This window comes from Pezoporus occidentalis, unplaced genomic scaffold (assembly GCF_034315485.1).
Source record: "Pezoporus occidentalis ecotype Australia unplaced genomic scaffold, CSIRO_AGI_Poc_V1 ctg3, whole genome shotgun sequence".
NCBI classification, from domain to species: domain Eukaryota; kingdom Metazoa; phylum Chordata; class Aves; order Psittaciformes; family Psittacidae; genus Pezoporus; species Pezoporus occidentalis.
Genome location: NW_026914940.1, coordinates 20,323,272 through 20,394,989, shown reverse-complemented (window position 1 = coordinate 20,394,989; position 71,718 = coordinate 20,323,272). Strand labels below are relative to the sequence as shown.

General features: G+C 44.4%; 1 protein-coding gene and 1 long non-coding RNA gene across 6 annotated transcripts; one reads left to right on the top strand and one right to left on the bottom strand.

Moving 5' to 3' along the window:
• Positions 1 to 24,871: 24,871 nt before the first annotated feature.
• Positions 24,872 to 51,769, bottom strand: YWHAZ (tyrosine 3-monooxygenase/tryptophan 5-monooxygenase activation protein zeta). 2 transcript variants are annotated; one of them, XM_062627284.1, is made up of 6 exons: positions 51,603 to 51,769; positions 48,900 to 49,203; positions 33,395 to 33,518; positions 30,000 to 30,163; positions 29,812 to 29,907; positions 24,872 to 25,938 (listed from the first exon to the last, which is right to left on the bottom strand). In XM_062627284.1, exons 2-6 carry the CDS (start codon positions 49,191 to 49,193, stop codon positions 25,879 to 25,881), a joined length of 738 nt encoding a protein of 245 aa, XP_062483268.1. In that variant the 5' UTR covers positions 49,194 to 49,203; positions 51,603 to 51,769; the 3' UTR covers positions 24,872 to 25,878. The 2 variants fall into 2 exon arrangements, with proteins under 2 accessions (XP_062483268.1, XP_062483269.1); XM_062627285.1 differs by lacking the exon at positions 51,603 to 51,769 and adding an exon at positions 50,878 to 51,005.
• Positions 51,770 to 53,396: 1,627 nt separating this feature from the next.
• LOC134167991 (uncharacterized) lies at positions 53,397 to 62,256 on the top strand. Of its 4 annotated transcripts, none has more exons than XR_009966356.1 (5): positions 53,397 to 53,642; positions 53,870 to 54,023; positions 57,643 to 57,738; positions 60,312 to 60,840; positions 61,175 to 62,256. It is a non-coding gene; the product is annotated as an uncharacterized LOC134167991 (long non-coding RNA). The 4 variants fall into 4 exon arrangements; XR_009966354.1 differs by having other exon boundaries at positions 53,415 to 53,642; positions 57,643 to 57,755; XR_009966355.1 differs by having other exon boundaries at positions 53,427 to 53,642; positions 57,643 to 57,755; positions 60,312 to 60,636.
• The last annotated feature ends 9,462 nt before the right edge of the window (positions 62,257 to 71,718 follow it).

Here is a 71,718-nt window from a genome sequence, read left to right as displayed (position 1 = left end):
AGTGGAGCAAAAGCACTAGCTGCTGGAGCCTGTGGCAGATGCAGCTTGTGGGTGGCTTAGAGGAATCTGAATGTTTCAGTGCTTTTCTGCTTTCTAGAAATGTTCACCCTGCTCTGAACATCCCTACCTCAGTGTCTGTCTATACCTTCCATGTGCCTGCCCAGCTTACGGTCATTCTAGTGAGGCAGTGCCAAACCTGAGTTGTGATGATGTTTTGTTCCCACTCAAGCTCACTGGAGAGGCCCTAGGTGAGTGCTTGGTGAAGGCTTCCTCCCCCGGGCTTAGGTGTGTGGTGAATGCAGCGGGAGAGCCAGACAGAGGTGACTTGGCACAGAGAGCGAATTACCAGCAGTTTATTGTGGCATCAGCCGCTCTTTGCTGTGGCCAGGACTGGGTGGTGTGGGTGTGATGTGGTGCAGCAGGAGCTCTGCTCCACCAAAGGCTTGGAGGAGAAGGGGAGGGCAATGCATGACCTCAGGGATCTGAAAGGGGACTGGAAGAAAGGGGGTGTGGAAGGAATTGCATCTGGCCCGGCACTGCAGGCCTAGCTTGGAGTAAAGACTAAAAACAGCTATGGTACTCTGCTTGGCCACCATAGTCTGATCTTAGGCAAATTCTTCCGTTGTGGTTCCTGCTGCACTCACATGCAGACTTCCCCCAGATCTGTACTTGCTCTATCTGTACGAGTGACAGAGCCCCCTAGACAAGAACAGGATGTTAGCTGCCAGCCATCGAGGATGTGGCAAAGTCCTATGGACAAGCAATATGGTATATGTAACTGATTAAATGAAAGGTGAACCATTAAATGGCCAGTGATTCTGAACTGCAGTAGCATGAGTGCAATTAAACCCAAAGGGATAAGAAAATGAAATGGAAACATCTATTAAAAATGTCATTGCAAAGACAATCCAAAGAAATACATGAACATAAGAACAGGAACTGTCTTTTCATGCACTTGAAGCTGATACTTTTTGAAAGCTGTTGAGTGGTGGAACAAAACCAGGCTCCCAGCCTCCCCTGAGCTGCTGGCCACTAAACCTTGCTGCTAGCCCTGCTGCTGCTGGACCAGAGGCAGGCAATGGCATGGGCACCCCAGCTGTGCCCATGTGCCCAGTGGCATGTCATCTGCAATCAAACCAAGCTCCTACCAGCTTTCCATGGACATGGTCACTGATACGGGTCTCTCTCTTCTCTGCCCAGCCACCGATTGTCACTAAAATTTATAGGAACTCCAGCATATCTGAGGTATGTCAGCTAAATTGAATTGAGGTTATCTGGGGGTACTGAGAATCATAGAATCAGCTAGGCTGGAAAAGACCTTTAAGATCAAGTCCAACCATTACCCGAGGAGTGCGAGTGCCAAGACCACCACTAAAGCATGGCACTGAGAGCCTCATCTACATGGTTTCTGAACACTTCCAGGGATGGTGACTGCACCACTGCCCTGGGCAGCCTGTTCCAGTGCCTGAGCACCCCCTCGGTGAAGAAATTTTTCCTCATATCCAATCTAAACCTCCCCTGGTGCAGCTTGAGGCCGTTACCTCTTGTCCTATCACTGGTTACTTGGAGAAGAGACTGACCCCCACCTCACTGCCACCTCCTGTCAGGCAGTTGTAGAAAGTGATAAGGTCCCTCCTGAGCCTTCTCCAGACTAAACAGGCCCAGGTCCCTCAGCCATTCCCCATCATACTTGTGCTCCATACCCTTCACCAGCTTCACTGCCCTTTTCTGGACACGCTCCAGCGCTTTAATGTCTTTCTTGTAGTGAGGAACCCAGAACTGAACACAAGATTCGAGGTGCAGCCTCACCAGTGCCAAGTACAGGAGGATGATCACTGTCCTGACCCTGCTGGCCACACTATTGTTGGTACATGCCAGGATGCTGTTGGCCTTCTTGGCTGCCTGGACACAAACTCATGTTCAGCTTCGTCAATCAGCACCCCCAGGTCCTTTTCTGCCAAGCAGCTTTTCAGCCACTTCCCCCAAACCTGTAGTGTTGCATGGGGTTGTTGTGACCCAGGTGCAGGACCTGGCACTGAGCTGTGTTGAACCTCATACCATTGGCCACAGCCCATCCATCCAGCCTGTCCAGATCCCTCTGCAGAGCTTCCCTATCCTCCAGCAGATCAACATTCCTGCCGAACTTGGTGTCATCCAGATTTACTGAGGGTGCACTCTATCCCCTTATCCAGATCACCAGCGAAGACATTAAACAACATCGGCTCTGACAATGAGCCCTCAGGGACACCACTAGTGACCAGTTGCCAACAAGATGTGATACCATCTACTAACACTCCTTGGGCTCTGCCATTCAGCCGGTTTCCAACCCAGTGGTGAATCCACCTATCCAGCTCCACGAGCAGCCAATTTCTCCAGGAGAATGCTGTGGGAGGCAGTGTCAAATGAATTACTAAAATCCAAATATACAATGTCCACAGCCTTTCTTTCCCTCATCAACCAGGTGGGTCACCTTATTGTAGAAGGAGATAAGTTGGTCAAGGATGACCTGCCCTTCATGAACCCGTGCTGACTGGTTAAAAACAGGCAGACAGGCCTTGGGCTTATACAAGTATCTTGCCTTAATGAACTGCAGGCTGAAAACAAATCCAGAGCTCAGAAAAGTGGTGGGTGGCTCTGGCTGTTACAGGGTGGCCACTCTGGCACAGGGGCACTCAGCACTTTTGCAGGATGTGACACAGAGCTGGGCATGCAGCACCAGAGGGGGTGTCCAGATAGTGCAGGTGGAATCTTTTGCTGTCTTCCCCTGTTCCCTGTCTGGGCTGTGCCTCTTGCAAGGTGTGAAGGCCTACCACAGGGTGCAGATGCCCCAGTGCTGAGAGCGGGGATGCTCAGGTACTTCACAGGATTTGAGTGTTGAAGTCTTTGGGAACATGCATTTTGATCTGGATAGGCAGAAATGCAAAGACAAAAAACAAGGGCTTTGATGGTCACAAGGATCTGGGTTGGAAGGGACCTCTGGAGATCATCTAGTCCAGCCCCCTGCCAAGGCAGGGTCACCCAGAGAAGGGCACACAGAAACCTGTCCAAGCAGGTTTTGAATGTCTCCAGAGAAGGAGACTCCACAATCCCCCTGGGCAGCCTGTTCTAGTGCTCTGCCACCCTCAACATAAAGCAGTTCTTCCTTATGTTGAGGTGAAACTTCTCGTGTTTTAATTTATGGCCATTGCTCCTCATCTTGTCACTGGGTACCACTGGAAAGAGTCTGGCACCATCCTCCTGGCACTCACCTTTGAGGTATTTGTATGTATTAATGAGATCCCCTCTCAGTCTTCTCTTCTCTAGACTAAACAGCCACAGCTCCTGCAATCTCTCCTCATAAGAGAGAAGCTCCAGATCCATGATCACCCTTATGGCCCTCCAATGGACCCTCTCCAGTAGCTCCTTGCCTTTCTTGTACCGGGGAGCCCAGAACTGGACACAGTCCTCCAGATGTGCCCTCACTAGGGGGTCTTTGTGCCCGGGATTTCTGTCCATAAGAACATGCCTGTTTCACCCAGGTGCACCTCCAGCTCTGCTGCTTATGTTTTCATGCTCTTTGCCTACGGTGCACACTGCATAGGCAAGAACAAGCAGGTATCAGTGTGGTGTGCTGGCAGACTCCCAAGGGATCTGCAGTAAACAGTGAGAACAGCGATCCAAAATCACGTTCCATATCATGGTAGCAAAGTACAAAGCCCGAGGGTGCTGATGCTACCGCAGCCGAGCAGGGAGGGCTGGGCAAGCTCTAACTCCTCCGTGTCTTCTGACAGCACTGCCCTATGGGACTCACACCGGGTCTTGTTCTGCAGTCTCTGTGCTCCCTAGGGCTGCAGCAGGCTTTGCATGGCAGAAACACACCTCCCTGGGGTGAGGAAGGGTAACAGCAACCTCTGCCTCCTGCAGCAGCACCCCTGCAGCCAGGTTACTGATCAACACAAGTGATCGCTGGCTTAGCTGCTTTTCGTAAAAGCAGTCCCCCTCCCCATCTTCATAAGGCCCGGCTGGGCAGCTCAGACTCAACAGCTCTGTTCCTCCACAGGGGCACAGCCAGATGAGCAGGTTTTAATGTTACCAGATTATAACCCAAAATCTACTCAAACGCAGGTGGAAGCCACTGCAAAAATCGCCACAGACATGAAGGAGAATGGCTCCTTAGACGTATTTGCAGCTACCTTTGGGCTACGGGAATGTGGAGCTAAAACTCAGGGCTGTCTTCCCAGGGCTCTTCAGTCTCGATTTCTGAGAGATTCTATCAATTTTGACAGTGAAAACAAGCCTGTATTCTGCTCCAGAAAGACAGCTCCAGTAAGGCACAAGTGTCCCAACCCCAGTAAGGGACGAGTGTCCCAGCACGGACTGCTCCATAGAAAGCTCTGCTGCTAGTTAGCTTTGGCTTTCTTGATTTTCTGTGTAACTCTATGTGTTTGCCCTCCCTTCAGTTCTTTGTGATAGATGAAGCCTTCTGCCACTGTAGCCAAGCGGTGGCTGTTCGGGGCTGAAGCACCCTGATGAAAGGCTTTCTCTGCTGCATTTTGCTATCTTGGTAAGGGATTGACACCCAATCGTCAGTTACCCACACTTGTCACCCATCTCAGTACTTCAGCTTTCCTGCCTATCCCCTTTCCACCTTTGCTCTTATTGCAAGCTCCCCACGAAAGCCAGCTCTTTTATAGCCAAGATTTACCCACAGATTCCTGCTGCTGGGAGCAAACAGGGGCCCTGACATGTACCACTTGGTTTATCAGAAAGCAGGGCTGTATGGCGAGAAACCGCAGAAGGCAGGAATACACAACCGGTTGTGCAGCACCCTTCCCTGCAGGGAAGAGTTTGATGTTACCCTCAACAGCGCAAGCCAGAGCAGCCAAGTACCGTGCGCTTCTTCCACACTGCTTTCCCCATGTGTGCCATGGGGAAGAAAACCTGGTAGGGAGGAGGCTTCCCGGTGACACTGAGTCCTGGCTAAAGGCAGCAGCCTAAGGCCATCCCTGAGCACCTCCGAGCAACCTGCAGAGAGTACTTGGTGCCTGCCAAAAGGCCATGGGGAGAGCTGGGCCCAGCTGCCCTGGTGGGTGAACCCCCTTGCTTGGCTCACTGCCAGCACTGCTTCTGATGGGGGGTGTCTCTGCAGGCTCCCTGTCCTTCCCTTGCACTGCCCGCACCACAGGCACCTGCAGATCGCTTCTCTTCATCCTCCTTCTCCCCTCTGCAAGGCGGTCAGAATAAAAGCTCCATCCGAGAGTTTCCTCTTCTCTGAGTTACCCTTTATATTTGTTTGTTTTTCCATTTAATTATTGGTTTGTCTCTCAGCCTCCTACCCGACCCCTAGCTGTTCTCTTGCGCTGTTTGGAGCCCCTTGGCCACTGCTCCACTCTCTGCTAGCACAGAGGTTTGTGGCCAGGACATGGTTGCAGAACGTGAACCACCAGCTCTCAGAGCCTGGCATGGCTTCCTGTGCCCCAGCCATCCACCTGCAAACAGCTGTGAGGCCAGTGGTTTTGAGCCACAGCCTCACAGTTTGTTGTTTCTTATTGTCATTGTGGAGATTCTGCTTGATTTCTTGCTCAGTCACTAAGGAAATCGGCTCTGAAGACAAGATGGGAGGTGCAGAACATCCCATGTCCCATCAAAGGGCTACACATACACTGACTCCTTGTGCTAGTCATGAACTGAAGCATGGCATGCGTCTGCACCCAAGGATGATTTCCACAGTGAACACCAGTAGGTATCACAACCAACATGTCACCATGAGCATCTGCTGGAAATAAGCTGTTTGCTGTATTTTTGGCCCAGTTACCTTTTGTTTTCTGGAGCAGCAGGTGACCAGCCAGTGCTGTGATGGCCAGATCTCTGCAAGTGGGGTTACACTGCTGGAGTCCTGCCTGGGATGTGCAACTGCTCCATGTGCCCGTGGCTGCAGTGGGCTGGAGGAGATGTGCTCAGCAATCAACAAGATGAGGTCCTTATGCCCTGTGCAGGTGACCTTCACACAGGTGGTCGGAGGAAGTTTTGCTTGGTTGTGGAGCCAGGAGTGAGTGTCTTGACTAAATACTGATCTGGGGGATGCAAGGTATGAAGCAGTCAAGTTAAGTCAGCAAATTAGAATCGAAAAAGACTTTAGGTTGGAAGGGACCTTCAAAGGTTGTCTAGCCCAACCCCCTGCAATAAGCAGGGACCTCTTCAACTACATCAGGTTGCCAGAGCCCTGTCCAGCTTGACCTTGAATATTTCCAGGGATGGGGCATCCACCACCTCTCTGGGCAGCCTGTGCCAGTGTTTCATCACTCTCATTGTGAAAAAAATTCTTCTTTACATCTAAGTTCCACCCTATTTGCTGAGATTGGCCTGAGCCTGAACAAGGTAACACGTTTCAGATTACCAAAGTTCCCAAGTAACTGTGCATCAGCTGAACCACAGGTTTGGTCTTTGCTGCTGATGCTGCCAGTGATGTGTGCTACTCTGAAACCCAAAAGAATGTGGGAGCCCGTTGCAACCACCTTGGAATAGCAGCTGGGTTTGTGGGTCTGTGTCTGGCCTGTATCACAGGGGCTGTGCAATGAAGTGTTTGTATACATCCATTCTCCAACATCTTTGGAAAAATATGGAAGCAACAGGATGGTGCACAGGCTGTTTCCTTTACTACCCTCCATAATGAAGGCTTTTAATGAAGCCCTCCCAGTAGAATTTAATAGATGATACTCTCTGTTCCAAGCTTCGGTAAGAGCCAGTCACACATGCTCTCCTGGCTCTCCTTCTGCCTTTCTTTAGTCCAATGTCACAGTAATGGCACAAAGCCTTTCTCCCTGCTGTGAACAGGGATTATTGTAGCCAAGGCTACATCATACACCATCACTGCAAGGATCAGGGACAACCAGTTAAGAACAGTTATCTTCTCCATCTCTGGGCTCTTCCCCTTGTGCATTTTGGCAAGTTGCACCAACGAAATCTGTGTTTCCTAAGAAAAAAGCCTTGCTCTGTGCTGCTGGTTCAGCTGGGGCTGTGTCAGTGGTACCTTTGCCTGCCTGCCCGGCCCGGGGCCTGCCCTGCGGGAGCAGGAAGTCAGAGAGCTGGCAGGATTTTCCACCTAGCTCCTGCCCCTGCCCGCGTACTTCAGCGGAAGCGGGAGCCAGAAGGAGGTGGCCAGAGGCAGCGGCGCCAAGATGCAACTCCCAGGCATTACCAGTGCTGCTATTTATACTTTCCCCTCTCCGTGCCATTGATGAGGTAATAGGATAGCTGTTTTGCTAGGCAAGCTGTATTTCTTTTCACCACCTCTTGCTTTGTCATCGTTTCCTTGCTTTACTAGGATGCCCTTTTTGGTTTTTTTTTCCCCACAGAATGCCTCAGTAATTGCTGTAAATACGAAGGGTGAGGCACATACTGGAGCAACTGAAAATGTTGGCAGTGAAAACCACTGTTACTGACCAGAGTACTGGGAACTGACCGGGACTGACCATCGCTCTGAAGAACCACATCCAGTGATGGCAGTACTTGATGGCTCCTCCTTCATGGGCTGCTGGTGCCCTGATCCCAAGGGTGCTGCCCCTTATGCTGACTTCTGTGGGAATCTCCATGTGCTTTATACAGGACACATCACCACTTTGCTGGACCGAGGCTGGACCACTGGGCGCACCATAGGACACAGCCTGCAAGGAAACCAGTCTAACCATTAGTTTCTCTGACAGCAACAAGGATTGAAACATCCAATAACAGTCCAGAAGGGAATGAGATCCTACCTGCAGGAGCTTGCCTGGAGAGCTGAATGGAGAATTACAGCCCTATGACACCATTTACAGAAGGCTGCTGCAAGAGCTGTACAGCTCATTAACACCCCCTGCAGTTTCATGGGCTTTGCCGCAGCAGTATGCAGGGGGTGTGTGTCCTGACCAGCGCTTTGGGTTAACAAACCTAAGGACGAGAGCTGCAGACAGGGAGCCCCTGGCTGTTCACAAGACGACACGGAGAGGGGCAGCACTTCCGAAGAATGAGGTCACTGGAAACGTGCCTGTGCGCAGTTCATGCATGTTGCTGTCCTGAAGCTGTGCCCATCTGGCACTGTGCCCCAAAATACTGCCTTCTCTTTCGGAAAGCAGAACTATAAATTACAGGAGGGCTTGGACCAGAAGATGGGATGTCAGAAATCACAGATGTTTCTGGAAACATCTGATTCACATCCAAGATTTGCTGCTGTTCTCTACTTCGCTGTATCTCAGGACTGAACATGTGAGGATGAGCTCAGCTTCCCCAGCGTTCAAGCTGTGTGGATCTGGAGACCTCTCTCGTTTCACCTGAACAACTGCTACTTTAACTTGAATCTAATCCACGTTCATTTGACAGGCGGAATTCAAGGTGCCGGTTACAAGCCTTCATCCCAAGAGATCGTTTCTCCTGGAAGCTGCAGAATCCTCCCTGCAGACCTGGGCAGCTCTTCCCTCCAAAACAGCATGGGTGGAAAGTCACATTTGGGATACACAGCTTAAAAGGGAGCTTCAGAAAATTGTCTCTCCCAAATTCCTGTCCCATGCTGTCTCACCATGTAGCAACCCAGAACAGTTTATTCGATGTGAAAAAGCTGATTGCACCTCCCTTGAGCTCTCTCTCATACTCCCTTTTTTTAGCCAGTTGATTGCCATCCTTGTTCTGTCAGCAGCGACTCGGTGGCACACATCTCAGGTACAGCCTTCACTGCTTTCCTGGCTTCCTCCACGCTGCTTCACACCCCTCAGAGGGTTTAAGAAGAAGGTGATAGCAGGACAAGGCTCCGTCCAGAGCTGCTGATCTTTTGCTGGCCGCCAATGGCCGTGTCCCGCACCCTGATGGAGCGAGGAAGGGTGCCCCTTTTTAACTCACTTCATTTTCCAGGGCAGGCTGAGGTCTCCAGGGATCCCCCATCTCCGTTCTGGTGGTACTGGGAGGAGCAAAGGCAGCACGGCGCCCGGGGCTGCCCTGCTCACGCCCATAATCCCACTGCAGCTCGTGGCCGAGGGACTGCATAACCCCGAGTCGGTTTCTAACTTTCCCAGCACATGAGCTCCTTTGCAGCAGGACGAGTGGCCCCGGGAGGCGCAGGCACTGACGAAGCAGCCTCCTGCCGGAATTCCCCTCCTGCTGCTGCTGGAAACCACCGCTTCCTTCCACCTCCCCTCTGCCTGCTCCTGCCCCATTCCCTGGGGAACCAGCAGTCCTCCCAACGGCCCCTCCAGCCCTGGTAGAAGCACCACATCCCCACACAGCTCCTGTGCTCCTGATCCTCACACAGCCAGGGCAAGGACAGTGGATAAGGCTGCCCTGGGTGGTACATGCTAAACACAACAAGAGACTTCAGGGAGGTACAAGGTCCAAGAAGAGGGTTTCAAGGCTCTTGGCAGCCCGTGGCCATCACTCCTGAGTGGCACTTGGGCATTGTCACTGCTAGTCCCACTCCAGGCAGGTTCCAAGGAGAGTTTCTGGTTTACCCCTCTGGACAGAGCCAGGCCAACTGTTTTGGTATATGAGAGATGGTCTGCAATGGCCAGTGACTGCAAAAGGGTTAAGCAAAGCTGGCTTGTGTAAGAGATGAGGGGGAGAAAGGCTGGAAAAGAATAACCTGGCATCTCTTCTACAGTGCTTGACAAACAGTGCCGCTGTGCTTAGTTCTTGTTCTTCCAGTGCTGGCATTTCCAACACGGTATTTTGTGACTTCATTAATAGTGGGAGCAAGACTTACTCTTGGGCTCAGAGAGACTTCTAAGCCCTCCTGCCTCCAGCAGAAGCTGCCTCAGCAAAGGCAGCCTCAGCGCACAGCTCTTCCTTCCCCACGTGCTGGGGTATGGCTGCTCAGGGATGCTGGGAATAACAACGCAATGTATTTACCACAGTATTTTCGGTGTGAAGATACCAGGCTATGATTATCTCCCATGTGGATGTGAAGAACAGTGTTATTTATGATTATGTTAAAATTGCAGTGCATGAGCTGCTAAGGTGGCTGAGGATTGAGCACCAGCAGCAGCCTGCAGGTTGGGCTGCAGCAGGCACTGAAGTTCAAGGGGTGCTCAAGGGCAGGCTCCTCTTGTTCCTCAGCTCCGCATGGCATTTGGTGAGGTTTACGTGGTGATGACAGTCTGCCCCTGTTGTCAGTGGGAGGTTTTGCCCTGGGCTTCCCTGGGAGCATCACGGGGAGGTGTGCATAGGGACCTAGAACAGTCCTTGCAGTGCCACGTGTGCCTCAGTCAGCCTAATGAAAGCCTAATAATTAGGATTGCAATTCTCTTTATTTTTAATTATGAGGTAGCACTTTATTTTAGAGGGCAAAAGTAACACAGTAATTACACTGTATGATTAGTCAGTTATTAGTCAGTCTGATGCTGCAGACAACCAGGAGAATCCTTGGCAGCCTGTCACAGGGCTACGTGGGCTGGATGGGACCCCTGGCAAAACCATCCCATCCTCTTACCCCGACCACACACAGACCCTGCAGGGATGAGGACAGCACGAGGCTCCAAGCATGAGCAGATGACCTCTGGCAGTGAGGCACAGCCATCCAGAACCCTCTGGCTCAGTTTCTGTGGGCTGTTGAGGTCTTGTCTTCCCACGTCCCGGGGCACCCACCCAGTCCTGCTGCTTCCACAGGCTGAGCACTGACCACACTCACCAGGAGCAACCTCATGCCTTAAGACTGAGCATCAGCCAATGTGTTTTAAAGCCAAATTCAGTAAGAAAGAACGAGTGGAAGAGTGCAGAATGCTGCTGTGAGAGCCCTGTGCTTCTCTGGCTGTTCCTCCCCAGGGAAGGGCTGGGCTGACACTGCTCCTGCCCAGGCAGGTTGCAGCCCTGTCTGCCTCGCTCAGGTCTGAAGGACTGAGGACTTCATGTGCTCACTGCAGCAGGAGCCGAAGGGGGTTCACTGAGCAGGAAGAAGGAGAGCAGAGCATTGATGCAGGGACCCATCTGACCAACAGCTGTGCTTACAACATACTGGATGGGTTGATTTCTCCTGCTGACAGGCCCTGGATAGGTGTAAACCCTCTTCTCACTTGGTCTCCATCACTACCTGTACCTCATGCCCTGCTCATGGAGAGGTTCCTCCTCCTCCCTCTCACCCCAACCAGATTTAGTTCTTTACTGAGCCATTCTGTAGGCTGGCTGGTATTTCAGACACTGCAGAAGTTACTAACTGATGTATGCAGCATCCTGTGCGACTGCAGGGTCTTCACTGAGATACAGCTGTGAACAAGCACACTACCGACAGGGTAAGCAAAAGCTGCCAAAAAACTTCTTCATAGATAATTGGGAATCACATTGCCAGGCCAGATGCCACTCCGCTCTCCCACAGCAGCATCCATACCTGTGTGCCATGGCTGTGTCCTGTTTTGCTGCAGCTCTGCAGGCGAAGCCCCAGCTGCTGTGTTAGCTCATTCTTGCTACGCCTGGAGCAAGCTCGCTCCTTGAAAAGGAGCTTCTGGTGTCCCCTATTTCTGCAGGCTTCAGCCTGCGCCCTGTCCCAGCAGCACAGCACTCAGCACCAAGGTGTTTTCTTCCCCAGTGCTCATTGGTAAACTTAGGCAGAGCAGTGCTGGGACACCAGATCCTGCAGCACCCCCCGACTCTGCTGGTGCTGCAGCTCTGAGCTTGGATAGTCGAGGTGTTATTAATTGTGTCCATGGGTTACTGGTGACCTGATGTCCCCGTGCAGGAATGGAAACCCAAACCCCACCGGTTCAGCAGTGGGAGGTGGGAAGGCTGTCAGTGGTGCCAGTGTCCCTCTCAGCAGCTTACTAGCAAAGTCTAAGTAAGAAGTAACAAAGAAATGATTGCAAAATAAAATGCTTTTCATGTGAAAAATTTATAATAATCTGGATTTTTTTCATGTAGATAAGGCTCAGAAAATGGGTTTTGTCAAAGTGACACACAGAGAGCTCCAGTAGGTGTACCCATTTCGGGATAAAAGGAACAGAAGCTGCTCACTTGACGAACCTGAAAGCTTTCTTAGAATTACAGAAAGGATGAATAATCTTAATCATACAAACTCCTGTGTGGTCACTTGAATGTCTGTGAGCAGCATCCATCACATCCCAAACGGTGTAGCTTTAAACTCTCTCAACAAGCAGCTTCAAATGATCTCATGATCTCTTTTCAGCCATGTAAGTTACTGCAAACACCCAAAAGGCACTTTGGATTTAATTCCAGTATGAACACGTCCGGTTCAGCACACCTTGGTGCAGGAACACAATTCTGCTGCCTGCCCTGTGGCAGCCTCCCTGGGCCCTCACTACAGCCTCAGCACATGGAGCATCCTCCCCACCCATGTCTTGCACAGGGTCTGGTGCCTGACAGCTCCCGAGAGAAGGGGCTGCGGGAGCCAGGCCACCCGCCTCTGCCATGCGAACGGCTGGAGAGGAGGTAGGGGCCCTCCTCATGCCACGCGTGGTCACTGGGTGTGACAGTGCTACTTAGAGCAGCTCCTGCCCAAAGCCACAGCAGCTCAGCATGGCGCCTCCCAGACAGCTGTGACATGGAGAGGGTCCAGAGGCAGCCACAAAAGTGATCAGGGGGATGGAGCTCCTCTGCTATGAGGAAAGGCTGAGAAAGTTGTGCTTGTTCAGCCTGGAGAAGACTCTGGGGAGACCTTATTGTGGCCTTTCAGTACTTAAAAGGGGCCTATAAGAAAGATAGATGAAAGCCATTTTAGCAGGGCCTGTTGTGATAGGATGAGTGGTGATGGGTTTAAACTGAAAGAGGGGAGATTCAGGCTGGACATGAGGAAGAAACTCTTTACAAAGAAGGTGGTAAGACACTGGCACAGGTTACCCAGAGAGGTGGTGGATGCATCATCCCTAGAGACATTCAAGGCCAGGCTGGATGTGGTTCTGGGCAACCTGATCTAGTTGGAGATGTCCCTGCTCATTGCAGAGGGGTTGGACCGGATGACCGTTGATTCTATGAACTGTTGAAACTGCTATATGATCATGTTTATAAGGAATGAAAAAGATGTCTCAGTTGTACCTTTCCCTCCAGCATCATGTCTTCAAAGGCAATTTCTCAGACTGTCTTTTTATCTCTGCTGAGTAGGGCCACTAAATGTTGCTGTACTTACACTGGTTCAGCACTTGTTGCCAGTCTTCTTGATTTAGGAGATCAAAGTTCTTTGCTAAAGGATTTATTCAAATGCAAAATGAATTAGACCTTTTTTATCTTACTGCACATGTACTTCAGGAATTTTGGAATCCCCCGAGACTACTTTCTTTCCAGTTACCATGGTTCATCTTGACAAGCAGCAATACCCCCACTTGCAGGCAGCCACTGGCAGTGCCACGAGCTTTGGGAGCGATCAGGGCAAGTGGGAACAGTCCTGCTGGAGTCTGAGCACTGCAGTGAGCTTGTGGTGGGTGAAGTGTTGTACGAAAAAGCATCATGGGGCAGTGGAAACCAAATTAAGGCCCTGCTCTCCATTTCCCGTCCTTTCTCCTCCAGCTGAGCAGGTAGGAGACAGCAAATGCTAGAAACTGTAAAACTTGGGTTTACTGGCCATGTGCAAGATTCTCAAGTGAAAATGTACTGGGAAAGGCCATGCCCAGCATTTATCATCTAAACTTGGTCTGATAAAAGGTATTGGTATCTCCCTACAATCCTCACGGCTTCTATCTCCAGCTCACTGTGGTTACAGCAGCATGCTAAAACCATAATCTTGTGGCAAATGTGAAGAGATCTCATCCACACATTGTTTACCCCCAAGTAACAACACAACGCGAGGATGAGGTAAACTCACTGATGAAAACCTTTACGTGTATTGTCCATAAATAGAAAGTTCACCTTCATCTCCCCTTAGGAGAAAAAAAAGCTGAAGCAACGTGCCCTTCTACTGCCTAACCTAGGTTCTTTTCAGGTACAGAAAAACCTGTAAACAGTTTTAGGCTCCGTAACTATTTCTATCTTACACAGGAGTAGGAAGCGTGCAGGATTTGGCACTGCATGACTTCTGCCTCATACAGGAAGGGCTCGTGCATGAATCAGCCCGGTTCAGGTCATAGAGATGCTCACAAAACCCATGCCTGGAAAAGCTGAGTAGTGCATGTGGCTCCTCCAAGCCTGCAGGATTAAGCTCTGTGTGCCGGCTGCAGCTTCCGAATGGGCTGTGATCAGAAATGGTGACCCAGCTCCTCCTCTCCTCTCCTCTCCTCTCCTCTCCTCTCCTCTCCTCTCCTCTCCTCTCCTCTCCTCTCCTCTCCTCTCCTCTCCTCTCCTCTCCTCTCCTCTCCTCTCCTCTCCTCTCCTCTCCTCTCCTCTCCTCTCCTCTCCTCTCCTCTCCTCTCCTCTCCTCTCCTCTCCTCTCCTCTCCTCTCCTCTCCTCTCCTCTCCTCTCCTCTCCTCTCCTCTCCTCTCCTCTCCTCTCAGCAGCCACCAGACCCTCTCCAAGACTTCCAGAGGGAGGGCTGTGTGCCGAGGCTGTAGTGAAAGCCCAGGGAGGCTGCTGGGCTGTCTCCATGCTCCCCCAGTGTTGACACTGGAGTCCTTGTGCCCTTGTGATCGGGAAGCCCATCCAGAAGAAAATAAAGATTAGCTTTTATCTGCATCAGTTTTCCGATTGTGAAACCACAAAGAGAGGCACAGGATAGCCCAGTCTTCCTGGGAAAGAAACAGAACTGCACATCTTTCCTGACTGTAAACCACAACTTCTGCCACAGTGTTCTGGTTTTTTAATTGCAACACATGCTTTCTGTCTTGCTGAGCCTCTAAGCCAGTTTCTCTGAAAGACAAAAGCAAGAGCCCTGCTAATATCAGGAACAGCCAGCTCTCCATCAGGTATGGGGTGCAGCACAGCAGCAAGGACCTGACACCACAGAGACCCACCCTGATGTGTGGCTGCATGTGACAGCTCCTTTCCTTCACTTTGCAGAGGAAGTCAGTGTCCTGGTGTGCACCACTGTGCAGATAGCATCAACATGCTGCAGGCAGCTTTGAATTAATGATATGAAAAACATGTCCAGATCCCATCTGCAGGTTTCCTGAACACTTTCTCTTCTTGAACACTCTCAAGCAGCTTCGTGTGTCATTTTGCTTTAGTGTTGTGCTTTGTGTGTATGCCGGGTTGAAATATGAAGGGTTTATTATCTGTACAGCTCCTCTCTTTATTTGGGGGATCATGATTTTGGCAAGAAATAGCTTCCTAAGGTCCTGGGGTGCCTGCAGGTACAGGCAGGGCCCATGGAGAAGCACCAGCCCTGCAGAGGGGTGGCTGCCTTGCTCCACTGACTTCCTGCCCCAGCCACATGAGCACAGAAGTGCCAGAAACCTGGAGTGTTTTGCAGGAGCTGCCTGCTGCTTGGCAGTGAAGGAGCCAGCAGGGTTTGGAATCTCCCTGCTCCTCACACCATCATCAGCAGCCAGGCAGATGGTGCCCCTTCTGGAAGCTGCTCATGCATGGCAGCTCAGGAGTCCTGCTCCTCGGGACAGACTTCTAAACACATGCAGCCAGGCACTGATGTGGGGAAAAGGGCAGTGGACAAGGCTGCATGCACAACACAGAGCAGACACGAGTCAGGACATGGAGGGGCAGCTTCTCTGACTTCAGCCATCAAAACTGGGGGCTTACTTGCCCATCAAAGGAGACAGAGGCATCTCCAGAAGATCCACTTTACCCTGTGTCTGTTACAGAGGGGGTTATTCACCTGCGTGAAGGGTCCCTTTCTTTTCTGTTGGCTTTAGAGGGGACACAGGGATTGCTGCACCCTGCACAGTGAAGCCTGTTCCTGGAGGCAGGTGGAGGGGGCACTCTCAGTCTGCCACCTCCAGCTACACTACCAAGTCCAAGGATCTGAAGCTTCACAGTTCGGCACCTTGGCTTTTTTTGTGACTTGATGCTGAGGAATATTATCCTGTGGTCTTTGTCCTGAAAAATGCTTCATTAGGCTGGATGCAGTGTTGAATTCGGGGAGCCTGAGATCTTTCTCCTACTACATGACTCAGCAGATACTTGCTGCAAGATGGATAATGATGCTGTCCTACAAGCTAAGCAAAAAAGAAAGATTACTGGCACTTCTGGACAGGAAACACACACGTGCTGCGGCTCTACTAAACAAGCTCAAGTTCCTTATTTACTACAGAAAATGGAGTTTCAGTGTGGACTGCCAACAGCACTTACATGCAAGCTCCAAGGCTTTAGTATTTAGGTCTCTGGACAATTCTCCACTGAGGTGACACAGCAGATGGAGCTGCCAGGCAGTCATGGACAGAGATGTGAACCTCAGCACCACATCCAGCCTCTGGAGTTGTTCTGCAGATGTACTGAGCAACAGTGAAGACCATAAACCCCATTAAGGGCAAGTGTTTTGTATGCTTCTGTAGAGCCCAGCTCAGGACTTGCTGCCATTATCAACAGCACAAACATCTCCTTAGAGGTTTCCCTCTTCTCTCAGCTAATTCTGCATCTTCTGGCAATTCTGAGAAGCACAAAACCCTTCTCTTGGTGCTCCTTCCTCAGCTACAGAATAGCCAGACTTCTACAGAGTATCATCAGGCTCTCCATCAGAGATGCAGCTAAAGGTGACGTGTTCAGCAGCGGTTCTTAAGTAACTACAAAAATACTTTTTTTTTTTTTCCATCAACAGCATAAGCAACATTTTCATTTTTTGAAAAGTAGATTTTCCTGTGAAATTGCATCACAGAATCTGATGATGGCTTGTTGATCTCTGTTTTTTTGTGTGTTCTTTCTGCAGCTGCACATGGTCTCAGCACAAGGAGTTTTAAGTCTATGACACAACTGGAAACCTTAGCACATGTCACAGGAAAGAAGAAACATAAGAGGATTTTCTACCACAGAAAATAAGAGTCCATTCTGTAGAGCTAACAACTAGAAGAAAAATGTATCATCAGAGTGTAACAGACATTTCTTGAGTCAAGAAAAGGTCACCTGGCTCATCCCTCTTGGACACTGTATTTCCTCATGAAAGATACTTCACCAACTCTTTAATTTGTCCCAGGAACCTTGTGAGGGAGATTGCGATGTAGCTTTTGCTCAATATGTGGCACAAAGTCTGCTCCAAATTCAGCTTACATTTCCTCAAAAATATCTGTGATTTTTGTAAGGTTTAAATTACGTCTTGAAGTTTCTTGTTTGAATAATACATGTTTTAGTCAAGCATTTCAATTAAAAGATCTCTTACATGAACTTAAGCCAAACCTGGCAGCCCTGTAGGCTGAAGTCAGAAGTCCATTCCTTAGCCAGGGAATTGGAGCAGAAGGCAGGTAGGTACCTGTTTCTCTGCCGATTATCTCAGCTCTGACCCTTAGGGACAGCTCTTAGAGAAGTTTGGGTTTCCTCATTATCCTTCCAAGAAGATGTGATTTCCTACTGTACCACCAAATCAATGGGCATCAATGACAGATGCTGCGACTGCACCAAATAAAGAGCTGGTCTGTCTGGTTGGCCTCTGATGGATGAACTTTGCCTTCTGGGAATCCATCCTGCACACTGGAGGTTCATCACTTGCAGAGCTTACTCAAGGAGGAGGTGGCAGGGAGGTGAAGGAGGTTGGTCACATCATCTTCCCAGGTTCAAACAAACTGCTTTTCCTGGGAACCATTTTGGAATATTGCATCAGTGATGATGGCCATAAACATATGCTCAGAGCTGGCTCTGCATTTCACTGGTTGCCTTGTCATTCACACCTTCAGCCTCGGATGGGATATCCATGTTCCAAAGCTTTAATGACCATAATACGTTAACTGGCTAATCTGCAAAGATGACTTGGGCATCCACTGCATGAGCCAGCAGGGAGGAGATCTCCATGGCTTTGTCTCTGAAATGAGTTTGTTCAGTGTTTCAGAGCAGCAAGTCACCGGTGGGAATGCAGCCCTTGGAGTGCTCCTGTGTTGAGCAACTGTTGCTAAACACATGTATTGCCCAGTCAAGATGCTCACAGAGACAGGAAAGCAGCATAGCTCAAAGTCAGGGGCAGCACAAGATAGAGACACCAGACTTCCGAACCTTGAAGAAGGTGCCTTTTCGTTTTGCAATGTAATACCATATATAGTGTTACCAGAAGAAAGTGGACAGTAATTGGCTACCTTGTTGCATCCATTTGATAGGGAAAAGGAAAGAGAGAAACATCTTGAGATTCAGAGATACAAAATACAGACTGTTTTAGTCAAAGTTTTTTTCTAAAGAAAACTTCTTGGCTGAAACCAGCACAGGAACTTGTTTTTCACTTCCCTTTGTTACCAATCCCACGGTTATTAGTAGGACAGATAAAGGAGAAGGTGACTCACTGTGGCTCTTCAGAGGTATGAGGCACAATCTGGTGGGGCTGCAAACTCTTCACAAACTGCATTACTGTGATCACTGAAAGCCACCTCCCACACACACACCTTCTGCAGTGCCAATGTTCATCTAGACGCCCATTCCAGCCTTGCTCTTGTCTTTCCTGTGGTATCCCTAATTAAGCCCATTTTGACTGGAAGGCATCTTGGGTCCACCCTTTACATTTTCACGGGTTTGGAGCAGGAGGTAAAAACCAACATATTTAACAAGAGACTTCTTTGGAGATTACCCCCCCCCCATCATTCCTATGTTTACCCCACCACAGAAACTCTCCACTGCATCCCAACCATCAGAGCTATCTCCTTTCTCTCCTTGAAAAACCCATCAGACCTTTCACTTCCTGCTGCCTAATTCCACACCTCTCTTCCAATCTGCTTAACCCCCCGGGAAGCTGTAGGTCCTCCTTAGGCAGTCTGTCTATCCTGGCAGTTGCTCCTGACAACAGGAGCTGTGGAAGGCAGCGAATTGCCTCTGCTCTGCAGAGGGATGGAGTTGGGCACGTGGCTCCAGCATGATGTCTGGAGATGATTGTCCTTGGTTTGTTCCATGCAGTCACTGGGAATGTCACATCTGATTCTGATTTTACTTTTCTAAAAGTAAAACCTTTGGCTTTGTGTATACAGCAGATTCAAGAGCAGGGAAGAATTATTTCTGGTTCCTGCCATATCACTGTAACAGCCACTGAGGCAAAGACTCCCTTTGGTGACCAGCCCCTCTGGATGATCACTCTGAGCTGCTGCAGTAATGGAAAAGGAGAGACTGTTGAGTCTGTGGTGACACATCCCAGTGTGCATCAGGCATTGGCAGGTTTTTTAGTTAAGAAAAATCAAAATCAACTAGGCAGCTCCTTTAAAACCCGTATCTGTCGGGTACTTGGTGTCTTCACTTTGATGATGATGTCATGTCACAGGTTCCCCTACAACCACAAACTGACCTTTGAATTTCTCCTGGGGATAGCAGTACAACCAACCCCAAATTTAAATCAAAATCCCATCACAGTTTTGTAAGTAACACAGGCCTGAGCACACACACAAAAAGGCAGGGAAAAAAGAAAAATAGAAACAAGTCCAGCTCCACTTCTGTCTGAACGTCACACTCAAATGTACCTGACCCTGCTCTGGAAAAGTCCAGACCACTTTCTAGGTCGTGTTCTGTCTAAAAATCCTAATTTATCAAGGGCACATGTGAATGGTTTGTGGAACACCTCTCAGCCCTACAAAATGGCAGGGTCCCACCGAAACACCAATAGTCCTACTGAAATGCTCAGAGGGCTGGCTAGGAAGTTGGGTCATGTAATCTCCTGTGTGCTTTGAGGTTAGATTCTCTCAGCATGTCATCTTATTTCCTTTTGTTGTAGTCTTAGTATTAACATTTTCTTTGCTCACCTCAAAGTATCTGTTTGCATTCTTGGTAAAAATTATTTATCTTCCAGAATACATAACACTACAGAGCTATCTTCCCTCATACTTAAAAGTAAGCTACTTCTAAGTCCCAGCTGTGCAACCTTCTGTTTTGTTGAATGAATTTCAAACCTGACAAAATAGACTGGGAAAAGATGGACAGTACACAAAATTTGCTGTACGAAAGTTAGACTTCTCTAATAGTACTGACAGGGAGCAGGATGGAAACCCCATCCTTATGCCTTGGCAGGTCAGGACTAAAGTTCAAGCTATGCTAGAGTTGCTGACTGACCATCAAACTGGAGGTGATGGTCCTTTGTCTTGGAGGGAATCACTCACTGCTGATGTTCACTGCTTTAGGTAATACATTTCTGTTTTCCTGCTATTAAAAGGTAAGCACTTTGCTTCAGAAACCGAGTAATTCTTTGCTCTAGTGTAAGAGCCTGTTACCCCTTCATGCCTGTTGCTCATGGACACATGGCAGGATGAGAATGTAGGAGGTGAATGGTCTGGATTCACACTGAAATGCCTTACATCATCTAGTTTAGATGAGATCTTAGCTGTAACTATTAAGTCAACCTTTCTGTACTTCGAACAGAATTGTGAAACTGAGTACAGAAACACTGTCATGTCTCGAAACACATACAGATGTGCTGCTGAAGTTTAGTGTTTTCTCCACAAAGCCCACAGCCTGTCACCTCTGGTCCTCCCAGAACACATTAAGCAACCAGCTGGGGCAATGGTACATCCTTATGTTTGGTCAGAAAAATTCTCATCCATGACATGCCGCTTGCTGGCAATCCAAACCTCACTGACCTAGAAGGGTTCTCCAGTTCCTTTTGGCAGTAGGACTTGGAATTAGATATGCTGATGCTAAATGGCTTAGTAGTAACAGCAAAACAGCTTAACTATCCTGTCCCAGAGGGTTAAACTATGAGCCTCTTAAAAAACTTCGTGCAATGGACAAAGACTAGGCTCTGTGGCACAAGTCTGGGGACCAGTCTTCCTTTCTGCTTGGTGTATGGCTATACAGCAGCAGAAAGCATCAATCCAGACGAGAATAATTCTAAGTATTACTTGCGAAATGTGAAGAAATAAAATGAACAGATTAAGATGTACAGAAATAACCCAATGGAATTAAATCAGACATACATCTGTGAATAAGGGTATTTTACCATGATAAAAATTTATACCTAAACGATCCCTTCCTCTTTAAGGAATTTAAACTCAGCAGCTTTGGACTTGGCTTTGCAAATTCACACGCTGACAAGCTGTTATGTTTGCCCTACACTTCACCTGGGTCCATGTGTCCTTGGGGACAGTCTGCTGTGATGGCAGCTCAGGGGTGCGATATTTAGATTCTGCATAGCTGGCACTCTGATCTATGGCAATAATGGCATAGTTAAGTGCCAATAATCACCAACAGCAATGGAATTGTAAACAAACACTTCCAATATACAGATGCCACTTTGCTCACCACAATTTCCTGTGAAATGCTCCAAGCTTTAAAGCAATCCAGCACAGCTTATACAATGGTCAGGGATTAAAGGCAAGGAGAAGCCTTGCCTTTAAGGAGCAAACAGAAACGCTAAGAAAGTAATTCCTCACACTAAAAACAATATTTCTTGCCAGGCAAGAAATGGCTGGTCAACAGAAATCATTTGCTAAGTTGCTTCAGGGAAGCACATCTCTAGTAAGAAAATAACCCAAACCAAACCTAAAACACTCACCCTAAAAAAACCACCAAAGCAAACCCCAAAAACACATACCCCCAAACAAAAAACCCCAAAAGAACGGTAACTTACGGTTAAAAATACTTATTTTCTCCGACTATTTTCCAAGCCCTTTTGAAGATAAGCCCCATATGTGTAATCCAGGGGATGACATTTGAAGTTTTGTCCTTGAAACCTTTTGTCTTTCCCTCTTCCTCCCAGTCAGAAGTCATAACAAATAATGGATCTGCAATCACAGTGCTCTAGAGCTGCATCTAGCAGTTGAGTTTGGGGGCCTGTATGTTCCAGCTTCCTTCAAGGCTACTTTCAGCCACAATCTGGTAATACCTTGAGGCTTTGCCAGCAGGGCTGAGCATCCATCTCAGCAGCTGCATTACAAAATGTTTCCTTAAAAAAATAGTTTTCTGCAGAACAGCTTTACCAGAAAGTTCTCCAAAGGGGTCTAAATCTGCTCTGCTCACTGCAGGAACCTTGGAGGTTCCAAACATGGATTCCTGAGAGGCCAAGTAAAACTGCATGCCTCCCAAAGGGAACCTCCAAAGCCCTTCTAAGCTCCTACTTCCAAGCCATAATTGTTGCTGTATTTTGCCTAGGAACAGAATCTGAAACTGCCATTTTCCTTCTAGTTCTAAAAAAAGCAATTTGGTATGTAGCATGACTGACTTGTCTCTACCCTGTACGTGTTTCACTGCGAGTAACTGTTAGCCCACTGAAAACCAGCAGATGTATTCCTTGTCTAAGTGGTGGAGATAAGGACTGCATAGCTACAGCCTCACCCATGATCCAAGAGTCCCTCCTGCACAAGCCAGTGCTAATACCCCTTAATGTCCCTGGTCATCTGTAAAGCAAACCTCTGAAATAGCTGACTCTGCTTCAAACACCTACTTAAAGGCTGCTCTCCTTTCTTCTACTATATCTCCATATCAGCCTTGTTGAGGAGAGGGAAGAAGATATACTGACCCACAACTCAATGTGATGCATTTGACAATGGCAATGCAAAGTGCTGACTCCAGGAAAACCACACTGACCTGAGCTGGATCTCTTGCCCTGAGACCAAAGCAGGAGAGCAGCCTCAGCTTTTCTGCTTTCAGCTGGAAACCGATTGACACAGGGTAGAAAGTCTTTGCCGCACTTTCCTGTCACTCATCTGTCAAAAGCAGAGCTTGGGGACAGTGGGACACAATGTAAGGAACATCGAATTGAGCTTCATTTTCTGGGTTCATACTGAAGTTGTCTCTTGTCATGCATGTTTCTGAGTTTTTTCAAGAGCAGGTAGTTGTTACGGCAATTAGCACTTGGCAGGTTTAAAATGAGGGTTTTTTTCTGTTATTTCAGACTAGGCTACAAGAGGATAGGAAAAAGAAGAATCTTTAAGGCAAATGATTTTCTTACATTAGAATACAAGAATAAACAAATCAAGCAACCTTTACTGTGTAATTTGTGAACCAGAATGGAAAAGCATGCTTGACTCTTACTCATCACAACTAGCAGCAACTATACTACAGCTAACAGGTAATACTAATTTTTCTGAGGGTGAAATAGGCAAAAAAATTATTCACCAGATTCATGCAATGCCTTTGAATACAGCTCAAAGGCTACAGCAATTGTTTAGAATAGTTCTCACTTTCCACAGGTTTCTCACATGAGTTTTGAAGCACCTTAATAGCACATCAGTAGCAAGTGATTTCCCCTCTTTGAAAGGTACTTTAAGTGACTATTTTCAGAATGGCTGGGATTTAGTACCATCCAGCAACTTTTAACTGCACCTTGGAAGAAAATAAAGATACTTACCACAGAAAAATCCCAGGAGAGAGTTGGGAATAGAGGCTGAATCTTTACTTCCATTTCCTTATCCATAGGGCTGTCCTTTCTTCCCACTTCTGTTCAGAATCTGGAAGTGTCAGCCTACCAGGATCTTACTGAGATGTACATAACTGGAATAAGGAAGCACAGCCAGTCACACAATGCATGTATAGCTTACCAACACAAGGTGTAGCTAACCTACCTACCTGCCTTCCAAAGGGACCTCAGGCAAAAAGCAAGATGAGTAAGGGGCAGGTGCTTACTGGGCTGTCAGACTGCTGCTGGCATTCTGTAAGCCTCCCCTCCAGGAGCACAAAGGCTGTGGGGGGTTGCTAGGTGCCCTCAGCACACAGGCTGCTCAAACACCCCCAGCCTCTATCACTGTTTGGGCTGTTCAGCCTGTGCTGCCTCATCCTGTCTGTGAGCAAAATGTAACTCTGCTCAGAAGCAGCATTCTGTATCACAAATGGGTGCAGTGCTAACGCTGCACTAAAAGCTGCAAGAATTCAAGGCCCCTGAAAGCCTTTTCTGCTTGACAAAGCAGGAGGATGCCCTGCAGAATGGGACATGCTGTGTTCAAAGCAACACTACCATGTTTTAGCAGTCTTCAATGTCAGAACAAAAACTACAAGCATGTTCTCATGTCTTCTTAACAAGAGGAGGCTGATCATTCAATACAGGAAGGTTCTGTCATGATCCAACACTGTACATCACTCTAGTGGAGGAACAGGGGAATGAAGACTTGGGGGTGAACCTGATGTAGTATTTAAAAGGTCATCTTAGGTGCTGAAGAAAGAGGCAGCTTTCTTAAACAAAAAACACAGCAAAAAAAATCCTATGTAAAGATACCTTCATATTTTGCCTTTAAAGGCATAAAATACCTCTTCTACCGTATTCCACTGCTCATTTGATTATGTGCTTTTAAATTTTCAGTCATACCTTGATTTCACCAGGCACATAGAGAAACTTTTCAGAACCCTGTTACCTCACAACTTTCTTAAAAAGTTAAAGGTTAAAAAAACAGAGGTCATTTTCAGGTCATATTATTTCATATAGCTTAAAATGAAATGTTTAAAGCAGTTTATCATGCATGTTGAAAGTCAAATCTTTGCAGTAAGGGAAGCAGGGAACATCTTCATTAAAGTCTAAGAGAGAACTCACATTTGCTATAGAGCGAGTGATGGTCTTTCCCTTCTAAAAGTAGATCCAATATCCCCCAAAAGAATTTTTTAGTCATGGTCTGCCAAGTTGCATCACCTCCAGACTGGAATTCAGCCCTTTGTTTTGTAAATGTATTTGATGACTGTTTTTCCCTTTTGACAAGTGCTTTTATGTATTAAAGAAGTCATTGTTGCTTTTTTTTTCCCCAGTGGTAATTGAGGGATATAGAAGTTCTCCCCTAGAAAGTCTCATTAACCTTTGCCCTCCATATTCTTCCCTGCTTCCTGTTCTTAATCAGATCCTAATTTTTACTGCCTAATACATGAAGTATTCAATCTTGGCTTTCCTGAAATTAACTAAATGCCTAGAAGTGTATTAAGCTTTTCCATAACAAAAATAACTTCCATACTAGATTTGTGTATACTGCTGCCATGACTCCAAAAGTTGTGGGAAGAGAGATGACATGAAATCTACACCAAAGGTAGTTGAAAAGTCCATTCATAAAACTTTTATTCCACTTACATCAACTTAATACACATGTTCTGAACAGTTATGTTTGAATTGTTCATGAAAATTTCATAAGACATTAAACAAAGCTAGCCATCATCTCAAGTTATTTCCCTGTTAACTATTTTTACAGCACATGCATGTTAGGCAAGTATCAAAAAGAAAAAAAAAAAAAAATCACAAAAGCAAAAAACCTAAAAAAGTTAAATACATGGTTTTTTGTTGTACTGCTGTGCTCGATATACAGTGTCATTATGGATATCAAGCAATTCATTTTTTACTGCATCTTTACTTGTACATTTGTTCTTAGGTTGCTTAAACCATTTAAATACAAATAAAATGTGTAGCAAAAATAATGAAAGCAACAGCAGGTAACTTTACAAATAATGGAATGTGAACCGTTTCTCTTTCCTTCTCTAGAGAAAGTTGACTGGGTTAGCAAACTGTCTTAAGGAACACTTCAGCTGCAATCAGAGATGTACACTTGATTGGCATATTCCACAGATTTCACATGTTGACTTGACATGCAATATCTATGGGACATCAGTAGATTCACAGCCATGTGTGCTCCAGCTTGAATATTCATACTAACTACACCTGTGGCTGCAACTGATTATCCCTTTTTTCCATCATGACAGACCAATATGCAAGCACTCGTTTTTGCTTGACATAGAAAGCTGTTTTAACACTGGCCTTGTGGGAAGCCACAATGTACCAAAAGTACTATGCCAAACATGTAAAACTTGTATAAAAATGTCACAACCCTATATTGGCCACCTCAGATGAAAACATAAATTCCCCAAATGTTAACTGGCTCTATTCCCCTAATATTAAACAAAACCACATGGGAAATATAGAAATCCAAATAGAAGTAACATAAACCTGTCAAATCGTAAACAAAAACTATTTGTGGGACAGCATGGATGACAAATGGTCTACTGTGTAAATTTCAGAATGAGGCAGACGGAAGTTGGAAGGCTGGTTAATTCTCCCCTCCTTCTCCTGCTTCGGCTTCATCTCCTTGGGTATCCGATGTCCACAACTGTTTGAGAAAGAAAACAGAGTAAAATATGTAAGATACTAACATCAGTGACTAACATTTAATAAGCAGTTATTAGAAAGAAAGCCTAGTTCTTAAACAGTAATTTTGTAAGAGGTCCTACTAAGCACCCTTAACATGAATATAATTGCTGGCTATTACAAAACGGAAATCTAGCCCTAGATGACCCAACCCCTTCGCTGCATTTAAGGAGGAAGTTCATAAACAGTCAAAACCAAATTTTCATATCCACAAAGCTCACTAAAACACAATATAAACAGGCAAGAATCAGACCTACAGAACAGATACATGAGAATCAGGAACAAACAATTCTTTGTTTCCTGTGGATTTGTACCTTCTCCTCAAGCCAGCTTTGTACATCCTTCTGAGGGAAAAGCTTCAGTAAAGCTCTTCCTTCACATTCAACATTATCCTTTTCTTCAGAACAGGCATCTCAAGTGTTTTGTTTTGCTTTTATAACCAAAAGCATTTCACCTAAATCTCTATCCCTTGGCTCTATTCGGTCAGTCACGTTCCTCTAGCAACTTCTGGAATACAGAGCTTCCAAACTTAAAGAGCAGGGCAGGGGAGGAAGAAAACCAGGATAAACATGCAGTATGCACAAAAAAAATCTCATTTTCAGCTCCATAAAATCATACTAAGGAGCCATATATCAAGATTAAGTACCAACTAAGGAAACTGAGCATCAGTTCCAGACCAACACCCAGGGCAAAGAAATTTTTTTGTGAACCAAGTATTTTGCCACAGTGGATGCTTCCAAACTATTACCAGCCTAGTATGATTTGCAATCTTTATGGAGTTCCAGCAGCATTAACCGAATCCTTCATGCTCTATAGCATAAGGTGGTAAAACCTAAGAATAATTCTCTACCTACAGCTTAGTATCACTATGGTCTTACAAGACACTTTAAAAAAACAACAAAAAAAAAACAAACACCAAAAACCCCCCATCATCAGAAACATTTTACCCTTTCCAGGAGTACAAGACAATAGAAAAAGCTGCATTCAGCTCTGGGGCTTCCTACAAAAGAAGGATGTGGACCCGTTGGATCTCAACCTGAGGAGGCCATGACGATGACCAGAGGGCTGGAGCTGCTCTGCTGTAGAGACAGGCTGAGGGAGCCAAGCTTGTTCAGCCTGGAGAAGGCTTTGGGGGGAACCTTAGAGCAGCTTCCAGTGCCTAAAGAGTGCCACAAGAAATCTGGAGAGGGACTTTTTACAAGGGCATTTAATGACAGGACAAAGGGGAATGGCTTTTAAAGTGAAAGCTAGCAGATTTAGATTATACTACAGAAAAGTTCTTTCCTGTGAGGGTGGTGAGACACAGGAACAGGTTGCCCAGAGAAGCTGTGGCTGCCTGATCCCTGGCAGTTCAAGGCCAGGTTGGATGGGTCTTTGAGCAACCTGGTCTAGTGGAAGGTGTCCCTGCCCAGGGCAGGCAGTTAGTTGGAACTAGGTTATCTTTAAGGTCCCTTCCAACCCAAACCATTCTATGATTCTACAAAGACCAGTAACCTTGCTCTTGCTCTGAACATCACACATAATATCTGTGCTCAATATTCCTTACTGAAGGCATTAAGCACAGTTATTTTACTGGAGACAATAGCATACTGGAGACAACAGTCTGTTTTTACCTCCTGCACTATATTCTATACTACATTATTATAATACTGCATTAGTCTCAATTTCAGTGCTACTTTTATAAGGAACCATCAGTAAGAACAGCTTTATCAGAGGCTTCTACCCTAAATCCTAACCTCTAGAATAAAGACTCACAGAATCACTTAGGTTAGAAAGGCCTTTAAGATCACCAAGTCCAACCATTACCCCAGCACTGCCAAGTCCACCACTAAACCATGTTCCTAAGCACACATCATTTAAATACCTCCAGAGAGGGTGACTCCATCGCTTCCCTGGACAGCCTGTGCCAATGCTTGACAACCCTTTTAGTGTGGAAATTTTTCCCAGTACTCAATCTAAACATATACCTCTGTTCATTAAATAAAAAGAGCTTGACTGCTATGGGGAGGATTACCAATTGAGAGCACAATTTAACAAATCTGCTGGGGAAAACAAGGCCCTCAGGGGCAAGGGATGTGTTGTTTTCTGTTTTTTTTTTTAATTAAAGAAAACAAAAGAATTTCGTAACAAGAGCAAAAAAGGAATTATCCAGCATTCTCAGTTAAACAGATTTAGACTTGGCATGTTAAACAACCCTCTGAACACTTCCCTGCCTCCAGTCCTTGCCAAGCACACACACACTCAGCTTCTTCAGCCATTCAAAGACAACATAAAAGGACTGACAACTGAGGAAACCTGCACCTTGCACATACTGATCAACATGCTAAATCACTGTCAAAAGCTTCCTAACAGATTGTAACAGATTTGCATAACTAGCAAAACAGACCCTTTCTTACGTTTATGGAATTCACTGCAGTCTTTGTCAGCCACACACACATCAAAAATTGTTTGCTACCTCAAGTGGAGGCCCTACAGCAGCTTCCAGTACCTAAAAGGGGCCAACAAGAAATCTGGAGAGGGAGTTTTTACAAGGGCATTTAGGGACAAGACAAGGGAGAATGCCTTTAAGCTGAAAGATGGCAGATTTAGATTAGATACTAGGAAAAAAAAATTCTACACTATTGAAGGTGGTGAGGCACTGGCACAGGTTGCCCAGAGAAGCTGCAGCTGCCCCATCCAGGCCAGGCTGGATGGGGGTTTGAGCAACCTGGTCTAATGGCAGGTGTTCCTGCCCATGGCAGGGGTTTGGAACTTGATGACCTTTAAGGCCCCTTCCAACCCAAAGCATTCTATGACTATTCTAAATAGTTGTGGAAAACATGGAATCAACATACTCATACAAGTCATGCTAGGCATTTAAGGAAAGACATCATTCATTCAATATGGACTCCTACAGCTGTCTACAGCTTTCTCCCTTATAGTAGAAAGCTCCCATCAATTATCAGGGCTACTACTGTAATTCAGACACTATGGTAGCTCAGTCCAACTTCTCTTGTATGAAGCAATTTGCTTTCCAGCTCATATGACAAGCTTTACATTATTTTTACTGGGAAACTAGCAATTAATGTCAGCTTCTATTCTCTGTTTCAATACCATTTATTCAGGACAGCTCTTGAGCAATCTCACTCAAGGGGACAGTACACACAGACACTGAGAGCAATGCCAGCCCTGTATCTGTCTCCAGTAAAGAGCCTAAGAAATCTCTTACATTTGTTTTGTGATTGTTCCAGCTGTTGCTTACAAATAGTGTTTTCAGTAGTGTTAAGTTGCTATTACAGTGGAAAAGGTTGCAAGGAATAGGGAAATTAAGTGCTAGAAACAAAATCAGAAAATACGGCAACCCCGGTGTTATGCAGCTGTACAGCTTTACTTCTGGTTCTGTCAAAAAAAGTCCAGCTATTTTGTAAAGGTCACTGATATCAGACTACAGGGGCTACAACTGGTGACAAGAGATGCTTCTTACGGTTGCATTCTTGCTTGCAGTGATTCCCATCATGAAGACCAGGGTGTGAACTATGCCATTAATTTCACTACTGCATGGTTGCTTTTACTGTTCCATTTGCTTTAGATTTGCGGGGGGGGGGGGGGGGGGGGGGGGGGAAAAACAAAAGAAAACCTGAAAAAAAATTGGTCAATTTGTCATCTGTCAGAAACTGAATTAGTGCGTGGAGTAAAAAAGACTAGGCAGAAGAAAAAGATGTAGCTCAGAAACATGAGGTACCATCAACTCATTTGTAAGTAAATGACAGACACATCTCCACAGCCAAGAATGAACTCTGAGTGCCCCAAAGACCAATCCTCTTACCAACAACGTGTAAACTTTAATAATACTCACTGTCAAGTTGTCTCTCAGTAACTGCATTATTAGCGTGCTGTCTTTGTATGACTCTTCACTTAATGTATCAAGTTCAGCAATTGCTTCATCAAAAGCCTAGTGTTATAAAAACAAAAAACTCAATTGGCCATATGACAAAGGGTTATAACCAATAACTGAAATGGAATTTTTGCCTACCTTAGACTTACCGTTTTTGCAAGGGAACAGGCTTTCTCCGGGGAATTGAGAATCTCATAATAAAACACGGAGAAGTTCAGAGCCAGACCTAATCTGATAGGATGTGTTGGCTGCATCTCCTTTTTACTGATTTCAAAAGCTTCTTGATACGCTTGTTGCGATTGCTCCACTATCCCTTTGGGGGGAAAACACACACAAAAACCACGAGTAAGTAATTCACATACTGTATTCAGACATACAATCAGGACTTGTGCTTGTGCTTGCATGAACAAAATATGTTAAGAGTCAATGTCTGTGAATGAGCATTTCACCAAAGAAGTCGCTATTTTATGAATATTTTACTTAATCTATTTTTAAATTATATATATAAAGAAAAGGAAGTTGTCATTGACCAAATCACAGGTTTGAGTCTCTCCCTGCCACCCTGTAAGTACTTGTATTTACAAATGCTTGCAGCAGTTCTGTAGCATTTGAGGAATACAAAATCCATCACCTACATAAAAGGTATAAAATCAGTTTTTACTACACACTAGCTTGATATAGTACCAAATATTCAATGTCTTTATACACTGCAAAGCATTACAAATCCACATTTTAGTCACACTGATGACCTTTGCTTATCACTGCCTTTCAGTAACAATCATCTATGAATTTCCATTCAAATTGCTTGGCAAAGACAGTGTGGCATACCCCAACCCAAACTAGATATATATTTTTTAAAGTTTACAACATAGTTCCATTTCCAATGTAGATACTTAAAGTACCTATAAACTCTGAAGTAAGGCAGAAAAAATAACAACTGGGCTCTTTTTAGAGACTAATCTTTTGCCACTCTTAATTGGTTCTTCTGTACAAGTTCTAAACTCCTGGTGGAAAAATACCCAACTATAATGCGTATACTAAGATTAAGGAGCTCAACAGTTTCTTTTCTCACTGAATGCACTTGAACTTCGGAGCACACTATGCCTGCACAAGTCAGAGATCATGGCCCAGCACAGCCCACAAGCTGGGCTATGTCCTTGATGACTGCAGGAGGCAAGAGAGGCGCTAGACACCCAGTACAAAGGGACCATTGTTCCTGCACCCTCCACGATCGTTAACAGCATCTGAGAAGAAGGTGGGCAGGAAGTCATTCAATTCAGATGCAAAAGGACTACAATCCTGACATTTCTGGATCAAACTAGAAATGCATCCAGCATGATCTCTGCAAAAGAAACAGTCACATGTATTCAAAAATAAAGAATTTTAGGTGCCAAGGACTCAAAAATACATCAGTATTTAACTCACAAGTACTCCAAGTCTGAAAATAACTAACACCAATATTCAGGATGTCTATGCAATCTATTTACCTGTATGTGGCATAAAAATCAAGTTAACTTCAAGGAATGAAGCTGACATTTTTTAAAAAATTTTCCTTAACATAAATAAGTTTAAAAAAGATGCAAAATTGATGTATTCTGTTAGTTTTAAATCAGTCACCCAGCATATAAAAGTAGCGAGATTTTAACCTTGAATTCTTCAGAAAGTGTTCTACAGTTCCAAGGCAGCAACAGCTAGCTGAGGTACCTGTTTGACATTCCTGCCCACCACACTCCTCTTTGATAACATAAACAAGCTGTTTATGAAGATAAAAATCCAGTTCCTACAGTTGGGAGCTTTATATTGTTGCTGTATTTACTGTAAAAGGCTGAGAGAATACTGTCCACCAAAACAGCCATTATTTCCTAAACAATAATTATCAACTGCTCTTCAAGGTCACAGACAGCATACAAGAAAAAGCCTGTGACATGAAACACTTGGATGGAGAAAGAGAATAATTTTAGGAGGCACAGTAACTATGAGCTAGATGGGCTTTCAAAAGTATTTTCTTCACCTGGAAACCCACTAAAAGCTGCTCAGCCAAGAGCCTGGCTTAAATAAAAATTAACTTCAAAACCACTTTAAATGAAGGTTTTCACAGTCTAATTTTAGAGCCTACAACTTAATCCTCAACAGAAAAAAAACCTTCAGGACTCAAAATATTTTACCTTCTATGAATGTGAATACAGATTACCAAAGGGAAAATACAATTACACTCTGTACAGTAACAGACACAGAGAACTGGTTATACCTGCAATTCTGCAGTCACCAAGACTGAGTCAGTTTGCATGCAGTAAGCACTAGAAGTCAAATCAAGCTCCGCTATGCCAAGTCTTAACATCTTTATGCAACTCCCTATTATCCAGTGTATCAGGGAAACGGGGCTACTTTCTGTAAGGTGGAAATAATATATATACCACAAAGCTAGAGCAGACACGTTTCAAGCCTGTTTCACCTCTGTTTCTGTCAAGTCATGCAGATGTCTTTCTATATCATACTGGGAGAGCTTATTAGCTTGAGCTACACAAGTTCATAGGAGCACCACATGTTCAACAGCACCACAAAGAACACACCAAGTCTTACAGGAGGACAGAGTGCCACACAGCATCAGCAACACAGCTGAGCACACCAGTAATCCCCAAGGCTTCCAAGTCCATGCACTCAGATTGTGCATCCCCTGTGTCTGCAGGCTGAGTGCAGACTAATCTGAGTCTTCATGAAAACAGTCAGAGCATGTTACCAGATGGGGATCTGTGCTGAAGTGTGCTGATCTTAAGGACATGCTGCACCAGTCTTAACTGGCTCTAGGAAACAGATGTGCACTGTTTGCAACAAGCTGTATCTAAACGTTATGCACCGTTCTGAATGGAAGGTGAACTGTGTATGGCGTCAACATGTTGTTAGGATGTTTCTTCATATACAGCAGTTAAGCCACCTAATATATTAAGTGCCTTATATTGACTTCTCTAACTATAATTAGATTAAGACAACTTGCAATTATTACAAACTGTTCATATGAAGATACAAGAAATTTGAGGAAATAAAAACATCTGGACATTAAACGACCATAGTTATGGAAGAAATTTTCCTAACAGTAAGATGAGTTTCATCACTCCTTTTTTTCTCCAGGTGGTTTCTAGTTTCTCTGATTCCTGAATCTACGCAGGCTTTCTGTATTCTGTACAGATGCAGGAGAAATGGCACAAACAAGGCTTTAAAAAGATCCAAGACTGAGCCCCTAAAAAGAGGAAAACCCCAATATTCAGCCAGGCTCAAGATGCAGAAACCTATATTCACGCATGCATTAGGGTTGATTTCAAGGTTTCATGACTGAACATTCGTTACCTGCTTCAAACAGCAGGTACATAGGAACTTTCAGAACTCATTTGAAAGCCAATGACCCATGATTTTTCTTCAGCAAACAGAAAGCCTGTTACTAAAGAAATTTACATCCAAATCAGAATTATTCTTAGATTAGAGTCATGTCACCATCCCACCAAAGGCAATCTAATCTGACAAGATTCAGCCACAAGCCGACATACAATACCTTTCTTGTCATCTCCAGCAGCAACCTCAGCCAAGTAACGGTAGTAGTCTCCTTTCATTTTCAAATAGAAAACTTTGCTTTCTGCTTGCGAAGCATTAGGGATCAAGAACTTTTCCAAGAGAGACTAAAAAGAGAAACAAAGAACACACTGTTTTGATCAAACATACTTTTGCAACATGCTGAACCAACAATTCAATTATATCACAATCTATTTCAAAGTCAAGACAGATTTACTTTTTGCCCATTTTCTTTGCATCCTACATAGTGAATTCAGCTACAGAGAACGTGTTATGGATTGCAACTCTAGGTACGAAAAGGAATGCTGTATGCCAAGACTTGACGGGAAGAAGGCTGTGTTCATGTAGCAGATGAGTCTTGTGTGACCAAATGATGGCTTTCTACAAGCCATTATACAGTACCTTAATAAAAAGAATGTAATCCAAAAAGTCTGGGCAGAGGGTACACAAAGGCAGAAAGTCTGCATCCATGGATAATAAAAGGATCTGAAGTATCAGCTGCCAAATTGGAGACCCGAGTATCTTACATACACAGGTACTAAATAAGCCTCATTAACCTAGCTCCCATTAACCGGAATACTGTACTTCAAGAAACTGCAAGGTGAACCTGGATTCTCGCGTTTCCAGACAGCTGACAATCTGACAGGCAACTCTCTAGCACTGAAAAGGATCCTCTCTTTGCCTTTATGTGCTCCCTTAACAGGTGTCCCCTACATCTCCCAACGCAAAGGCAGCACTCTGGAGTCACTCCACCAAATCCTTCCTGCGGGCTGCCACTTAACAGCAAACTTTTCTGGATTATTCTAACTGCTTATTAAATTAACACAGTAAGTTCCCAGGCCAGGCAGTTGTATAATTTAGCAAGTTTTATTATGATGAAAATAGGAAAAGAAAAAATCACTAGCTCCAACATGTTTAGTCAAATTAAGGCACAAGCTTGTCAAATTTCTTGAGTACTTAAAGTCAGACTTTGAAAGAAAAGTAGTTATTTAAAAGGCAGAAAAAAGTACAGAAGTACTTGAACACTCGAAATCAGAAGCTGTTACATGTACTTTGCTAGGACTATGTAGCACATGATTCTTTATAAGATATTTTAATAAGAATTCTGTGTGGCTTTTTTCCCCTGTAGATTACATGACTGATGTTTTGGTTTTGTCTCACTGTTTTTAGCTCATATTTCCAATGACACCACAGAAATGGACAATCCTAATTTAGTTCCAACCCACAGAATGATGGCCCTTTACAGTACTTCTCTCTAGATAGCACCCTCTGGGTTAAGCAAGGATCTTGCATGACATACCCGTGGGACAAGCACAGCCTGAATACAGTAGGTTGTAACCACCGTACTGTGACAGAGACACCCGTGGTACCTGCTTTGCTCAACACGTCAACTGACATAAAGCTACAGAAGACTAATTCACAGAAAGAACAGGTAAACAAATTCGGTTGGGTTTGGGTTGTTTGTGTCCCCTCCTCCCCCATTACAGGACTGCTGATTCATTTATGCAAATTGTGAATATTTAGCTTGGTAGACTCAAACTTATGTGAAACCCCTCAAAATGAAGTGACCCATTACAACAGCACTCCCTCGTTTCTATCTTAGTAGACAGGGTAATAAAGAAATCCAGCTGACAGAAAGCAAAGTCAGTGAAGATTCAGCTATGCCTATGCTCCATTGAGATTAAACATGTTAGTGGACTTACTTTGTTGGTTTCAACATAACAAAAGGTATTTATTCAATCTTTAATATTAGATATTTCCAGTATGGTGGGGATTGGTATACAGCTTCATTTTACTACCATGCAGGGAGACATCAAAAAATACTGTGTGTCCTTGCTTCTCATCCAAATGATAGCAGAGACAATCCTCTGGCACAAAGCGAACACAACACAAGCAAGCTGGTGGCAGCAGTATTTTATGGAGCCAGCCAAATGGACTTCCAAGCTGCCCCATGCCAAAGGCACCCTTCTGGAAGGTGTACCACTATGCGAGGAGAAGCTTCAGAGCCACCTCTGCCCCAGCATGGCTGGAACAAAGCAGAAGGCCATGAAGTATATAGGTCAGTGCTTCAGCTCTCTGTAACTACTTACACGCTCTGTTCTCACCATTAGAGAACTTCAAAATTCACAGCTATGACATTTTTCACGAGTGCCAAGAAGCTCTGACTTCAATGACAACTAAAGGTTATCAGCTACAGAGAATAAGGCTATTAGATTTCTTCTTTAGGACTGCAGCTAGGTCAGGCGTCAGTTTGCACCCACCCTTCTGGCACCATGGTGAGCTGCCCTCCTTCTGTACCCTCCATTAATTGGTCAGACCAAAGTAATTTCAGTGATTCTAGAAACTGGAATTCTTCATCATCCCTACAGAACAATGTTCAATCAAAAAGCACAGCTCTGCTCACTCCTACAGCAGCAACCAAACTGCCAGACCTAAACTCACTTAGGTCACAAATGAGGCAAGTATGTCTACAGACACCTAACTGAATGGGTGAATGGCATAAGCCGACACAGAAGAATCACAGAATAGTTAGGGCTGGGAAGGATCTTAAGATCATCAAGTTCCAACCCCCCTGCCACGGGCAGGGACACCTCACACTAAACCGTGGCACCCAAGGCTCTGTCCAACCTGGTCTTCAACACCGCCAGGGATGGAGCATTCACAACTTCCCTGGGCAACCCATTCCAGTGCCTCACCACCCTCACAGTGAAGAAACTATTCCTTATCTCCAATCTAAACTTCCCCTGTTTAAGTTTTAAAGAAAGACTAACCAATTGAGTCTTCCTAACCAGAGACATGGTAACAGGGCAACAGCAGTGGATGGTGTATCTTCTATTGAAAAGAAGTTTCAAACCCATGTCAAATTTAAAAGAAAACTAAAAGAATCCCTATAAACACTTTTAATCAGCTATTCATAGAATATAACCCATGCAAAGAAGCTCTGACTCTGAGACTGCTGTAGTAGCTTGCTGGTATCTCGATGAAAGACTCTTATTCTATACACGTAACACAAGCAACTGATAGGCCACATATTTTTGGAAGAATTTTATTTATGCCAAATCCTTCATCAAGAGCAACAAGATCTGAAAGCAGATTAACATTTAAAAGTAGGAGATCTCTTTCCTGTTATTTATCTAGTACTATATATTCAGTCCTTCCTGTCTATACCAGTCTTTTTATTTCAGGATATATTTTCTTTTACTGACATGAAACACTCCTTTAAGTCAGCCTGAAGATTCCGAGTACACTGATTTATCCTAGTGTATGGTTGTGAAAGCCTCAATCTGCATGGAGGTGGTGTGGCTACAGAAGCCATACAGATGAGACACATAAAACTACTGACTTTTTAGAGCTCAGCTACAGGAGATAAAGTTAGGCATAACAATAGGTATAACCAATCTAACACTTTGTTACCTGCTAACACACTGGGGAATACTGCTTATCTTCCTTCCACCCTTCCACTGTTTGTCCAAAGCAGAAGAAACAGAGACAAGAACTGTTTCAGTAGTACCACCAATACATGCCTACCTTCTCTTCTTTACCAGTTGGTATGGCAATGTTTATCAGTATGGAGGTGATCCCCATACAGGCCACTGAAGTGCTAAGAGCTAGACCAAGACCAGACCAGTAAGATGATGTGTAATGACTAAGTTTATCAGGCAATCCACACCACTGCAATATATACAACACTCTGACAGCTGAAGTCCGCACAACACTGGTGTATTATGGCTACATGGCATGTGGTTAAGGCCTCATGCTCACTGATGACATTGCTGCTATTATGAAGAATTCCCATCCATTTCTGAAATACACCAATATGCACTACTTCCAACTTGATGGGCAATTCATTACAGTGCCTTCATCAGAATCTGGTAAAGCAGCTTTTTAAACAAAACCAAAACACCACTCCCCACCCCTCAAACCTTACAGCTACCCAGCTGTAATTGTCAGAGCTTTTCATTTTATAGCAAGAATGTAACTGCGGTGAAACAAACCACAGCACTGTAGTCAAGTAGGCAGATGCAGCAGCATCTTAAGAGCACTTTTCAGCCAAAACCTGGAACAGCTTGTACAACTGCTTGTAATGCTTTTCATAGCAAAGTCATACAAAGTCCTTCCAGAAAGACTTAACAGAAGATTATTGCTTAAAAAAAAGCCACCCCCCCCCCAAACAAACAAAACTCCAAACCCCACAACAACAACAAAAAAAATAAATCAACCAAAGCATGCCTGTAATAAATTTGAATCTCAACTCTTACTAGTATGCTGGCCATTAAAAAAATCAGGCTTCAACACTGCACATCTGCAACTGCAATTACACCTATGTTAACAGCTTTCTGGTACTTTAGACTGGGAGAGAACAATTTGAGCCTTGGAGACATCAGCTTTTGCAACACTATGCTAACACATACCATGGATAAGGAATCTCAGATTTGGTACATTCCCTCATCTCCAGCAAGCATGCACCAGAGAAAAGCCTTTGTCTCCAAAGACATAACAGAGGCTGCACACACACAACTTTAGTATTGTACTGGTGAACTTCAATCCTGGCTTACTTTAAACACTAAGCTGGAAAGATATTTACTTTCTTCACTCTTACGCAAGTTCTTTTGCCAGAGCAGAACACAGTCAACAGACGCCAACATGAAGCACAACACACCATGACCCCATTTTGATGAAAGGCCCTATGGGCTTGTTCCTGTGGTTTTGTAACATAAAGCCTATAAGACAGAGTTATCAGACTCAGGAGCAAGAAGGACATTTAACAAGCAGTAATTCTGTGTACCAAAAAACTCCAACACCCAGCCCTCTACAAAAAGTCTGCCTGCTGCTTACTGCAAGCAGACACACTTCAGTTTGTCAAGCTGTGGTGAGAACTGCAGTTGAAGACAGAAAGCAAACCCATGAAGACTTAAACGGTCCTTTCCTGACACCTGAAGCTTAAAACTACCCTTCTTTCCAAAGCATTTGCTTGCATCTTTGGAAAATTACTTGTGTGGGCCAGAAGACTATTCCCAAATTCATCATAAAAGCATTAAAATCAATGCCTCAGTCTTTCCTTGTTGCTTGTAGTTCTGTATTTCATTTATTACAGGCTAAATCTCAGTACAGCCTGAGAACTGTAGACTAATGCACTTCAGGATGGCATCAACAGCTCAGTTTTCTACTTAAGATCTTTCCCTCCTGACAAACAGGAGACTAAAATCACCAGATTCTAGAACAACATAGCTGTAAATGAGCAGGTAATACATAAAGTACCGAGAACAAGGAACTTTGGTTTTAAATATGTAAAAACTCCAGAACTACTGGTGAAACAGAAAGATATTGCTCTTGCACACAAAAAAAACCCAAGCTGTAGAATGGTAAAAATACAAAAGAATGCACTGATAAGCATTAGGCCTTTTGTTTTCATGCAGTATTGAAAGACACCTGACATAGTGGAGACATTATTTCTGGTTTTGAAGATATATTACACAAGGATACTAGTTGAACTTTAATTCACTTGTCACCCATCTGTGGAACATGGCATAGGGATGAAGACATGGAAGAACTCTTTATAGTTTTTTAAATTCATGTAACATTTGAAAGTGTATCTTTTTCAGCTCCGCCTGAAACCTCTTCCACACTCACAATGACCTAGTATTTTCATATTAGGACCATGTTTTCAGGTACGTATTTTGTGGGAAGAGCTACATAATATCCGATTTTCAAGTGGAACCACTAACCAACAAGCACAGTAACTGTAGCACACTTCTGTTAAGCTATTCTTCTACAGAACTCTATTAAAGCGACAAAGTCATCAAAGCAGGCCACCTGGATCAGACAAGTTCAAGACACCTACCATTCCTGCAAAAAGCTAGTGAGTGATTTTCGATGTATGTGTTTTCTGCCTTAGCACCACAGTTTGGAAAATTACTCAGGTTATGAAGCAACACGTGCAATTAGCTGCACTGCACAGATTGACACACATGCTACAAAGGGTTTAACCAAACTATTTGCAGCCAGTAGAAAATTCAATTACGCACGTCTCTAGGAACTGTTGGAGAGAATATTTTTAGACAACACCTTCCAAACCCAGGCTGTTTTCAGACAGTCATTATGCTGCTTCTGATTACAGTTCTATCCAGAGCTTGGGTAAGAGCTTTGCAACTGCTGCATCACAATGCTCCTGGGGGAAAACCAAAAAGACGGTTCCACTGTCAGCCTACTCCAGCCAAAACCAAAGCCACTTGTTTGATGTCAGCTACAGATTTCTATGTTCTCATTTGCTCACTAGAACAGGAATACAAGAAAATCTGTCAAGTACTGGTAGATGCTGTGGCACTGGAGCTCTCTGTGGTACATCGTCTGCTGAAGAAGGAAACAAGCCTGCTGCCTGTTCTCAGTACCAGTTATTCTTTCTTCCCACCAAACTGGCTGCCCACTCACACAGACAGCAGAAGTTGTTTGAAGAAGGTGAAAAGGCTGGTTGGAAGAGATGAGCTAACTGATGAGCCTCAGCAGGGGAAGAATTCAGAATCTGGGACAAAGAACCTTCAGGGGGCAGGGAAGAATCTGATTGGGACAGTGGGAGATGTGACATGCACAGGCACATTCAGGATTTGTAAGAACAGGAAGAAGGTACACTTGATCAGCAGTCAATCTGGCAAAGATCTAGAAAGGGGGAGGGAAATGGAGGAAATGAGCCTTGAGTAGTAAGATGGCAACTGAAAAAAAAAAACCTAAAGGACTTGGAGAAGAGAGAGTACTGTGACACAGAATGGCAAGAAATTTCAGCTTATGCAAGAAAATACTACTAGAATGGTCTAAAGTGTTTCTTTAGAAAAAAGCAGCTGCATATACACGGGCAGGCAAGGGGAAACATAGAGTAAGTAGGATACCCTGCAAAATCATCTTTATGCTGACGTATGCTGGGGATAGAACTAAGTCAGTGAGAAGCAGGTGCATGCACTAAAATACCTATAGGGTACTTAGAAGACATGGCACCAATGGATAGACACACCACTGGTCTGCATAACAAGAAAAGAATGGGAATTGAGGCAATGAGGAACAGCACCTCAATTTACACTTCTAAAGTCATATGCGTGTCTCCTCTCATAGCAGATTTATCCTCCCTAATTTAAGACTTATTATGCCCTTTATTACCTTGCCCCTTCTATCACTTTGCTTTCTAATTCACAATTATGGCAAGGGAAGCAAATGTATGTAGTATCAGGATATACTCTTGAAGATTATTCAAGAGACTTTTGAGGTCTTTCATGTGAATCACTGCAGGTTTTTACTGAAGTACACTTAACATGCACATGGACAGAAAAGGAACCAAATTCTGAAGCACAGGTAAAACCACTTCTCCAGTTTAGTAACTAACTCTGAGAAAACTCATACAAAAGGCAGCACCCAGCAAGACACTTAATAGAAAAATAACTAGTATTAAAGTATTTCATTTGTTGAGGCATTGCTATAGACATTAATATACCAACCAGTCTCCACTGAAGATCAAAGCCAATATGCTTGGTGGTTGGAACTGTAAGGTTCCTTCCAACCCAAACCATTCTATGATTCTACACAATTCCTACCTGGGTTTGTGGGTTTTTTTTTGCATCACCTCAGTAACCTATTTTTTTGAATATTTGGGACCATGCAACAAAACAGAATGGTGCCAAATGCAAGGATCATTATTCTTTGAAGAAACAGAGCATGTTCTGAGAAACCTGAGCTAATATAAAATTGAAACCAGCTGAGCTGGATGAGAATTTCTCCTGGAGAGCTGTGATAGCTATTGTGGCTAAAGCATAGCATGCTCTAGCTCTCTCAAGACAACTCTACAGTTTTGGTCTCTGAAGAAATATTAGTAGAATGCCCCCATAAACATGATGTAACTCTTTTAATCCTTGATAAGAACCAGAAGTAAGAACCATTTATCTTTAGCAGCTTACACTCTGAGCAGATCTGATATCTCATGAAGTAGACTATGTATCCTATTAGGAGTTCATTATAGCATACAATACTAATAAAAGCATTTTGTTAGCAAAAATGCCACTTTCTCAATGTAAGCCTACTCTACACTAGGAGAACACAATCAGTTAGAGGTCAGATTCCCGTTGGTAAATATTTTGTTACCCACATAATCACAAAAGGTAGCAACATCCAGAAAAAAAACTAACAACAAAAACCACCACCAATCCGCAACTGCTCTCTGCTCATTTGAACTGCATTAGATCTGATTAAAAAAATTAAGAACTCCCTGTTCACCTCAGCAGCAGCATGACTTATTATTACTTTTCGTTAGGAGAGGCACTGCCAATCTTCTGACATATTTCAAGAAAAATTAGTAACTACATAAGAGCAAAAAAACAAGTTTAAGAAATAATCACAATAAATGCTCTTTAATCAACTCTAATAGCAGAAGCTTTCTCAAACTATTGCAAAAGGGTAGCCAGCTACTGCCTGGATGCAGAACCAACTTCAGGTTTGGAGCCAGGAGCCACTGTGTCTGCCTACAGCAAAGATCAAGTAAAGCATTGGAGAACTTGTTTCAGAAACATGTACATCTGTCAAGGACATGGTAACAAAAGTTTCCAGATAAAACCAGTAATAGTGTGGCATCTGTTTATACAGATGTACACAGCAATTCTGTTCATATCCTAGATTTCGTATTTCTACCACTTAAAGGCTTTCACAGTAAAAGCTGGTACCTTAACAATGCAGCCTTTTAAGTAACCAACCAGTGTAACAAACACACTTGGTGATGTCATAAAATTGCAAGTACACACACTGAAGTTCTTGCTTCTAAGAGCTTGGAAGGAGATTATCTGTCACAGGTGACTAAACTGATCAGATTTATTTTGCTGCTTAGAACAGCATTAAGTGCATGAAGTACCTGAACACCAAAGGTGGCTGTCAGATAAAGCAAACTGTTCCTTGGATACTTTTGAACAGCATAAGCATTATGTACTTTATTTTTAAATCAAAGCCTATCATTAAACATTAATGCCAACTGAAATTAATACAGCAGACTACAGGCTATAGTAAAGATTTTTTCTACTTCCAGTAAATGCAAGAGGACACAGACACCTGTATGTATGTGTACATACACAAGTGTGCAGTGCTAAAGAAAGCATGAGTGGTACCTGGATGTTTAAATTTTGTTTTGCATTTATGCAGAGCACCTTAGCTCATTTTATGATAAGCAGGTGTATTAAATACATATCAACACTATAGATGAACGTCTTGCTAAGATTAATAAGTACTTGCTCTCCTTTGCTCATGCAGCCCAACCACCAATGCATTTCTTATATATGCTGGAATTTAAAATCCTGTTAAACATGACAAACACGAGCTGAAGTTTCATGCATTTACATGAACATTGTAGAATAAATAAAAACCAAACCAAGTCATCTCATATTTGAATGGATCCATGAATGATCTTTTAATTCTCCAAGATTCAATAATTTTTCAACAGCTTAATCTGCCTAAGAAAAAAAACCCCCACCATTTGTAAAAACAAAACCAAACAAAATAAACCAACAACAACCAAAAAAAAAAAAAAAAAATTAAGAAAATTGCTCTAGTTTAGGCAGTGCTTTCACTACATGAAAAAGAGAGGAAAAAACCCAACAGCCAAAAAAACCCACCAACCCTGAAGGGATGTAAGCCACAACCAGGGAAGTGATTAAAGGATTAACAAAGTGAAATGATGAGGTTGATGCAAATTGCCTCAGCCTCCTACCTTCAATATAAGAGAGCAATTATACCAGCCAAACCCTAACTTAAAAAGCCAGACTGGGAGAGTTTAATCAAAAGCTTAAATTATAACCATCCTGGGAAGTTAGTAAACCCTGGCTATATTTTGCTCTGTGATACACAGAAGTTCAGAGAAGCATTTGTGAACCAGAGGTACCCACGTATTTTCACATACACCACTAGCACATTACCAGTTACCATCTTTTAATACGAATTTTAGCATCGGGAGTTCTACATCCAGGTTTGGGCTCCATGGTATAAGACACATGGATATACTCAAGTGAGTCCAGTGGAGGCCACCAGCATGATTATGAGGCTGGAGTACCTGGTGTACAAGGCAAGGCTGAGAGAGGTGGGTTTCTTCAGCCTGGAGCAGAGCAGCAGATCTCACTGCTCTGTACAGTTACCTAGAGAAGATGGAGCCAGACTCTTCCTGGAGGTCTACAAGTAAAACGACAACAGGCAGCAGACAAATTGAAACATGAGAAGTTCTGATTACATAAAAGGATTTTTATGTTTATTTTTTTCCTCTTAACCTAAGTATGACCACATACTTTGACAGGCTTACCCAGAAAGGTTGTGAAAACTCCATCCTTGAAGACACTCCAAATTTGACTGACAAGGCCATAAGCATTGTGATCTAACTGTATCTAAGCAGAGCTGACCTAAATGACCTTCCTTCCAACCTAAATTACTCAATTAAAACATCTTAAAATAATAAGAACTAAGTTTTTTGAAACAAGGGCTCTGGTCACCTAGCTCCTAGATTCCAACAAATTAACCAGCCCCCTTCTGTGATCAACATTCTGTAAATGAAAGCTTATACAAACACCTCCCCTTCTTTTCCAAAAAGATTGAATAAAGGACACAGATCTCAAAGACAGAAACAAAGTGCAGCCAGAACTGAAAAACTAAGCAAGCCTGAAGGAGTCACAGAACTACAGGTAGCAATTTTCAGTCAGAACATTAATTTTTTTGTTAGTATCAGGTATCTTCATAGCATAGAGGATCATACAGTACACTCACTCAAGCATGTTAGCACCACTCTATAGGCTAGCCATGCTTTTTGACCATCAGAAGGACACACTAAGCATACAACAACTGATTTTAAAAATACCTCACACATGTACATATCAAAAAGCATATGGTTTCATATAGGAGAGAAGACTTAATTTTCTAACCCTGTTATTGAGAATCAGTGCAGGAACAGGTTTTACAGATGTTAACATAGTAACCTATTAGATGTTTGCAGGCAACTAGGGAATAGTCCCACAGGGATTTCAGTATGATGGTAATAGGCATTAACTCTGTGGCATGTTCTTTAAAAAGCCATTTAGATGCATTCTGAATGGAATTACGCACCCTTCCCCCAGTGAACTGCAGCCCCATGACAGTCACTAAACTTTCTGCTACTCCCCCACAAGCAGTATATTAATTAAAGTATATTAAAGAATCACAAGCCAAAAGTCATTTAATTGTGGTTTTACTGTACCTTCTCTCCTCCCAACAACTACAACTTCTAAAAAGTAAAACATCCGTAACAAGTGCAAAGAAATCTAAATAGGAGAAGCACACAAGGAGTACCACTTTATGCTTCTGAGCATGAACTTAGGAAGAAGTAACGTGGCAAAGAAAGCAAACAATTCCATCTTATTAAGAGCGTCCTGAACAGCACCATTAACCTGCAGCTCTTCTGGCAGGGACTGGGGAAAAAAGTGCTGTATAGCATTAAGTGCAACAGTGACTTCAGAAGGCTGAAAGACAGACAAAGTTTGAGGCGTTTCTACACTTTTAGGAGAACAAACAAAATCGAAGAGAAACACTGAAACAGAGCACATGGGCACTGTAAGCAAAGAGATTTACTCAAGATACGATTCGGGGGCAGGGGGAACTTGTGGGACAAAGAGACATCACCCAGAAGGCTGAGCACAGGGAAAGAACATGGGAACCGTCACATACAGATGTGCAGGGCACTACTGCCATATGTACCAGCCTAAGGAAGAGAGCGTAACTGTCTACCATTACATTCATACTGAAGCCAGTTCTGTTTTTAAACTATTAGTTTACATTTAGCTCATGTCAGAGACTGCCTGAAAGTTACTAGCAGTTCGAATCTCCTGAGAACTTCTAACATGCAAGCAGGATCAGACGTTAAGCCATTTAGAGACCTCTCCATACTTTCTTCTCTGTTATTTCAGAATTCTCATTAGCTGAAAATTTAATCTTACTACAGATTTTAATTTGAACCACATCAGTTACAGCTCTGTTTTAAATTAACTGCAAAAAGCATTCTGAAGAAAATCCACACCGGTTAGATTAATAATAATATTTATTATTGAAACAACAAATAAAAGATCATTATACTGGCATTTTAGGCAGATCCTCCCTTCTACTACAGAAAGTGAAACAGGATGTGAAGCACACACTTGGCTAACATGAGGAAAAGCACTTAAAAAACTCAATTTCCTGTATCACTACAAAACTTCTGAGGCTGGAGATTTTCTATACTACTCAGGCACATTTAAGATGCTGAAGTATGGCACTGGACTGACCCACACACACTGTATCATTCTTGAAGAATCTGGAAATTCAGTCTTTATTTGCGCAGTGCAAGAAACTTGTACTATGCAGAATATGTCACAATTATCTGCAGTTTATCAGCACTACCAGACCAACTCCAAATTAGAGTTGGTTATATTACACCTGAATATCCTCCGGTGTATCTCTGACAAAACAAAGAGATTTTAGGTGTCCCTTCTTTGTACAGCAGCACTCTGAATCTGCAGCAAACAAAAAGATGGGTTCAGCTGTTTGTAGAGCTATAGAGGTACTCCACAGCAGGCTCAAGTGAGGGAAGATTTAGGAAGCAGCAACGATGCTGGCTTTTCCTGCTGCAAGGTCAGTGCAAAGGAGAAAAATAAACAGTCAGACCTGACCCATATAACTGCTACAGTTTTTATCATTCAGTCTAATAGTTAAGAAGCAAGAAAAAAGTGCAGCACTAATTACTCTTATTCACTCCGTAAGTCAGTGGAAGAGCTGGGAACAAAACCCACACACAGCTTAATATACTCTGCATCTACTGGATTACAGGAGCTATTTCTTCCAATCCACTAGTAATTTGATTCCAAGAAATGAGTGAAGAGAGCAAGAAGCAGCAGAGAAGCCAGCTCTGGCTACATTCTGCTAGTCACAAACACATGCTCTTCATTGGATTCCTCCCTTCAACACTGAAGCTAGGACATCAGTCACTTCCACGCTCAGCTGTGACGTAACACTCCAGAGTATTATACATTACTTAAGAGCCTAGCAGGCAAGTGAAGACACAACAACAGCTCAAAAAGATTCAGAGTCTTAATAAATGATGTAAGTTTGAGCTGCTTTTGCACTGTAACTGCTGAGGCTCTTGACCAAAAGCTTTGAAGATTTGTTAGCACTTCAGGTCTTATTAATGGTACACTTTGGTATACTTTGCAATCAAGACTTGGTAAACCTTGTTTTTCACTTCTGTGAACAGCTGTAGTCTAGATTATGCCATACAAAAATTAGAGGAGCTCCTGAATAAAAAAAAAAAAACAAACAAACTAAAAAATTAAACCACCTCCTAGTACCATGTTTGCATGCAGCATTGTGAAGATTCCTGTTCACATATGTCAACCACAATTCTTTTTTCTCTATTAAAATGCCAAGTAAAGCAATATGTCAGTCACATTTCTAGGTGAGTAGGAATATATGTGAACAGGACATTCCAACAAAGAAAACAAAAGTATTTTTTAAATACAAATCTAATTCTTCAATGCAATTACCAGTGTCAAAGGTAGTGCTTGACATTTGAAGGCATTTTTAAATCCTATCCCTTGAACAATAAAACAAGTTTTTATTATTATTTTTTAAACCCAACTCTAAAAAAGTAGTTTTATTACTGCTAATCACCCCTAAGGCACTGTTCTTCTGGACAGTCATTTTTCCTTAATCTATTAAGAACAATTAGACTAGCAACACTGAAGATTAGTAAGACATTAGCTTCCTAAAAGTAGTAACATGGCAAATAATAAGAATTTATTTGAATTATATATGTATCTCTCATTAACACAAAAAGAAATATAAGATCATTTTGAGATTTGGAAGATTTAACAACATTCCCTACCTGTGTTCCCTCCTGCCTAGATAATTCAGCTGCTTTAGCAAACTCAAAAGCTCAGGGTTTGTTTTAGTTTTTGTATTTAGCATGTACAATAAAATTTCACTTTGATCTGGTTTCTATTATCAGAAAAAGAAATTCAATTGCAAACACTGAGTTCTTCTAAAACAGGGTTTCTGAGCCCAGTGACTTCATTAAAATGATTTTCAACCATAGTTTACAAAAGAATTTCAGATCACTCTTGACCTGAAAGCATCCACCCCTGAGGAAATGCTCATTAATTTAAAAAAATAAATAAATAAAAAAGAAGAAATGGCAATAAATTAGACTGCCAGATTTGGGTCCCTACTTCCCTGGCTTAAATAAATGCCCCACCACTTAACCCAAGAACTAGCAAATCCATCGTTCCTATGTGTAAGTTTGACATTTCCATTTTCACTTTCACAGAGGAAGTTTAAGAGTTATCCTTACACAAGATAACACAACATGAAACTGGGTGTGTCACAAGAACCATGGAAGCCAGCCTGAACTGGAAGCCAAGATTTGAAGTTATCCACACCGACTTCTACACGCCCTTGAAGAACCAGTCTTCTACAAGTGATCACCACACTTGTCCTTTAGTTACGTTAAACAGCAAGCAAAAGTCATGCTACTCATTGATCTTAATTTTCGTTTGACATGAGATCTTCAAGCGCATGCTTAGCTATTTAACACTTCCCTCCTATCACATGTCATTCTGTCGCCTCCAGGTATGTGATCCCTTGTCACATATGGGATGACACACCAGCAGTGCCCACAGTCCAGTCGACAACCCTACTGCTGACAGTAATATCTACCTCACAGGTGGTCACAGGCCTGGGCATCCATTAATCATGGGTTCACTGAAGCACCACAGGCACATGCAGTTGAAAAAACCCTGACAATCTTCAGAAAGCTTCTGGAACAAGCTTCGGATTTCATAAACCAGACTCTTAACAAAAATACAGGGTTGTCTGCCAGGTACATGCACATTTTGACAGAACTACAAGCCACAGAAAATGCCCAACTTGAATATCCTTTCAGTTTGCTGTTAAAAAAATTAAGTTTAAAAAGGTATTACAGCATTTCTACTGCCTCTTCCTGCAGTCAATTTTCTGCATGGCTGAGTCATAACTAACATTACATCATCTTGCCCAGGGAGGGGCACAATTTCCGTAGAGTAAGAACTAACTCTTACAACTAGAGCAGCATACTAAAGTTGCAGAAGTCAGTGATTTAAGATACAAATACTGCATTGAGGGGGAAGGGCAGACGAGAAAACCCCAAACTACACCTGTATGAAGTTCAGTCTCAAAGAAATATGTTGATTTCTTGTAACTATTACTTTATATAGCATTTCAACATGTCTCCAAATGCTGTAGCATTCAATACTATGATGATTTGTATATAAATAATCAATACATTACAGAGAGAGAAAAGTCAGACATTCTTTAAATGCTGTCCTTCAGAAATAGCATAGGAGAGCACAGCTTTACTGACAGACTAGAAGCAGTCCCAGAGGGCCCAGCACCATTTACCCTGCAACCCTAAGTAAAGACGGATCAACAGTTTCATTATTTCTCACCAGCACATCATTGCAGATGTCTCTTAGCTCAGTCTCAATTTTCTCTCTGTATTCTCGAGCCATCTGCTGTTTTTTCTCAGCGCCTTCCGTCTTTTGTTCAATACTTGAGACGACTCTCCAAGATGACCTACGAGCTCCTACAACATTTTTATAGGCAACAGAGAGAAGATTCCTCTCTTCGTTGGACAACTCAGCTCCTTGCTCAGTCACAGACTTCATGCAACTTGCCATGTCATCGTATCTTTCAGCCTGCTCAGCCAGCTTGGCCTTCTGCACCAGCTCATTTTTATCCATGCTGATATTTCTGAAGAGGAAAAATAGTGAGGCATTATTCAGACAACGATCAAGGACAAAGGTGTTTGCATAGCAGAGCAACCATTCTTTAAGTTGTTTGGAACTGCAAGACGTACAATTGAAATCCAGGGCACAACGTGTAAAAGCATTACAAGATGTCAAAGCACCTGATGCTCAAACATGCAGATTTGTGAAGAGTTAAAGTCACCGTTTCCTTCTGAAAAACTGTTAACTTTTGAAAGTACATTATGTTAAGAAATAAAAACAAAAGCATCCAGAGGTGAACTGAAAACAAATCATTCCTGTCTTATGCACATAAATGATCCTAGTTCTTTGCCATCACTCTCATCACATCATATTCAAGCTGCAGCACCAACTGCATCCAATTATTAATATAACAAAATTGAGAAAGAAAACATTCACTCCTAAGTTTTTCACAGAAGACCACATAAAGGCTAGGCACACAACACCAGCCAACTCTGTGCCTTATCAGAATCTTACCGTTACATGCAGAAGGACTTGGCATAGGGATCTGCAAATCAAATCCCACACTGGCTGTTAAAAAGCCAGAATGCACTAAGTATCTGAATTTGAAGGTGCAGACCCTTCAAAAGACTTAACTTCCTCTCCCAAAATGGGATACCGTAGACCTCCTGAGCCAAGTACTGCTGCTCCACCTGAGAGGCTATGCTTTCAGAGACAAAAGGATATTTTACTATTCAAAAATACTACTTCATCAGTATTTGAGGTAGTGTGACCTGGCTGAGATGCTTCAGAACCTGCATCTTACCAGCACTTAAAAAAAATAAAAAAAATCAAGGTCTGCTGAAAGTAAGTACCAGTTAATGTTTTTTTTTGGTACATCAGCAAAGATTACTCCTCCCTCATACCCCATCCTTTTATGTACCTTGATCATTTCGAGGCCCTGGCAATGCACTCTGGGATACACCATCTCCATTTAAAGTTCGATTATATTATTAAAGCAAGAATTATTTTGGTCATGTATGCTTTATGGATTTCTGTATGTTCCATACACAACAATCCAGCAGCTTAATTTTTAACCATTAACATTTTTGCCATTCTGCATGAAGTTACCACAAACAATAGCAGCTCTACCTTCCATTTCGGTATAAATTAACCCTATGTTTAACATTCCAGTCACCTGAAAGGGAAAGACTGCGTATCTGCTACCCCCACCATCGGGGCAAAAACTCAGCAGCGTTTGCAAACATGCGTTGAAAACTTGACCGCACCATGAACAGCGCGGTTAAGGAGCCATTTTAAATCAGGTTTTTGGCTACGGTTATTTACCACCGGGAGTGAGCAGGACGAGCGTCGTTAAAACTCCAGCCCCACAGCCCGTGCGCCGAGTTCTACGGCAGCATCCTCTCTGCGAGGCCGAGGGCGCCCGCGGCGAGGCTGGGCGCTGCTGCGCTTCCCCCACACGCGGGGTGACAGCAGAAAATGGAGCGGCCCGAGGGAGGAGCGGGCGGCACGGCGCAGCACCTCAGGACTCCCCGAGGCGCGGTGGCCCGCTTCGGGCCGCCCCTCCCGCCTCCCCTTCCCGCTCTGCGGCCGCCGCATCCGCCCTCCACGGAGACACGGAGCGCCTCGCCGGCCGCCTTTGTCATGGCGGATCGGCGCCGGAGCCCTGCCCACTTCAGCGCGCGTTAATCCCGCTCACCTCCGCCCAACGCCGGGGGCGGCGGCGGACGAGGATGCCGCGTCCCCGCCCAGGCAGCGGCCTGACGAGGGGCAGCCCACGGGCCCAGCCCCAGGGAGATGCGAAGAAGGGGGGTGAGAGGGGGCGGCGGAGGAGGAGCCCCCTGTAGTCCCGAGGGAGCCGCTGCTGCCGCCGGAGAGCTCGGGCGGGGCGGGCAGGATGGGTGGGGGCGAGGGGCAGGGCGGGCGGAAGCAGCAAGACCGACCGAGGGGCGGCCGCTGCGGCTGCTCCGCGCCCGGGCAGCGCTCCCGGCGGCAGACCACACCCAGCGCCCCCGCCCGCCGGAGGCGGCGGCGCCCCCACCCGCCGCTCCACGCGCCCACGGGAGCGGGGTCGCCCCCGCCGCACGGGCGGAGCCCTCACCTGCCGCCCCCTCCCCCTCCCGCCGCCCCCGGCCGCTCTTCCCCGCTCCTCACCAGCGGGGAGGGGCAGACGCGGCCTCACCTGCGCGGCCCTCACCGCCCTCCCCGGCGGCCCCCCTGGGGCAGGCTGCTCCCGCCGCCCCGCTCTCTGCCACCGAGGCCGGAGCGGGTGGGGGCGGGCAAGGAGCTGCTCGGCGTTGGCCGCCGGCCGCCTCTCTTCGGCCCCCGCCCCCCCCGCGCAGCTCCCCGGGGGCGGAGGGCAGGGTGCCGGGGCTGCCGCCCGGCGCGGGGCCGGAGGAGGGGCGGCGCGGCGGGCCCCGTTACCTGTGCGCGGCGGGAGCGCGGCGGCGGGTATCTCAGGGCGGGCGGCGCGGACTGTGCCTGTGTCGCGGCTCGCTGCGCTGCAGCCTCTCTCCCAGCGCCACACACGGCGTCTCCGCCAATCACCGCGCCGCAGCGCACGGGCAGCGCACCGCCCGTGACGTCAAGCCGGGGCCATGGCAACGGCGAGGGCGCAAGCACGAGCCCGCACCTCCCCCGGCGCGCGCAGGGCGGGTGGAGGCACTCGCCAACCGCCGCGGGACACGCCTCACACCGGCGGCCCCGCCCGCGGGCGCGCGCTTCTCCCCCGCCCCTCCCTCTCTGCCTGCCCCCGCCTGCGGCGCCGAGCGGCGGGGCCCGTGCGCGGCGGGGCGAGGCGAGGCGGCCGCCCCTGGGCACTGGCCTCTGACCCTGCAGCTGAGCCCCCTTCACCCGCCTCTGCGCCGCCGCTGGTGGGCTGAGGTGAGCGGCGGTGGCGGAGGGTCTCGGGCATCGGTGCCGAGTGGGTGAGGGGGCGTGTGGCGGCACCACGCGGTGCGTCCTGTGCTTTGTACGGTGTCACACACCCCTCCCCGTTTACCGCACCCGCTGAGGGACTGCTCCTGCCGCTGGGCCTTCCGCAGGGGCCGAGTTCTCCCGGTCAAACCCCGTTCCCCAGAGCCTGTCCAGCGCCGCTCCCGCTGTGCCGGGTCGGTGGCTGAGACACGAGGGGACTGGGTCCCGGTGCTCCCAGGTCCGTGTGAGGCCCGTCCCTGCCGAGCGCGGCACCGCGCTGCTGCCAGGAGCCCCATCCTGGGCCGGGAGTGGGAAGGAGGTGTGGGCTTGGCAGGACAGACCCGTAAAGGGCACATGGAATCGCGGCAGGAGCCCGGCAGCTGCGGCGGAGCCCAGTAGGGTGGACATGCTGCTGGGCCACGCAGATGACAAACAGCCAGCCCTTTTGCAAGCCTCAGCCTTGGAAAGGCAGATGGGCGTTGCAGTGAGCACCAGGCAAACCTTGATGAGAACGTGCTGACAGGAGTGAGAAGAGTATGAAAATAATAAACATTGCTGCTGTTGGAAACACTTTCGGTTTTGAGAAGAGTGTTTCCCAAAGGTGATCAAAGCCTGCATTCCCGTGTCCCCTTTTTGAGCAGCATGCTCCAGCTTGAATCCCTGCCTCAAGTGTGCAGACCTCTTTCATGCTTTTTCCTGGGCTCTGGGATCAGCACTATCTCACAGAATTAGAAATAAGATGAGAAGGCACCTTGGTATGTTTTTTGGAAAGGGTCAAGTAGGACAGGGGTGGTGGTAGGGAGGTTTTCCACAGAGCAGGAGCATCTCCTGGGGGAGAAGGACATACCCTCTCCCAGGAGCTTGCTGCCTATGGCAGACTCCGCTGAGTGCTCCACCCTGTTCCTTTCCACTACAAGGTCTCATATGAAGCCTCAGGCCCTTCTCACAGTGTCAGTTACGGTGTCCCAGCTGCACAGCCTAATTGGAAATCAAGTGTCAGCAGCTTTCCGAGTGGCTCCTGCTCGTGTCACACATACTCGCTTTACTGATCATTTGGAACAGCTCATGCAGACGTAGCCACCAGCACAGGACAGACACATATTTATGTCGGCAGAGTCATAAAAATCTGTTGGTAAAGCAGTATGTGAGAATAGCATAGGAAGAGCGAGGTGCTTGCTTCTCAGAAATCAAGAGGAAGTTATGAATGTCTTTGTGTTCTTGTTGAGTGACTGGCCAGGACCAGGTTGATACGGTACCAGAGAAAAGAGCATCAGGTTCTTCTGCAGGTGCTCTGCCTTCTGCCTTGTGCCTCCTGGTCTTGCCTGCATGCCTCTGTCTTCTTGAGGCACTTCTGGGATAGCTTCCCAGCATGTTCCTTGTCTTCCTTCTGCTCTGCAGTGATGAAGTGACTGGAGACCTTGAGAGTGTGATAAAGTGACCAGAACAGGGGGGTTATTTCTGCATCTTCAAAACTATGATCCTGTGTTTTGACTCACTGTCAGAAAGGTGCTATTTTAAGCTCCATATGAGAAAGTTGATTTTTTAAGGGTAGGGTTTTTATTAATTTACCTTTAAAATTATATCATATAAAGAACAGTTAGGCTTTCAGTGTTTTACCTTTAGGGTTTGTTTATGGATCTTCTACTACACTTCCTCATGGCCTAAGATGCATGTTGGGGTTTGTATGTTTTTCTCCGTGTAAGTTTTCTCCAGCAATTCCTCTTATCTTAGGCATTGATTTAACAGTGGGGTATTTTTTCTTTTTGATTTCTCAGCAGTTCTAGTGCCTTCCATTTACTCCAAGATCTAATAAATTTCACTCACGTTCCCATGGAATATTGCTGGAACACTTGTGGAGAGAGCTAAAATAAAGCAAAGCCAGCAGTATCTGGTAGAACAAAGCTCACCAGAATTTGCTAGCTGTGTCAGGTGAAAACGTTGCTTAATTTAAATATGAAGAAGAGTATAACCTTTCTTTTTACTTCCACAATGATGCTTTGTTGGGGTATACAGATACAGAGAAGTCAATTTTTGAAACAAGCGTTGTGAGGCTCAGGATCATAACATATTCCAATGCACAATGCTTCTTCATCTTATCTGATTTTATTTTTTACCATTATTTTCCACTTTAGGAAGCAATAGGAGGAGAGCTTGAGAGCTGTACTTGAACACAGATGGTATGATGGCACAGCATTTGCTGCAACTTGCTTCAAGTTATGTTACAGAGTTCATTTTTAACACAAGCTTTAAACCTTTATTTTGTAGAAGAGTCTCATTGAAATGGCAACCACCCAAATGTAGACTATATGTTTTCAGAGGTGCTTGAATATTTTGCGGTAGCATGATGCAAAATTAACTGATTTATAATCCTTAAAAGTGCACATGGAATCCAGGCCAGATGATACGTTAGATGAAGCGCATGTATTGCTTTTTGATATCTCCAGGAAAATATAGGGGAAGCCCTTGTGAAGTAGGCTGAAATGTTGTAGGCAGTGTTAATCGTTTCATGGAAGGGAAACATCAACCTTTCCAGTCAGTCCTTTCCATTATTTCTGGTTTTGGAGTGAATGGAATGTCGCCTGCCACAACCCTAATTGCCACTACCCATACTTTTTGTTTGCTAACAGCCCCATATGTCAATAGGCACTGCACTCCTTCCCCTTTAAGTGGGCTATTTTTGCCAAACACCATTTCCACTTCTCTGGATTTCATGAACGCTGCCATTTGAAACAGATCCGAGGAATTAGACATTACTCACCTTTGCATATGCTGTCTCTTGAACCGATATTCTCCTGCTGTCTTCTGTTCTTATATTTCCTGCACTTTTTCCCCAGTGTGGAATGTTTTATTTTGTCTTGCCTGTTGCTGTTTTGACCAGGGAACATGTTTTTATTTTAAAAGATAGACTTTAAGCAGTTTCCCTTTCCTTCAGACCCATTTTCTCTGCTGCTCTCCACACAGCTTTTTGTTCGGTGACTTGCACTTTCACTATCTCAGACTGTCAGGCGTACTTGTCAGCAGCTAGGAGCAAAAACTCATTTGTATCGTTAGACACATTTGCATATAAAGGCGCATAAATGTATGCTTATTTACAGACATTCTTACTTTACTTTCTTATCTGAGAGGAAGAAATGGAGGGAAATGGGGCAGAAAATGACCCCAGATACCTTTTATTCTCCCTCTAGCACAGCATTTAGTTCGTTCTTCTTCCCTCCCATCGTTTCTCTTGTAAGTGCTTAGCTATTCTTCCCTGTGCTTAACCGTATTTAATTAAAAGTGGATGAGTGGCAAGGCAGGGGTTATCCACACACTAGAAGAGGATGTCAGGGTTTGGGGGGGAAGTAAGTCCAGGAAGTCAATAGGAATAGCTCCTGAAAGTCAGCACATGCTGTCAGGACTGGAAGGCGCAGCGGTGGTTACTCTTGGTGCTGCTAGAAAATAGAGATGCTCTGATTGACTGGTTTGGTTTTTGTATTTTGTTTTCCTGGGAACAGGAAAATGAGGAAAGGCAGCCTAGCAAAGGGCATTTCTCTGGGGACCAGAGATGATTCTGCAAATCTATGGCCTCTGGGGAAAAAAAAGGAAGAGCTGGCAGCTCTGTTGTGTGCTCTCCTGCTGTCAGGAGCTACTTTTCCAAAAGCTGCTTGCTCAAAATCCTGACTGTTGTGACTTTGTTACATACCTTTATGTGCTGATCCTCAGGCTACACATATATATAATGTATATAGCAGCATTCTTATGCAGCCTTTGTGTGCGTTTGTAGGGCTTTGAACTTCATGCCCCCCACACACCAAAAGCAAGATCTTTGGAATATTACCACCTTTCTGGAATAAAACGTTTATTAGCATTCTTAGGAATGTGTCCTAGCTGTCTTAATTTCTTTCCTTGGCCGCAGCCTGTGGTTTTCAAGCCAAACTTCAAGCTTTGCACAAGGGAATGAGATCTCTTATTCTTCTCCTTTGTAGTCTGATTGGGCTTTTGGATCAACTGACATCCTTTGTCCCCAGGACACTCTTGCAGGTGGACCCAACTGAGAGACTTCAGTGAAGGATGGATGCATTTTAGGCCTTTATTTTCTTTTTGTTCCATTTTTTCCCCCCAGTCTAAAATGAGTCAGATTCTGACTCTCAGTCAGCTGCCAGTGATAAAACAAATTCTGGGTAAGGCTGCTATTTTCCATCACGGAGTGGAAAGTAGTTGGAGCTGCTGGACCTCACATTGCCTTTCTCTTGGTGTCATTGAAGATGTCCTGAGAACCTTCTCTAACCTAACCTCTCTGTCCATAGTTTAGTTTCATAAAAAGTGAAACATTGAACTGAAGAATCCAAGTACCAGTGAATCCCACATAAGCATTCCTGTACCTTGGATTAAAATCCTCAAATGATTTTGTATATGGACTGATTTAAGTATATATATTGGAGAGTTAATGCATGGTTGGAAGTGTCTTCAAGGATGACTTCTCAGATTCGACTGCTGGTAAAATGCAAAGTTCATTTTCACAACAATAACTCTAAAACGTTTGCCAACATCTTGTCACCCAAGTAACAAGTATGGATGAAGGATGCCCACCAAATGAATGGCATAGATGTGACAAATTGTAAGTTGTCACCTGCCCAATTCTGAAAAAAATGTAATGTAAAAAGGCAGCTTCCTTTACAGAACCTGTCACCAAACGATGAAGATAAATCAGCACTGCTCTCTACCTCCTACTGACCTTTCTGAGAAAGGAAGCTGGATGCTGTTCTTGCTTGTTTAGAAAAAGGTTCTAAAATTTATGAAAGACTAAAAGTTTGCACAGGGGTCACTAAGGGCTGAATTTAATCTAAATAACTTTAATTCCTGACATTTCGTATATGAGATGGGGGAGGACATTAGGATCTGGCTGCACTTGAAGGGCTGCAATAACTTTCAGTAACTGGTTAGCTGGAAAGAGGGTTTGGTAGGGCTGGGTGGTGAAGCTGTCATGTGCGAATAGGTCCATTAACGGATCTCATATGGGTGTTTTCACTGTAGCATTTAAGTGTTAGTGACATATTGAATGTAAAAGTGTGCAAATTCTTGAATTGCTGACAGCTGATTTTGAAAATGGGCACCTTGGCATTGCTTTGCATTTGTTTACTTTCCCAGGGAAAATTCAGTTTTCTTCTGTACCCGAGTTGATTTTACAGTCTTAGATGCAAAATCAAAAAGATTAGATGCAAATCAAAAGCTGTGCAGAAGAACAAAGTTCATCACTCTTAAATCAGGTTGATTAATCAGACTATTTTGAGATGCAGCTAAGGAGCGTTTTAGGGATGCTGCTGTAGTCATCACAACCATGAAGAAATCAAATGAAATATCCCCAACATCAGCAACAAAAAGGAGGTTTGAGTGTTTGAAAGCAGTTGGCTAGACAGAGGCCTGCAAGTGGAATCTATGGTTTATACATTACGATTTTATTATGTTCTCATTCCTAACTGATGGCCCAGTGCTGAGGTGTTTGTGTGTCTTCCAAAGATAAAATGAAAGAGCATATCACATATGTTTTCTTCTCCACTTCCTTCTACAGGAAGCAAGATGGATGATGCTGAAACCAGCGTGCTTTGCCCTGGGTGCATGAAGGCAGTTGGCTACCCAGTCTGCTGGGAACACTGGCTAAACACAGGTCCTCCCAGGCTGGAGGTATGAGTTCAAGCAAATTTAATCTGGTGTTGATGAATTCACTGTGCATTAGTCTTATCCTGATCCTCCACACAGGACTGAATTACACCCTGAATTACGGAATCTAGAGTAATTATGTTGGTTTGTAGATGAAAAGAGTTCTGTTCTTTTTGCAAATAATAATCACTGGGATTTGGGAACTTGGAACTCTTTTCAGCTTGTATTCACTTCCATGATGTGTAACTGCTCTTGAGTGAACAAGATAGATAATACTTAAGAAGTGTTACCAGAAGAGACAGAATGTCTTGAGGCAAACTTGAGACTAACGTCATTCTATTATACCTACTTTGATTTATTTTTGGACTTATTTTTTATTTATTTGAGCTTACTAGGTAATGTTATTTTAATGTTGATTGTCAGGAAAAAGGCTCCATAATGTCTTGCTTCAAATCAGTTCTGCCACTTAATTTCAGAGCTTCTTGTCTTGTATGCATTTATCCTGAGTTTGTCTCTTATTTTTTAAATGATAAATTATTTATTTGCTTTACAGTCTTTAGAAATATACCATAGCTGTTAGAGTTGAATACATCAGAAATATTGCTAAGGTGCAAATTGCCAGTCTTATAGGGAACACACTGAGGTTTTCTGGAGGACCTCAAAAACAAAGCAGTGTAGCTGTTATACATGCAAACTCTCACCTTAAACATTTGCCACTAAAAGGATCAATGGGTAATGTATTGAACCTGTATTTTTATAAAGTAATCCAAGTAATTATTAATAAAGTGAATTATGTATTAGATGTTCATTTAAAGTTAAAATGAAATGATGCTGTATGTCAAAGGTTATGTTATGAGGTGGTCTAAGAAACAATATAGAACAGAAAAATCTCATTAATCTCTTACTGCTATCTGGATGGTTCATATAGGTATGGATGAAGGTGAATTTACATATTTTATTTAGATTTTCACAAGTCCTTGGTAAAATTATTACAGCAAGCTATTAAAGATATTAAAGATGGGGTTTTACAAGGGCATCTTAGGCCCGTAAATACATATATATGTAAGTAACTTTATTTAAGTTACAGGTATTAATAGCATCTCTAATCTTGAAGGTTTGCTTGATGCAGTAGGAATTTAACATTTTCCACTGGTAAAATTGCTCAGTTCCCTTGTTTTTGCTGCCGAGCATGTGCAAAACCATCTTGACAGCTCCAGGCTGCTAAGCCCCAAAGAAATACATAAAATAAGCATTTTCTTGCAAGTTTCCTCACAACTGCCTGTCAACTTCAGTTTTGCATCCCAGCAACCAATTTCAATTCATTTTATTTTATACTGACTACATTTATCACAATTTATTTTATATTCTTGATAGGATATTTAAAGAGGCTCTCAGGGCCGCAGATTGCTACTGAAATGTTAGACAACATTTGGCATGAACAGGATCAGGAATTAAAAACTGGCATTTTTTTTAGCCCTGGTTGCCTTTGAAATGAGGTTTGTGAGATTGTGTTGTTTATCTCTCTGTACATTCAGCAATTCCCCTTAAAACTTTGGGACCCATTTTCAACCAAATTTGAAAGATGAGCTGAAATCGGAAGATAAATAAGGTCTGTGGAAAACTGCAGCTGTACAGAGGACAAAGTGGGTAATTAAATGCCTGTGCTGTGGAAAAGGCAGGTGGAAGCCAGCCTTTGTATAGCGGTTGAGAGCCACCAGCCTGCCAACGTATGCTCAAACATTTTTGATTGAGCATAGCATGTGCCCTATATGGAGAGTGGGTTTCGGGAGAGAGCCCAAGGTTGTTACAGCAGAGGAGATTTTAGGAGATAACCACAAATCCACGAAAACAGTCAGTCAAACCCCACCTTGTTTGTTTTATTTCTTGCAGAGCAACTCGAATCTCTTGCCCTGCCTCTTCCTCCTCCTTCCCACCCCAAACACCTTTTTCCTCCCAGAATCTTCAGAGTCTGTTGCTATCTTTGTATTCCCTTGCTCTTCTGGCTCAGAATCAATTCCTGTAACTTAACCGGCCTAAGAACTCTGTCTGATTTAGTAATGAGGTCTCAGATATACCCTGCTGGGAGCCAGTTCATGTCTGTTTCTTCATCCAAAAAGTTCAACCAGGCTGTTAGGATGTGCTGATGTCAGTAGCTGTAACAAAACTAATCAGCACTGACCCCTTTCCACCCTGACTGGAGAATCTCCTGCTTTGATATTTATACTCATCAGATGTTTGTGGATTCTTATTGTGCCCCCTGACAGCTACCTGACATTTTAAAGACCCAGCTGTTGTGTGGTAGGACAAATGAATCCTGTTTAAAAGAAGCTAACTAGAATCAAACAATTATTTTTGTAATCTATATGCACATTTCAAATAGTATATCCAACCCAACATTGCAGTCTTTTTAGAATATTCTGTAAGATTTTAGAATATTCTATGGAGGCTTACAACTCCATAGGATCTCCAAGGATCTGTATTAACTCTAAAAAGCAGTGTGAAAGTTGTATATTTTACAAATCAGCTTAGCTGGAGAAGCAAGAAAACATGCCTTGTCTCCTTTTTGTCTTTTGCTGTCAGGTTCTTCCTCAAGATGGATAACCTTATCTAGCATGGAAAGTTTTTGTAGTTCTTCTCTGGTCAGTTATCCAAACAGGACAAAATTGAGCTGATGTCAAAACAAAGAATACACTGGGCTGTGATAAAAGCTGCTCTTCTGCACAACTTCCTAGCTTGCAAAACCTGCCTGGTTTTGCATAATAAATAAGCCCCAGGAAGTATAAAGTTAGTGGGAGTGCTTGTAGTGTGGCCAAGTTACAGTTTTACAGTCGTTTAAAGGTCAGCAGCAAATTGACATCTACACCCAGTCCTGCAGGGTAAGGCTCTGTGGGGACAAACCTCTCAGGTGAATGTCTGCATGATTTGCCTCTGGCCATATGGAAAATGTGAGGCCAAAGAAGGGGCTGAGATCCCACCGGGTCACTTGCAAGCCAGGGCCAGAGTTACCAAATCAACCTTTCTCAGCATTTATTAGGGCAGGCTTTGAAACTTACATGCTGAGGAAAGCTTTTTGACGCAAGAACTCCAGACCCATGGCCTCACAGGGCAGGTATTCTTTTTTGTCCCTCAGCTTCTGGATTCTCTTCTTCTTATTGCTTAACTTGAAAATCCAAGTTTATGGATGTTATTGTCTCTCAAGTAGTTAATGTCTCACTTCTCAGACATTCTTTTTTCAAACCTGGCAGGCTTCTGGCCAGGCTCATTAGAAGTGTAACTAGCCTGTACCAAATTATCTCTATGTTACCGTAAGCAGCATGTGAGCTGCAGTAATAGCAGCAGACTAACTGCAGAACGCTGCAAGTTGCTCTGAGCTTCACCAACAGATTTGTTGATCAGCTCCAGATTTTACAATGTCATTATTTTCCTTCTTATTCTTTAGTGAGAAAAACTGTCACCAGAGCTGGTTACAGCTCACGCCTGCAAATGCAAAAAAGTTGTATGGAGACAACAGCGCACAGGGAGACTTGCTAGGCCATGGATTAAGATGCCAAGTTTCGGGGAAAATGGTTTGCACAAGGAAAGCTCAGAACTCAAAAGCAGAGATTGGGTGCTCTTCTAAGGACAACAGGTGGAGGGATGAGATCTGGGGAAAAAACCTAAACCCCCAAAACCTACTGTAGGAAAGGTTCCACCTCTGTGAAAAGAAGAAGGAAGGAGGGTAATAAAAGTATGAAGTGTATCTAGTTTCAGGACTTTGCTGAAGAAAAAGAAGCACTCCTAAAAATCACTACTACAGGTGAAATCATAGGGTTAGGGTTAAAGGATGGAAAGATCTGTACTGCAACCTGCAACTGTTGGAAAGCACGTGGGGTGAGAGGGTGTTAATAAGCAGATTATAAGACAAGGTGGAGATTTGGAAGTGTCCAGCTAGAGCTATGGTTGCTGTTCAGGCAGGAAGTTCTTGAAATGTCCTGAACTCCATGGAGCATGCGTAAATCCATGAGTCAGCGTGGTATGTGCTACAACTACTCAGCCCTGATCAGGAAACTCTGAACTATTTTTCTCCATCTCCTACAGACAGCTGGTGATGAGGCAAACACGGGTAGGAGTTCTCTCTGATGAAACTTTTAAGCTCTTGGTGTACAGGCACTTGGTATGCAATACCTGTCCCTCAAACAGCTGGGTGCAAATGTGGGGAAGGCTTTTCCTGCAGGTTTTCAGGTACCAAGCTCAGCTGATGTTCCTGTACTGCAGCTGTAAATGAAGCCTCTTCTGGCACTCCCAGGGAGTTTGCTGGGCATGTCCTGCCCCTGGCACCACTCCGACATTCACAGCACCGATCTCCAACATTATCACCTCTCCAAGTGCTTAAGGCATGGCAGCTCACAGGATGTTCAGAGGCCTCTTTGAGGCATTCATTTAGCTACATGTGCCACTTAAAGTTGTATGCCACCAACCAGGAATCCTCTCTCCCTGCCATGGTCTTCTCCCCATAGACAGGCCTTGCTGGTGGTTTGCTCCTCCTTTTCCCAGCGAGATCCTTGCTCTGACAGATTCTCCCTTGGAACAGTGGCTTCTGCTAGGCTCCTCTCAGGCTGTGGTCATGGCTGCCGGCGTGTGAAGTGTTCTGCCCACCTGAGTCAGGAACGCTCGGCAGCTCCGCTCACAGTGTAACAAAGAGCAAGTCACCATCAGCTGAACTGTACCAGGCATCACAGAAAGAGCCAGGTGGATATCACAATACCCCGACAAAATGCTGCAGACTCTCAAAGTGTTTTTCAGCTCCAGCAGCCTGCAAACCACCACAAATTCCTGACCCCGTCCCACGTGGAATTTGAAAGCGCGTTTTCTGCGGAGAAAAAACGAATTGCAAAAATGAAAATGTTTCTCTGCCTAAGCCCGAACCTGTTATGTCTTGGGAGTGGGAAAGAATCCCCAAACTAGCTCACAGAAGTACACAGTATATTATTTTGATTACAGCTGTTCTAACGGAATATTTTTGCAGACCTGAAAATGTTCAAAGGGATTTAAAAAGAAAGGAGGCACTTTTTTTCTTTTTTTTTTCTTTCTTTCTTTTTTTCCCCCCCCTCCTAGGGCTGAAAATGTAAATTCTAGCTCCATGTTTGATGGAGAGCCTTTTTCCTGCCGCTTCTAGACCAAGTTTCCCAAGTAAGATACTGTTTTCTTTGGGGTTTTTTTTGGAGGGAGGGTCTCAATCTGACCAAAACACTTTCAGAGAAGGCTGGATGTGAGCCCACAGAACCCCTGGCACTGCAAACCCTCACTGCAAACCCCCCACTGCAAACCAGTGGGGGCTTGTTCTGTAACCTCATGGGGGGCATCTTTGCTGGGCCAAGTGCATGTAGTCCTTTTATGTCACTCCTGTGGTGTCCTCTTGGGAACATATGTCCGTTACTGTCACATTAGTGACCCCGCGCAGTTGGTGGCCTGCAGTGCCGAAGGGAATGTCTTTTATCAGGTTGGGGGGCATTAACATGTGGTTTTCTCAAGGAGATGAAAAAGGCAGGTTGTGCACGTTTGTTTCTTCCCTACTTATTTTCATGGTGAAGAAAGGCGAGGTCTGATTGTTATCAGTGGTGGTTTTGGTCTTTCACCATACTGCTGCAAGGAAGGTGCTAGGGAACCCTGATACTCCTTGGAAAGGTAGTCTGAGTTTATTTATTTTACACAGTAATAATCACCAGATAAGACACAGAAGTAGTCCTTAGGGCATGGGGCAGAATCAAATCTCCTTGCCCTTGGGTGCTTGCTCTGGCCAGCAGGCCAGCAGGCTGTGATTGCTCTCAGGATCAATGTTATGTCATTAATTTTTGGGGCAAATGTGACAATTTTTTATCAGGAGCTAAAGGTCCCTTTGTGGAGCCTGATAGCAAGTGTGTGCCCTGAAGAAGTGGGTTTCTTCTCTTAGATGGAAAAGTGAATTGAATCTGGGGCCCTTGTGCTCTAGGTGAGTGCTCTTCCTACTGAAGTGCTGGGTTAAGGTAATGGGGAAGTGAAGGTAGGCAACTTTGTTCACTGTTTGAAAGGAACACAGTATACCTGCTTGCTCCATCTTCAGAAGAAGCAACTGTCTCGTAACTCCTGGCAAATAGAGATCCTTCCTTCCCTGCAACCTGGATGCAGGCAGAATAAAGATGTACTGTTGGAGGGGATCTGAAAGCCAGGCCTGTGCATGCTGCAGCCGCAGAGTTCTCAGGTGATGACTCTCATGAATTGCAGAGCAAGTAAAAGGTATCCCTCTATGTAGGCAGAGCCTGTCCCCTGGGAAGCCCCAGAATCTCGCTAGAACTCGGTATGAGGTGGGTGGGAAGGGAAGGGAGGTTTCCATGTTTTATGCTGAGATGCGTATTTACAAGCCTCCGTGTTTGCAGTCTTTCTTCAGGTGCTCCTCACAAGCAGGAGTCAATCCCAGTCAGGAGGCAGCTGTGCATGGAATGGGGCTTTGGGTTGTTTTCGTTATTTCCATAATGCTTGCAAAGATGTCAACCTGTGCTGGGACCCAGTTAGGCTATAAACACTGCAACCCCTTGGAGGAACAGAAAGATAGATGACTTGCCTGCAGTCAAACATGACACAGTGGCAAAAATAGTACCTGGTCCCTGGGCTGAAAAACCAGTGTGGAATTAGCCCAGTTTGTCTTGTTCTTCCTGCAGCTCACAGACAGATGTGAATACATTGGGCTGAATTGGAATCTGTTAGATCTAATTGGGCCTTAATTATAATGAATTAAACAATTAAAATAATGAAGATTGGGCACAATCAAATTTCAAAGCAAAGAGATTTATCGAGATTAGACTGTTAAAACTGCACAGATGATGCCATTAATCTTGGAGGAGGTCCAACGTAAACGATACAATATCTAGCCAGCTGGGAAGATGGCAAACTGGAGGTAATACCAGGTTCTCAGCATAAAGTGTAAAGCAGCTAAAGGATTTCCCCCCTTCCATTTTACAGCTTTGTGTTTAGATAAGAGCAAAATACTGAGCATATAAAACATGCATGCACACGTAACATAGGTGCGTTGTCTGTGAGTCATCTGAATTTGTGGACTCCAAGGAGGCAGGATGTTCACAGCTTGCAACACCTGATAAACTAGAGATGTCACTGTACGCCCCATTTGTGTTTGTAAGAGTTACTCTGATATTTATAGTAACTTTAGCACTGAGGAAGCTGGCTTTGACTGACAGCTCCGGGAGAGGAAGTTGTTCTTTGCCCTTAGAACAGGTACAGCACTTCAGTAGATGAGAGAGGGCTTTGGGCCCCACGCTCATTCCTTCCCTGGCCTCTTCAGGATCTCATCATCAGTGTTGTCAGCAGTAATGCATTTATGGCACTTTGTCATTTGGTGTCCGCATGAAGCCAGGCTGCCCTGGGAAACCCAGAGCTGGAGCCTGGGCACAGAGCCGTGGGCAGGGAGTGCTGTACAACACCCCAAAACTGTTGGAGGCAGAGCATGAGGAAGAACAGTATGTGACAGCCACTAATGGAAAAGCAGGTAAATGTGACCAGAAACCTGCCCTGCACTTCAGAGGTAACATGATTTTACCAGAAAAGGAAAATCTGTCTAAAAAGCCAAAGAACAAAGACATTTGAGGCCTCCTCTGGGAAATAAGGATGAGCAATCTAAACTGCTGGTTTTCTTTGTATAATGAACACTGTAGTCCTGGAGGGATCATTTTATTTGGTTCTTTGCTCTCTCTGATTCCTCTCAACAATGTACCCAAGCTGCAGTACAGAAAATAGAGGTAGACAGAGAAAGATAATACTGTACTGAGAGATTTTAATTAATAAGTCCTTGTGAGACTGGGTAACTATGGAAAGAATGGAGGAAGTTGAGCAAAAAGAAGTCCTCCTAATGTCTGAGTATATTAAATATTTCATTGAAAGAAAGCGGAAGAGGCACCAAAAGGAGTTTATAATTCTTGGAAAACAAACAAAAGAGTATTAGGAAATGCATTCTCTTTTCTCTTTCAATTTTGCTTTAGACAAACTTAGTACTGTGCCACTTTTAAAGAGGGGAATTTGGGCCAAGGATTTAGCAATAGGCATCTGAAAACCTCAGAAGCAGGGGAAGCAGAGAAAAAGAAGAGACCCAGTCTCTGTTCCAACAATCCCCACCTTTTACAGTTCTTCAGGAGAGATGTGTGAATCCTCACGGGTGGATGCCACACACACTGAGGGGCAAGTGCTGGACACCCATTGCAACAGGCAACAGACAGACAACAGCAGTGCTGCTTCATTTAAGGCTGTCACAGGAACGGAAGATTTTTGGCATACTGATCTTGACCTCTCCCCTCTCTCCTGTCAGCTGTTACTTCCCAGTGCCCTTGGGCTGGCTGGATTTGCTCTTGCTGATGGCCTTTATATAGTTCCCTTTCCTGATTCTTGTGTTGAAGATTGGCTTTTAGGGCTTTGGGTAACTGCAGATTAAAATCACATTTCTCTGCTTTTATTAGAAGCTTTGCTGAGGTCCAGAAGTTGCTGGAAGCCTGCTACTCACCACCGTTTACTGGCTGTGAATTATGTAGATGCTCGCATTTTTAATTTCCTTTCATTTAGTTGCATGTGCTGGACCTCTGTCATGACCAGCAGGGAACTCTCCCCTGGGTACAGAGAGGCAATTCAGCGTCTGTGCCAGCCCTGGCGTGTAAAAGCCTGGCAGCCCTTGACAAACAAAGCCTAGAAATGTTGCTATTAAAAGCATTTATTGAATAAATCCATATGTGACAAAATGATAGCTGCAAAAAGCAGTGGAATTGTTTTTTAATGGATAAATCTTATTTGAAAGGTAAAGTTGAACTGCAAAAGCTCAGAGAACAGTCACCTGAGGATAGAGCTTTGAGCAACGTGGGAAAAATTAGAACCACTATGAACAATATAGAGGATAATAGATTTGAGAACATGTCTGCTTTGAGTGGAAGCTTTTCTGTAAAGAAACAAGAGGATAAGCCTGGATTTAACTTTGGTATTTGAACACTCTTGCAAATGGAGATAGAAGAGCAAACCCTCATTCCCTTTAGCAAGCCTTCAGCAGCTGGAAACCAGAGGAGCCCTGTCCTTCCACGCAGGGGTCAGAAGGCTGTGAAGGGGCACAGTGGGCAGGCTCCGACCTCCCAGTGAGCTGTACAACTGAGCTGCACCTTGGCTGCTGTCACACCAGTCTGTCCGCCTGTCCACGGCCTTCACGTTGAAGGGAGGCATGGTGCTGAGCTCAGTGGCCTGAAATATCCCTACAGAGGTGGGGGAGCATTGACTGTGTAAAGGCTGTTGCAAGAACTGAAGAGCAGCTCTGCTGGAAATGCAAAATTGCCATGGGAGAGGATCCTGGTTTTGTGTCTCTCTGCTTAAAGTGTCTTTGCTTTGGCCTTGCTTGGGCAATCAGAACTCTCTCTAGGCACCAAAAAAAGAAGAAATAAAAAAAGGTCATTCTTTAAAAAGAGACATCTGGGCAGTATTTAGCCATAAACATCAACTAATATTGGCTATCTGAATTGTGTATCAGGATGCTGAAAAGACTGTGATGATGGGCTTTGGGCAGGTGATTGGTGAGGGTGAGTATTTCCTGTGAGGGATGGGTAACCCTGTATTGGGACTGGCAGAGGCAGATGTGGTGACGTAGAGGTGCAAAATAGCCTCTCTGTGAATGAGCAAGGACAGACAGCTCCCGTGAGTGCTGCTGACATGCGTGAATGCAGTATGGAAACACTCAAACTAAGTCAGGAATTTCTTGGCACACATAACGTCCACATTAGGGAAATGTTTTACAACATTTGAGGGATGCTCTATCTTGCCCAGTCTCTTCAAAAAGTTTATTGGAGAAACTATGGAAACAGAATATCAGGATTATAAAGGTTTACTGGGAGATCAGATAGAGATGAAAGTGAGGACAGAAAAATGTTACGGCAGAATGAAAACAAATAACATCTGAAAGCATAACATCAGAACTGATCTTGCAGAGAACTCCAGGATGAATATCACATGCAAACTCATATTTAGGGAGATATTTGGGAAGTAATGAGTTCAATCTAGCAAGGAACAGATTTTTCAAAATCAGACATGGGAAAACAGTCAGAAGCACCTACTATGTTTGGAATATTGCACATGCAGGTGCAAGTGCCCAATTTAGAAATGAGTCTCTGACATTCCTGCTCGCAGTCTTAAGAGCAAGTGAGTGTTTGTGTGCACATATTGCTGTAAATCAATCTCATCACCTATGAATAACTTGCTTTTGGAAATGTCAATATTTTCTGGAAAAAAAACAATCCTCTCTTCATTTTTCTCCCCAGATAGGATGCCTAATGTTCAAATGGTAAATCTGTAGACTCCTGATTTCAAGATAAAGCTACACTGGATTTTCTGTAATAGCGGTTCTTCCCGTCTACTGTGGTTGAGGTGGAGCTGTGATCTATCATTAAAGAATGTCATGTGCTTAGTGCTTGCATTTTTTATTAGAAAAGATGTTAGTGAAAAAAAGAACCGTTTTCCAAAATTGGGGCTGTTTGAGCGTGCAGAATTGTCTGGGAGCCTTAATTTCTACTTTAGAAAGCTAGAAAATGGAGAACAGAAGCACATTGCATTTAATTTCTGTGTAAAATCCTTCCTTGCATTGCAAGTGAGCTATATTCTAGTCCACAACTAAAGTAGCTGGACTCCCATGCAAGTAAAGCCCAGCTCTGCCATCTTGTCTTCTTTCCTGCTTTGCCTGGTTGTTCTGGTGTTCTGGGTATAAACATGGGATGCTCTGCTTGCTGCCAACCCCAGCCACCCCATAATGAGCCACCCCTCTCTGGAGGAGAGGCCTTAACTCCGGACATCTTGCAAAACACTCGCTGAATGGGATCCCACCACTGGCCAGAGTAAGGTGGCTCTGATAAAGAATAGGGTGGAGCAGAGCAGAATAGAATAGAATAGAACACAACAGAGCAAAGCACAACAGAATAGAGCAGAGCAGAGTAGAACAGAGCAGAACAGAATAGAATAGTTCAGCTGGAAGGAACCTACATGATCACCTAGTCCAGTTAGGTATGAGGTATTAGCTAAGCTTTCTGCAGGGACCTGATGGTGTTTTGCCACCGAATGCAGATGTGTTACAGATGCAGGCTCACATCGCAGAGGAGCACAGATAGCGAGGGTAGCAGTTGCTGTCAGGGACAAAGGGGGGGCCCCATCCTGCAACAGCACTTCTGTCTTCACCCTTCCTATCTCTGCAGTAGAGGCAGTGGTAATAAGCCTGGTTTTCCGCCAAAGTGCTGCCCTTCCTTCCCCTTTCCTGTGGCAGGAGCAACCGACCCCTGGCCCCTTGTCATCAAGATGGCAATGTTCAGTGCCACCAGCCCTTCTGAGGAGTCTTCATCTGGCTCTGACTTGAATTTCCTATAGCAGAGGGCTGCATTTGAAGCTGGGGACTTGCAGCAAGCAGATTGTGGTCCTAAGGCAGTCCACAGGAAAAGTATAAACATGTCCCTCACGTGGGTTCTTAGGAACAAGTCAGATGCTTCAGCTAAATTAGGACTCAAAGCTTGCAATCACGTTTTGCACCAGCAGAATAACCTCACCGTTCAGGCAAGGTCAGTGAAACTGGAGAGCTTGGCCCATCTCAGCCTGCAGGGATCTGAATGCACACATCCTTCGAGAATACCATAACCACCAAACTGTGTTGTCACCCATTTAACAAAACTGGACCCACGGAGGAGCTGCCGCCTCGTCCTCCTGGCTCTTCCCTGCCTCTTTCTGAGGGAATTTCAGCTATCTGCTCCAGCCTTGAACCTGTGCTGTGACCTAGAGAGAGCACTGTGCTCTCATGCCTTTGAAATCACTTTAAGTCTTGCATTGCTCTATTTCTCCCAGCAATTCCCATTTGTATACTGTGACATTTAAGTCTCAGCCCCTCAGAGCAGAGCAGCCAGGCAATTACACACTGTGTTTGTTGTTAAGCTTGCACCCCTCTCTCGTGAGCTGAACCATGAAAATGGAGCTCCACACCTGTGACCAGGCAGCACTATTTATAAAGCTCCAGGACGAGGCTTTATGGCCTGTCCGCAGTGATGGATGCAGGACTCCTGTAGGTGCACAAGGCTGGATATTCAAACAGTCAATCTGATCTCCAGATTCTTCCTTCCACAGGGCCAGAAAAGATTCTCAACAGAGAAGGTTTGCTTTGACTCTCCCATCCAGCAATCCTGCTTGGTTCTTTGGTTGCAGGCTCCCTTTTTTCTTGGCCTCTTTGCAATGGAGGCTGCTGTATAAATGCTATTTATTATCAGGTTCCCTGGCAATGGAGTATGACCGGTTATAATAATCCTGTGTATTTCTTAAACACCTTATACCTGATATATTAGCCCTTCGCAAACTTCAGGACTTCACCTTCACAGTATGTGTTCAGGAAGGTCAGTGCTGTTATTCCATGAATTATGGGTGGAAAACTGAGGCACAAAGGTTTTAAATGGCCACTGGAATCTCTGACTGATATGTGAAGCAGATCCAGATGTGAGGTATCCCAGCACTGGGCCTATGCCAGCTCTCTAATGACAGGGCCAGCAGGAAGAGATGAGTATGAAGGATTCTGCCATCCCAACAGTAGCACACTTTATCAGCTTTTGCACAGATACAGGGAGCAGTAAGCAGTACCAGTGGGTCACAGGGGCTGGGGCCTGTATCACCTTCCATCACTGTTGCTCTGGACAGTGCTGAAACTGGGTGCTCAGGTGGGGACAGATGATACAAACAGCCATTGCCTGGTGCTGTCCGTCAAGAGAACTCAGCATGACCCAGAAGATACATTTCTAACAGAGTCAATTTGTTTTCAACCACAAGGCATCCTTCCTTCCCCATGCCTCTCTGTCCCTAGTTTCGATAGCTATGGTATTCTTCGAACATGAAATAAACATATGTAATATAATCCCCCCACCCAGCTCGCAAGTTTATCTAACCCAAACATTTTTCGGAGCTGGATAATAAAGCAGAATGCCAGCCTCAAAATCAGAACTTTTAGAGTTGGTGAAAAATTAGAACAAAAATAGATATCAAATTTGAGAGAGGCTGAAAAAGTTCTGTTGGAACTTGGAGGAGTTTCAAATGTTATTTTTAACCATAGACATTTAGCTCTTATGGGAAACAAAACTTAGAAGGGCAGATATAATTAGGTCAGATATTGAGCAACTTATTATTCTTTGCTACAGATGATCCCAGGAGAATGTAACTTCAGCCCTTTTTTTTTGTATTAAGATTCAATCACTTTTTTATGTAAAATGAAGTAGGATAGAAATATGCGTTGTATTACTAACTGCTTCATCATGTGAAACAATGAATGTTTGACAAGAAATCTGAGGTCAGAAGGCAAGATTTTTATTTCATTTTGTACCAAAATACATAAGATTATGGTAGCATCTGTGCCTGCTTTTGTTCACCGTGTAGATACAATTGATTTACTGACAATACTGGTGTCTCCTGGGATTATCTGATGCTTAGCATCTCCAAAGCACCACTGTGTAAATATTAACTACGCCTTGTGGCATGATTACGACAAAGACATGATTCATATTGCAAGTGAAGAAACTGAGGCAAAGAGCGCCAGTTGTTTGATCAACACTGAGTCTGCTTCACAGCCGCAGCCAGGACTAGGGAACTTCTGCCTCCTACTTCCACTGCTTCTGCAGAGAGATCCACCTTCACATGAGAAGTGTGCATTTCATACATAACCTGAGGAGAAAAGCCTTTATCAAAAGAAGAAATGAGCCAGTAGGTGGCTGAAAGAGAGTACTGTTAACACATGGATCTGTCATTACTCATAGCATTTATCATGTCTGTTACTGTGAGGCACACTGTTCTTTCAAGTAGGTGTCTAATTTGAGGAATACTGGTTTTCCTTGCAGCTACAGCAATCTGGGGAGCAAGAACTGGTGAGTTGCCTGAAGTGAGATATTGCACATCATTGCAAAGTCAGCTCAGAGAGAGGTGGAAGTGGACT

What these genes read in the sequence shown, in the direction of transcription:
- YWHAZ (XM_062627284.1), bottom strand. Translation starts at nt 49,193, where the DNA reads ATGGATAAAAATGAGCTGGTGCAGAAGGCCAAGCTGGCTGAGCAGGCT. An exon ending in TGCTGGAGATGACAAGAAAG is followed by an intron (nt 30,164 to 33,394) that starts GTATTGTATGTC and finishes TTCCCCCCAAAG; the next exon opens with GGATAGTGGAGCAATCGCAA. An exon ending in TACTGAGAGACAACTTGACA is followed by an intron (nt 25,939 to 29,811) that starts GTGAGTATTATT and finishes TTTCTCAAACAG; the next exon opens with TTGTGGACATCGGATACCCA.